At 36.1% G+C, this 70,505-nt stretch overlaps 5 protein-coding genes, 1 long non-coding RNA gene and 1 other non-coding gene across 9 annotated transcripts; 4 read left to right on the top strand and 3 right to left on the bottom strand.

Moving 5' to 3' along the window:
- Positions 1–20,154: 20,154 nt before the first annotated feature.
- Positions 20,155–21,865, top strand: LOC135802828 (protein GUCD1). Its single transcript, XM_065316452.1, has 3 exons — positions 20,155–20,637; positions 20,699–21,126; positions 21,194–21,865. The coding sequence occupies exons 1-3, from the start codon at positions 20,387–20,389 to the stop codon at positions 21,292–21,294; spliced, it is 780 nt and encodes a 259-aa protein (XP_065172524.1). The 5' UTR covers positions 20,155–20,386; the 3' UTR covers positions 21,295–21,865.
- Positions 21,504–25,505, bottom strand: swm (Zinc finger protein swm). The gene is made up of 6 exons (XM_065316451.1): positions 25,177–25,505; positions 24,974–25,092; positions 24,009–24,907; positions 23,047–23,950; positions 22,589–22,990; positions 21,504–22,519 (listed from the first exon to the last, which is right to left on the bottom strand). The coding sequence occupies exons 1-6, from the start codon at positions 25,233–25,235 to the stop codon at positions 22,074–22,076; spliced, it is 2,829 nt and encodes a 942-aa protein (XP_065172523.1). The 5' UTR covers positions 25,236–25,505; the 3' UTR covers positions 21,504–22,073.
- An 8,240-nt stretch (positions 25,506–33,745) lies between these two features.
- LOC135802834 (uncharacterized) lies at positions 33,746–34,900 on the bottom strand. The gene is made up of 4 exons (XM_065316460.1): positions 34,773–34,900; positions 34,442–34,696; positions 34,122–34,235; positions 33,746–34,060 (listed from the first exon to the last, which is right to left on the bottom strand). Exons 1-4 carry the CDS (start codon positions 34,777–34,779, stop codon positions 33,816–33,818), a joined length of 621 nt encoding a protein of 206 aa, XP_065172532.1. The 5' UTR covers positions 34,780–34,900; the 3' UTR covers positions 33,746–33,815.
- A 12,217-nt stretch (positions 34,901–47,117) lies between these two features.
- LOC135802831 (uncharacterized) lies at positions 47,118–47,817 on the top strand. The gene is made up of 2 exons (XR_010550635.1): positions 47,118–47,436; positions 47,498–47,817. It is a non-coding gene; the product is annotated as an uncharacterized lncRNA (long non-coding RNA).
- Positions 47,818–48,536: 719 nt separating this feature from the next.
- Positions 48,537–48,655, top strand: LOC135802835 (5S ribosomal RNA). The gene has a single exon (XR_010550636.1). It is a non-coding gene; the product is annotated as a 5S ribosomal RNA (ribosomal RNA).
- A 1,095-nt stretch (positions 48,656–49,750) lies between these two features.
- Positions 49,751–55,958, top strand: LOC135802833 (uncharacterized). Of its 2 annotated transcripts, XM_065316459.1 has the most exons (3): positions 49,751–49,843; positions 51,641–51,793; positions 55,684–55,958. In XM_065316459.1, the coding sequence occupies exons 2-3, from the start codon at positions 51,719–51,721 to the stop codon at positions 55,951–55,953; spliced, it is 345 nt and encodes a 114-aa protein (XP_065172531.1). In that variant the 5' UTR covers positions 49,751–49,843; positions 51,641–51,718; the 3' UTR covers positions 55,954–55,958. The 2 variants fall into 2 exon arrangements, with proteins under 2 accessions (XP_065172531.1, XP_065172530.1); XM_065316458.1 differs by having other exon boundaries at positions 49,758–51,793.
- Positions 50,747–55,732, bottom strand: Grip128 (gamma-tubulin complex component 5). Of its 2 annotated transcripts, XM_065316457.1 has the most exons (9): positions 55,516–55,732; positions 55,080–55,278; positions 54,802–55,022; positions 54,584–54,752; positions 54,274–54,527; positions 54,035–54,221; positions 53,785–53,980; positions 52,083–53,728; positions 50,747–52,024 (listed from the first exon to the last, which is right to left on the bottom strand). In XM_065316457.1, exons 2-9 carry the CDS (start codon positions 55,149–55,151, stop codon positions 51,881–51,883), a joined length of 2,889 nt encoding a protein of 962 aa, XP_065172529.1. In that variant the 5' UTR covers positions 55,152–55,278; positions 55,516–55,732; the 3' UTR covers positions 50,747–51,880. The 2 variants fall into 2 exon arrangements, with proteins under 2 accessions (XP_065172529.1, XP_065172527.1); XM_065316455.1 differs by having other exon boundaries at positions 55,080–55,732.
- Positions 55,959–70,505: the final 14,547 nt, after the last annotated feature.

Genomic DNA, 70,505 nt, shown 5'->3' with positions numbered 1-70,505 from the left:
GAAAGTCGTGAAATTGATTATAACTTCAGTTTTGTCCTTGAATAATGTTTCAATTAATAGAGTTAGCAAACGATCATAAAAAACTTTTCGTAGAGCGTTAAATTTCCTGCAGAAATATGTCAAACTCATACTAAAAAAATTGGTCTTTTGAAGAGTTACAAAATTCAATAGATACCGAAGAATTTTACCAATGTTATTTCCATTTAGAAATGTGGCTGCTGTGAATATTACCAGAATTTTTTTATAGTTGAAACCAATTTAAGACTATTGTCAAAAAATATTTAAAAAAAAACAACAAATAAGGACCACTGATGACTTTCGTCATTTTAGGATAAATGGACAGGTAGACAAATTTAACGAATATATGCAAAATGCCGCAGACCTGTTAGAGCCAAGTCGCTTCAGCGATGGAATGAATTGCTTGCATTTGGCGGTCCTAAGTTTCAATCCCGAGATGATTAAGCAAGTATATCTACGCTTCCCCCAGTTATTAATGACCACAAATGTCAAAAATAAGACACCTTTAAATATTGTTTTAAAAAGAAAAATATTTCCGTACTTAAGACGATAATTGTTGAAGCGACAGCCAGCATAGCGTCCGTTCCTACGGTTGTTGTTGTGAGGATCCGAGCGTGCGCGAAACAACTGAGCGACGACAGTCGTGATCAAGTGTGCGTCTCTAGAAAGTGTTGACGGTTGTGGCATGATTATATTTTTCAGTATCGATCTCACTTGCGATCAACACATAACCACAATAATAAATTTGGTACCAGGTGGAACTGGCAAGACCTTCCTCATGTCAATAGTTTTAGCCACTGTTCGTGCGAGATCCAACATTGCGGTTGCAGTTGCATCTTATGGAATAGCAGCCACATTGATGGAAGGATGCCGTACAGCTCACTCAGCATTAAAATTGCCGTTAAAAAATTTTCAAACTATTGAAGAACCAACATGTAATATTGCAAAACACTCCGTAATGGCCAAAGTTTTATCAACATCAAAAATTATCATCTGAGATGAATGCACAATGGCGCATAAACATGCATTGGAAGCACTTAACCGAACAAAAGGTCTACGCAATGACTCAAGATGTTTTGGAGGTGCAATGATTTAACTGTTTCCGCCAAATACTGCCAGTAATTCCAAGATCAACTGTTGCCGACGAAATAAACACGCTTGTCTCAAATCATCAAATCTATTGCGATATATGAAGAAGCTTGAGCTGAGAATAAACATGAGAGTTGCATTGCTGAACGATACATCTGGAGAAGATTTCTCTGAGCAATTGCTGACTATGGGTAATGGGTCGAGTACCTGTCGACGAATCGAGCTGATTGCGAGCGGATTGATTTCATTTCCTCCGAATTTCTGTAACTTTGTCTCATCGAAACACGAACTCATCAGGTATCATTTTACTAACCACAAAAACAATGAATGGTTGAGTGAGCGATCAATTTTGGCAGCAAAGAATCTAGATGTAGATGACTTAAACTACATAATTCAGAATGAGATCACTGGTACACTGCATTCATCCAAATCTATTCACCGTGTAACAAATGAATGAAGTTACCAACTATCCAATTGAAAGTTGGTTCCGCAGTAATCATGCTTAGAAATAAACCAACCAAAACTGTGCAACGAAACGCGTTTGGCGGTAAGCAAATTAATGTGATCTACGCAACGAACGAACCTCTATAATTATCGTAAAATGAAATGATAAACCCTTAAGCAAATGGCAGCTTAAGGCGATAGTTAAAGTTGGACGAAGTATATTTTTCACTTTATAAATAAACTATTAGTTAACCCGGCAAACGTTGTTTGCCATATAAAAATATTTCAAGTTTTAGATAGCCTTAGTGTAGACAAAATCAGTAACATACATATTGCGGCAAGTGGGCATGTAAAACTTGATTAACTGAACTAATCGTGCCGTAATAATTTAAAATTAATACTGAAAATCAAAACATAAAATGAATCGCAAAATGTTGGTAAATCATCACCAACACCCAGACCAGCGCTAATTTTTCTTAATATGTTTGTTAAAGTCTAAGGGTGGTTTCTTTACGGCGACAAATTGAATAATTACCGGAAAAACGGTAAAGCTGAATTTTTCTTTTTTCAATCGATTAAACCCCGACAATTCCGGGGTGTTTTAAAGTGCGTCCCACTACAATTTTATTCTTGAAAGGCAAGTGAAAGTTCGTGGAAGCGCCGCCCCGTCAACGGGGGTGACCGTTCTCGTTCAGGAGAATTTTGTAACTGACTATAGAGAGGAACAAAAATCTGCCGCCACATCCAAATTCTTAAATAGAACGAAGTCTGTTGGGTCCGCTAGTTATGAATAAAATAGTAATAATTAATAGTTAATATGTTAAGTATTGAGATAGCGCTAAATATGATAATTGTAAATCGTGACTACCTCCTGATACACATACACCATGCCTGCAATGATGGCCGTGATAACCGTGCAGGGAGGAGAGAGTAGTTCCTATTGTGTGGTTGAAATATTACACCACCTCTGCCCTATTCCTTCGAGCGGGATGAAAACGAAATTACCAAAATAGCCCAGTCATTTTGGTAGTTTTATGGAAAATATGCGGGATTGCTGAAAATTGGTATTCATAGATTTCGAGGTGCCTTTACGTACTCGCAACTGCCGCACCTCGTATCTTTGTCTGCTTGAGCCACCATCTTTGAAAATGGTGCCAAAAAAAGTGTTTTTTGACCATACTCCTTTCCGGACTCATTTTACGATATATATATATCTATATAATAAATTAAACTAGAGAAAAGTACCATTTTCTTGTAACACTAGTCGGCCGGCGCCGCAAAATTACTTCAACATTAATTTTGCCAAAACTCATTTCCACACCACACCACAGAGTACGCAGGCGTTTATTTTTACCGGCGGTATCCCGCAAGGGCCTAATCCACACGCACTATTCCGGGCAAAATTCACGGATTGTTCTCCGATACGCCTTCGCGATTGACCACAAGTGTTCTGATAATTGTCTTCAGGACCGATCGAAATATCATGCGCGCAAATTTCTTTCCAAATTATCCGTGGATAATACTGTCGCCAACGTACCCCGGTTCTTGAGTTCATCATGCCGCGTGCTCAAACGGTAATCGCTTCTTCCCTCCTTATCGCTACTATCTTGGGGTGATGGAACTCTGCGAATTATCAAGAAAAATCGCAATTTGTTCAGATAATACGGAGTGAACTTCATTCCAGTTCCTTCTGCAGCCGGCTTTCTGACACTTTGCATTTGGTAAGATATTAGTTTTTAATACCACGTTTCGGGAGCTGGGCCTCGGGCGGTACAACAGGAATTACCTATCGGTTTTTCTTCCATCCCCATTTCTGTTCTTGCATTTAGTTCATTCCTAATACTCACTATTTAACTTGGTGCTAAAAGTTCTCCTGAAACAAATGTTGTCGGACTGCAACTTCAGTTGGTGGTGTAAAGGATGCAATATTAAATTTATTTTGTATGCTGATTTTGTGAAGTTGGTATACCCATAGATGCTTGAAGACATATTTTGCTGCTTTCTATACATCAACAACTGTATAATTTAAGATGAAGAATTCGCCAGCTAAAGCAATGCGATCTCTGTACCAGCCTCATTGAATATCTTGATAACTTCCTTTTTAAATCTGCGTTGATTTTGCGAGTACATTAATTTTAATTTTCCTGATGAAAGAGTGCAGATGTTACCACAGCCACAAAAAAGCATGTAAGAATTAAGGTGATCTGCCGCTGTTTTTGACGATCATTGGTTGAATATAAAATTTGCTGCAAAATTTTTCCTTTTCTGGTTTTGTAAATATGTTATATGTTTGCGCTACTGATAGTGCCGTTCAAGGAATAAGAAGACTGGCACTTTCGCCGCCGATAACATGCACGAATTGTGATGATTCGTGTACTGGTTGCGACCAACTATGAATACCAGTTTCGCCGAGGCATTCAACAATCGCCTACCCCCAATCATCATTACATGCGCTCAGGACGTTCTCTGAAATAGTGTTTCACGATAATTATGTACGCTATACACAATATTTCGATCACCAAATGCGTTCATTTTGTTTCGCTGCAAATTTGGCTGTTATTTCAGAAAGCGCAAAAATAATGATTTTAAAATGAGTAATGTTGAGCATCGATCGCAGTTAGGTTGAAAAGTCGTGCACAAATACTCTTTTAAACGCAATGATTTTGTTTCCTCATTATTATATCGTTTCTGGACATATCCCAAACTACCAAATGATCCTTCAATCCCTCTTGCAAGTAATTCATATCCTTTCTAATGCCTTGACTTACGAAAGGTCTCCGCTTTTCTTCACTCCAATCACTTCAATTATCTTGCAATGAAGTTCACAAATAAACAATTTACGCTATCAACCATGGCAGCATCAAAACTGCAAAACAACGACTATTCAGAAAATAAATATCAAATAATGACTCAATGAAGAAATAATAAATAAAAGTAAACTCACATGAAACTTTCAAACAAGCGAGGGGAGCAGGGATTAAGTTATCATAAAGCAAGCAAAAATAGTATCAAGGACGACCTTGAAAATGAGTTTTCTCTTTGACAAAAACGAATGCTTATAGACTCTTCAGGCGCCCGTACAAACCATATTAATTTTACAAGAAAAGTACGACATAAATTATAGGAAAATTTCTTTTCTTAGTTTAATTTATTATATAGGATATGCTTATCGTAAAATGAGTTTGAAAGGAGATATGGTCAAACTGTTTCTTGACACCCATTTCAAGATGGTGGCTCTCGAGGAACAAGATACGAGGTGTGTTGAAATTAACCTCGAAATCTATATGAATACCACCCTTTCAACAACAATCCTTGCACTATTTTCTCCAAGCAACCTACTTTTTTAGCGCACCAAATGATTGTACTAAAATGGCTGCAAAAACAGGTGTTGGTGATAAAAGTAAATATTTAGAGTAGGCTTTTACCGCCATTATAAAATTTGCTGCAAAAATTTTTACTAAAATTTTAAAATCTTGTATAAGAAATAACCTACTTAGGGTATGAATAATAGATAGTAACTTCAGATCTACCTAATGCAGATAAAATTCTCTTCGAGCGATGAAAATGATTTTCAAATTACTAAACGGCTATAAAATAGAAATAGGTTGGTGATAAAAAATAAAATTTAGGATGTATGTATTTTTAATGCCACATTATAAAAATAAACAAAAAGAATTTGTCCATGTTCTTTAAAAAATGTTATGGGTGAAATTTCATCACTTAGGGCGAAATGATGTTAGCCGATTCTCAGACCTACTGAATGAATTTGCATATAAAATTTGGTAAAAATTGGTAAAGCTGTTTGAGTGAGAGAGTTTAAACAAACACCGTGACACGCAAATCTTATATATATACTAGTTAATCAAGGCAAACGTTGTTTTGCCATATAACATTTAGTTTCTAGATAAATTTTAAAGGTAGACAAAAAGTAACTTACTTATTATAAAAATAGGGCTGGTGGATAAGAAAACCAAAAAATTTAGGTTGTATGTATATTTTAATGCCACATGCGCAGAAAACGAAAAAATTTCGACCAAAATTTAAAAAATTAAGGGTAACAACCCCTACTGTATATAGTTTGATTCTCAGACCTACTGCATACGCATACGCAACATTTTAAGGTGATGAAAAATGATTAAATTACTAAATGTATATAAAGAAATAGGGTTGGTGATAAAAACTAAAATTTAGTTGTATGTATTTTTACCCTATAAAAAATATAAAAACAAAAGAATTTATCCAAAATTTTAAAAAAAAGTTAAGGGTACCAACCTATCAATTTAGTAAAGTACGATGCCAATGATTCTTCAGACCTTACTGAATATATATAAAATTTGGTAAAATCAGGTGCCATGTTTCTTATATATGGAAACAAACACCTGACACGCAATTTTATATATATATATAGATAGATAGATAGATAGATGAAAGATAGATAGATAAATAAATAACTAAATATATACTACTTTAATAATAAATGTAAATTTTTATTAAAAACAATTTTATTTTTTCAATTAATTTTACCTATCAGGATCAATTTCTTAATGATATTCACCCATTTCTTTTTTCCCATCGTCTTCAGCTGTCATCCTTGTTTTCCGGAACGTGCGAATTACAACTTCTCGAAAGTACCAGACATACCGTCCCTCATAAAACGATTCGTATAATTAACCAAATTATACTAATGAAATGGGCATCAAGTAGCCTTGAGCGAGTCCATACAGCTTCGGAAAGTCCTTCGTTGGTCAACGGCCGAAATTCCCTTCGCACTGGATATCGACTTGCATTCTCTACTCGTCGAACGCATAACCAATTGGCGTAACAAACTACAAGTATTTCAGTTCAGGACGGATGCAAATACCAACAGCCAGCTTAATTCGGCCCGTAGCCGGCACAAAACCCCTTCGACTATAAAAGCGATTATATAAATTCCAATCGGCAACCCGACTTCAATACCATACCAGTATCGGCAACGTCAACTTTCAACCAAAATGCACATATGACATGTTGATGTCAAAGTAAGAGCGTCAATGGTCTTGTACACATTGACCCTTTCATTTGTGGTAGGAGCGATGGGCGCGTTTAAGCCCCACCACCTGAGCGCACGCCCCACGCAACATATAATAACCGGTGTGCGCCTTTCGAATAGTACTCTTAATATTGCCGGTATTGTCGGGTCACTTAATCAATATTAGCGCAACTTTAAATTCGCGTCTATGTGGTATGATTCTCTACACCCCACTCTACTTAAACTTACATAAAATACCAGATATATCGGCTGCGGGTTCATCCCTACCTGTTCGACTAGCCACATCATGCCTTCCAGTGTCCATATTTTATCATTTACGTTTTCTTTGCAATGACAAAATGAAACGTTTGGTCGAAAATCCCGGTTTTTCTCACATCAGTAGTTTAGCTTTGTGTTTTGTAGCGCTTGTGTATTGTGTCACGCAATGGAGGAGATACTTTTGTGTGCTTGGTATGCGTTTTATAAAAACCTAGAACAAAGTGGTGTCGTTATTGGCTGCTAAAAAAAGTTTGCTTATGTGCAATTATTAAGAATTTTAATAAAAGTTCGCCATCTTGCCAACCAATTTCAAAACCTTTTTGAAGATGGGTGATGTGAAAAACCAGGATTAATAAGAATATTCATATCTTCATATAAAAATCTCGTATATTGCACCAAAAGGTTTGGAATTTACAACACCAATTACGGTCCGAACAAACTTTCGGTTTAGGATATATAATACTCATACTCATACGAGTATGTTAACATCCATGTTATATCCAGAGTGCTATGAATGGTGACAACGGGATCCTATATTGTTCGATTCGTATGACTCTAGTGATCGATGGTTATCACCAAGCGAGGTTTCGGTAGGAAACACCAGTCAGTCAGAGTCTCGGCAGAGTCATTGGACAGCAGTCAGTCGAGTCGAAGCCGGTGTGATTCAGAGAAGACAGTCAATAGTAGCAGCATTCTAGAATATATAACTTGTAAACTATCATCAGACAGGCTATGTGCCTGTATGGTCAAGCTGTAGGCATCCCAAGGATAATATTATGTGGTTGCCGACGCGGGTGGGAGTTGATGACGTCACAACAACGATTGACAAAGTTTGACGTTTTCAAATCGGAATAACGTCATTAACAATAATGTTGAATTATTTAAGTAATTTTGTTATACCTTTAGACAAAAGATTTTGTCAGATTTTTTTTTCATTAAGTATGCATTTCCGGTATTTTATAGATGATCGGTTATCACTTTTTATTAATGCTATCAGAGGTATTCAGTAACACTTACAAATTGGTGATGTGGCAAATGTTGGAATGATGTCGATACCGCATCGTAAACAGTAAACAGTAAGCTTCACTTTAAAATGCCAGTCCTCAATTTATACTAAAGCTGTTAGTAACATACCATTTGTTGTTAAAGCCAAGACTGAATAGCAGTTGTGCAGCCATTTTTTACATTCGTTTTCTTTACAATTTGACCAGATCTAGGTGTGCCCATCCACCCTCTTGTAATCATACTCGGTACAACATCACTTTAACTTCGGCGTTTAGTAAACATCTGGATGTGCTTTGTGAGGTAATCCTGAGGCAGAGATTGATGCCACAGATTCTGTGATTATTCTAAGTCTAAAATGTATATTTTTTGTTCCCCTGGTTGCATTTGGTGACTACACAGCTGAAAGAAAAAAGAATTAAAAGGGTTTTACAGTGTTGAACGTTGTGATTTACCCAACACTTTCATGGTGATAAGTAAATTCTTAAAGCATTTCATCACCCAACCTATACTATATACACTATACACACAACAAATGCATTTATCTCAGGCAAGAGAGCAAGAATTATTTCTACCTCGTATCGTGGTGGAGAAAGACTTTATGAAGTAAGACTTCTGACTTTAGACTTTATTCAACCGCATTCGAAATGAAAGAAGGCAAAACTTTTTGAAGTGTTTAGAACCCATTGTAAGTTATGAAATTCAAAAGCGGGTGAGTTTTAATACTCTGGCTGGATATACTGACATAACTCCGATAGCTGAAGAATTTTAAGCAAATCCAAACTCTTAACAATATTATTATTAGCAGTCTTGAATTTCAAGTATAAAACTGAAAAGCATTAAATTGTTGAAGGGATGAACCGGACACAACCACGCCCCAAGTATAAGAATTTTCGATGTTAACCAGCAAATACAGCCAAAAATGGAACAGAACAAAATGACAATGTCGTCAATAACAGAATGCGCGCGATTAAGACAAGGTAAAAAGACAAATTCACTCGCTACTGCTAAGAGATTCATAAATGACTGACGTACTGCCAGCAGCACGCATAGTAACATTATGAAACTATGTAAAACAACCTCTGCTATTAAAATAGGATAAAAAAATATAAAGAGTTAGTGATCAAACAGAGCAGCAGCCAAACAAATGTTTTTTAAATCCAATTAGACTGCAATGGGAATACAATACTCCGGGAAATGATCACCTACCTACAGAACTATGTATAATATATAAATTACAGTCCTGGAAACCAATAGCATTAAGCTATTTGTGTATACACATAATTAAATTCCATGACAAAATATCACGATGTTATATTCCCCGCAAATCATAACTCAAGACCTTGTACACTTTTAAACCTTCAAGGACAAGGGTCACACTTGGTAATATCTACAGCTTTGCCGTTTTGATGGTGAACAACCTTCCTTGGGTGTCGAAAAAGAGCTTATTCAGTTATGCAAATATATACATTTATACAAAGCATCTACCATAAACCATTGGTAACAAAAGAGAAATATTAAATTTCCATCAAGCAATTACTTCCTTCCTTAAAGAAAACTATGAAGGGACGTCCCATGAGAAAACATTCGGGGTACACCTCCTCTGTGTTGAAGTTATATTTAGTTAAGTTGAATTCGATGTTTTGTCCTATAGTAGGCGCTGGCATATATTTGTATTGTGTGTTTGTTTTTCCACGGCAAACGCGCTAACCTTACACATATAAACAGCGATATCAGTGTCATTTCACTTACAGTCATTGTGGCAATAGATCGTCGTTATTAAAACTTGAGCTTGTGTTTTTCTTTAACTAGAAAAACTCAATAGGTTTAGAAAAACCTCAACACTCTGCAGAGCAGTCCTCTAGTTATGAAGATCATGTAATTATAAGGCCAATATATACTATTATAATTGGTCTAACACCATTTACATCGTATAGAAAAATGCCGGAAAGACGTTGTCCCAAACTGGTTAACGATTTTTGAAAAAATAATAGGACCAGCATTGGTACTACCAATTTTAATCATAATCAATTCCTTGGTATCTGACGCACCAACGGCTAGGTACTTGTAGATCCTGGAGTTAATTCAATTAATTTACATATTGTGTTATATATTGTGTATATGTGCAAGATTGGGGACTATTTGAAATACGACAGATGAACGGTAAAGAGAATATATGATATATGTCGTAAGTCGACGAAGAAGGCCAAATGTGTCCGCCTTCATGAAGAACTCGACAAAAAATAATCCAGCGCAAACTTTACGCAGAATGATTATTACATACTGAACAATAAATATGCGTGTCGACTGTGCCTACTGGCCATACTCGTAACAAAAGAATTATTATAAATACACAGGCATATACTCGCTATGGGTGCGAAATTTTATAATTAATTTATACTGGTACCACTTTTCGCGGCAGCCAGCGTAGAAAAGAAGCATTGGCGCGGATGCCATGGAAGTTAGAATCGATAGGAATTCTAATCACTAGTGACGTATCAGGAAACAAATTGAAGAGAGGAGACCTCCTCCTGTCGTGTGTCACGTTACCTTACTACGAGAAGCTCTGGATTAAGCAAGGAAAACAGAAAATACGAGTACACCACAATGTATCAGTTCAAGTACTCTTACAATTATTATATATAGGAAAGTCTGCGACCAGTAACATACGCTCGATGTACATTTTATTTTTAAACATAATTGTAGAAAATAGTTAAGAAGCTTTTGCTTACGAAATTTTCGTACACACAATATATATATGCAAAATACAACCGAAATGCCAGGTGGGTTTTATGGAGGGACCCAAAAATAGCAAATAAACCAATTGTGAAGTTAATTTTTACATGCAATTGCACTGAAGAGTTTAGTTTGATTGAATCTGTTCCACATAAATACAAGTGTTTCGAGAATGCGATATGCAAATAGTCAGCTCAACTGAAAAGTTGACCTAGAAGTTTTGAATTATCGGGAGATATTTCTTTGGACTTGCTAAAAATGGACTAAAGGTAATATAAAAGCAAGATTTAATCTCATGTTGAAACAACCCGTAAATAATAAATATGGAATATATAAAATATAAGTATTGTTGTATCAGGCATCATGAGATGAAGACCTTTTTCTAAACGATAATTCATATTTGTTGGCACGTCTAAAATAAAGCACGTATCATCCAGCTTGTTGTATGCTGCGTACTGCAAAAGTCAATGTGGTTCTGAAGAAGAATTGCGTTCATGTTCAGAAGGTTCCATTGTCAACCTGAGGTAATCACCTAGGTGATAATATAAAAAGAATCCTTCTATATATAAAAACAAAACTAGAAAATTATCTCCATTTTGAGGGCACAACCAGCAGGAAAACGTATAAACGTATACCGAAAATATATATTTACAACATTGATTGTCAAAAATAATTTACGCAATCAATTATTGGCTATCATCGAATACCACCACAATTGAATTTAAATATAAAAGACCAATATTGTACTTTCTGTTAAACCTCCACAAAAATTCTGTAGTGCTGCAAGAGGTCCGGAAGATCGACCACAAATTAGGAACATATTTAAGACTGAACGGTAGCACCGAACATGGAACACGAGTAAAAGAGATGAGACAGAGAGAGAGAAAAACCGTTGAACGCTTTTACAAAAACTTGGCAAAAAGTGGCATTGTTCGCACATAAACAGATATAAAAAACAAACCAAAGATAATAAACACATCTCAAGATAACAGCACAAGATATGCGAATGGCGGCTCCTTCCGTAGTTACCCAGCCGTTATTAATATGCTTAAACGCAAAACAGACCAAATGGGTTTCGACAGATAAGATGTTAAATACACGTAGCCAAAATTATATAATAGCAACAAAACCATAATATAGGCATTGTTGTGTTCTGCGGTGGACAACTACCCTTTCATAAATTCGCTTGCGTAAATTCGGGGGTAGCTATAAGCCCACAATTTCGAAGACAACGACGATGCGTCGAATTGTTTCAGAACCAACCAAGCTGCCGAAATTTGGTTCGATGCCATTCAAAATACGTGGGAAATTATAATTATTTAAATTTCAGACGTTAAAGAAGAATATTTTAAGAAATCTCTTAACATAAAATTAATAAAAGAGTTATAAAAGAGACGGCGTTCAGTTGAAGTTGAAGGAATACTTTTTAATCACATTGCCGAAGAAGTAGCAGAGAAAGACAGGCCCAAAACGCCAAAAATCAGAGCTGGCTGTTATTCATTACAGTTGGGCGAATCAATCTTCACGGTTAAAAGTATATGTGAAATAGATAAAATCTTATAGACAACTCTAAGTCGGTGCATGTCGGAAAAATGATGAGAATTCATTTTTTTCTGATTCAGACCGTTTCTGGCAGAGCAAGCGAGAACTCCAGTTTTTGAACTGATGGAACGTTGAGCCTGTTTTACTTTGTCACGCATGCGGCAGATAAACTGACAAAAATTGGCAAAGAGCTTCTAAGGTGCAGTTGGCCCCATTTAAACTGAAGCATGAAATGCCATAATCCAGAATAGCCCTGATATAAGCAGGGCTAAAACAATTCTTGAGGATGATGGCATACCGTACTAATCATCAAGGTAAATCATGGTACCTACATACCACGCAGTTCGGAGTAGAACAAAAGAATGGCACTTCGCGTTAGCCAGATCTGCATAGCGCACTACAGAGTCCGCACAATATGTATGCATTAACTTATATTAGCCACAGTAATTGGTCGGACGAGATTGAGAATTGCAAAAATTGTTAAAGCAACTATCTTGACAGTAAATTAAAATCGACATCCTAAAAGTATAAATTAACACACATATTGTATATTAGTTGTAACAGAACTACTGCAATAAAGATATATCTGTATCTATATCCGATCACCCTGAAACAGCATCAAATTGAGATCTAATTCATATCTCCAAAAGTGTGTACCTATGACAAATAGCTTCTGCAGCATAGATTACCTTGGGTGATTAGTGTCAGGACAAACGTCATAAGAACATGCGCGCCAGCTGCTGGCAGCTAGAGTGAAAGTAAAGGATGTGGAGTGGTTAGGGAAGTTAAATCAAAACATAGATTTATCGTATAAATTATATAATGCAGTTGACAAGGCAGGTTAAGTTAGGCAAATTAGTGAAAACAAGTTGCAGCAAAAATATTACTGTATGTTTTGATCATGACTTTCCTCCCTGTAACAAAAAGTTACAGTCCAGTCTGGAAATATTCCAGACAATACGATCTGCTAGGGTTAGCGAACCTAATGCATTAATATTTTCACGCACTGATAAACAATAGATGGCGCTTCAGACGCTATATTGTCGTCGCATATAAAAATAAAGCAAGTTAGGACTTTATGCATCAGAGATTCAATATCGTATTGATATTCACAACTACAGCCGCTAACGTGAACTACCGTAGGTATTCTATAAATCATAACCATTTATTTTGAAAAAAAAATTACATAGTCATCAGTACTTTATTTTAACTCTGGTACCAAGAGGTTCAGCTACATATGCATTGCATTGCGACTATTACAACAGTGCAGTGGAGACAGATAGTTTAATTTCTTAAGTGAATATCGTTTCTTGTATAACATATTTAGTTGCTCAGGCATACATTTTACATGTCGCAAAAATGAACAAGGGGTAACGTGTGGCAATATTTTATCACTTTTACATCCTATTATATCGAAGAATCAAAAATAACTTTGTAAATAAAGAGATATGAGAAACTGTTATAACGGAAAATACTTATAGGTGCTACAACCCTTGCCTTCCATTTAGCAGCAATAGGATGCGCGTGAGTCTCCACCAACAACCACGACACCAAAAATCCAATTAATGCAAAATTCTGTCAATTGTTCGATACTTCACGATGCAGTAGCAGAAAGACGAGGAAGAGAATATAGATATTAGTAGATGCTGTCTAAACCAGTTTTCCATGGAATCGTAGTGATCAGCAAGACCACAGTTACAAGGAATCAAAGGACAGACGATACCTGAAATACTTAAAACCACGAGAATGATCGATGATATTCAGAATAATAAGAATAATAAGAAACCCCTTCTGAAATAAAACGCCCCAAAACAAGTTTCCAAAAAAGCTGCACAGTTTCTCCAGAAACGAAAAAAAAATGTTCTCCAGAGGTTTTAATGCAATTAGAGAAAGAATATGATCTACTGGCGGAGGCAATATAGTTGAGTTGTCTTGTACCACGTTGGAAAAGCAATGTTTGACGAGGTATGAAATGGTAAGAAAATAGAATTAAAAGGGTTTTACAGTGTTGAACGTTGTGATTTACCCAACACTTTCATGGTGATAATCCTGAGGCAGAGATTGATTTGTTGGAGATTCCAAAAGCTGACCTGCAATTACTCTTAAATGGTATTCAAAAATTGTTACCAGAGACTGAAAGTATCACTCCTAAGGCCAGAACTAAAAAACTGGACTGGGAAAAGGTAAAATACCACAGATTCTGTGATTATTCTAAGTCTAAAATGTATATTTTTTGTTCCCCAGGTTGCATTTGGTGACTGCACAGCTGAAAGAAAAAAGAATTAAAAGGGTTTTACAGTGTTGAACGTTGTGATTTACCCAACACTTTCATGGTGATAAGTAAATTCTTAAAGCATTTCATAACCTAACCTATACTATATACACTATACACACAACAAATGCATTTATCTCAGGCAAGAGAGCAAGAATTATTTCTACCCTGTATCGTGGTAGGAGAAAGACTTATGAAGCAAGACTTCGACTTTAGACTTTTATATTCAACCGCATTCGAAATGAAAGAAGGCAAAACTTTTTGAAGTGTTTAGAACCCATTGTAAGCTATGAAATTCAAAAGCGGGTGAGTTTTACTACCTGGCTGATATATAATTAGACATAACTCCGATAGCTGAAGAATTTTACAAATCCAAATCCCAACAATATTATTAGCAGTCTTGAATTTCAAGTATAAAACTGAAAAGCATTAAATTGTTGAAGCTGGGATGAAACTGGACAACCACGCTAAGTATAAGAATTTCTGATGTTAACCAGCAAATACAGCCAAAATGAACAGAACAAATGAATGTCACACACAGAAATGTTGATTAAGACAAGGTAAAAAAGACAAATTCACTGCTACTGCTATAGACCATAATCGACTGACGCACGCTAGCAGCACGCATATGCAAATATTATTATGAAACTATGTAAAACAACAACCTCTGCTATTAAAATAATAGGATATGAAAATATAAAGAGTTAGTGATCAAAACAGAGCAGCAGCCAACAAATGTTTTTAAAATCCACTCAGGGACTGCAATAAATACAATATCATCTTCGAAATGATCACCTACCTACAGTAACTTACAGTATAATATATAAATTGAACCTGAAAACCAATAGTATTGCTTATTTGTGTATACATACTCAAATTCCATGACAAAATATCACGATGTTATATTCCCGCAAATCATAACCTTCAAGACCTTGTACACTTTTAAAACCTTCAAGGACAATATCGCCGACTTGGTAATATCTACAGCTTTGCCGTTTTGATGGTGAACAACCTTCCTTAAGTCGAAAAGAGCTTATTCAGTTATGCAAATATATATACATTTATGCGCCAAAAGCATCGCAATTAATATAAAACCATTGGTAACAAAAGAGAAAATATTAAATTTATATATCAAGCAATACTCTTCCTTAAAACTATGATGAGAAAAACATTCGGGGTACACCCCTGTGTTGAAGGTTATATTTAGTTGCTGACCGATGTTTTGTCCCATAGTAGGCGCTGGCATATTTGTATTGTGTATAGCTTTTCCACCGGCAAACGCGCTAACCTTTACAATATTACTGGCAAAATGCGATATATCAGTAAGTCATTTCAATTTACAGTCATTGTGGCAATAGATCGTCGTTAGTTAAACTTTTGAGCTTTGTGTTTTTCTTTAACCAGAAACCTGGCTTCAGGGTTTAGAAAACTCAACACTTCTGCAGAGCAGTCCTTCTAGTGAAGATCATGTAATTATAAGGCCAATATATACCTATTATATTCAACAACACCATTTTACATCGTATAGAAAAATGCCGGAAAAGAGGTTGTCCCAAACTGGTTAACGATTTTTGAAAAAATAATAGGACCAGTACTGGTACTCACCAATTTAATCATAATCAATTGGTATCTGACGCAACCAACGGGCTGTGGTACCTCTGTGGTGGCAGATCCCGGAAGCATCCACCCACTTACATATTGCGTTATATATTGCGTATATGTGCAAGATTGGGGACTATTTGGAAATACGACAGATGAATCCGTAAGAATATATGATATCGTAAGTCGACGAAGAAGCCACATGTGTCCGCTACGCTCTCGCGAAGAACTTCCGACAAAAAATAATCCGCGCAAACTCTTTACGCAGAATGATTATTGGCATACCGAATAATGGGGATAAAGGTGTGTCGACCAGCTCTTACTGGCCATACTCGTAAATAAAAAGAATTATTATACCACACAGGCATATACCGCTATGGGTGCGAAATTTTATAATTAATTTTATACCTGGTACCACTTTCGCGGCAGCCAGCGTAGAAAGCAGGGCTATCCTAATCACTAGTGACGTATCAGGAAACAAATTGAAGAGGAGACCTCTCCTGTCGTGTGGTGTCACGTTACCTTACTACTAGAAGCTCTTGATTAAGCAAGGAAAACCGAAAATACGAGTACACCACACAAATACTCAAGTTCAAGTACCTTTTTACAATTATTATATATATAGGAAAGTCTGCGACCAGTAAATATACGCGCGATGTACATATTTTATTTTTAAACATAAAATGAATAAGAAAGCCAAGTCAGCTAGAAATTTCTGCACAATATAAGTATATGCAAACCGAATGCTAGGTGGGTTTTCATGAGGACCCAAAAATAATAGAAGGGCCAAACCAATTGTGAAGTTAATTTTACATGCAGAATTGCACCCCGAAGAGTTTTAAGGTTTGATTGAATCTGTTCCACATAAATACAAGTGTTTCGAGTAGAATGATATGCGTAAATAGTCAGCCTTCAACTGAAAGTTGACCTAGAATTAAATTACCGAGATATTTCTTTTGACTTATAAAATGGACTAAAGGTAATATAAAAGCAAGATTTAACTCATGTTGAAACAAACTGTAATACTAAATATGGAATATATAAAATATAAGTATTGTTGTATCAGGTAATCGCGAGATGAAGACCTTTCTAAACGATAATTCATATTTTATACCGTCTAAATAAAGCACGTATCATCATCCAGCTTGTTGTTGTATGCTGCGTAAATTTCGCAAAAAGCTTCAATGTGGTTCTAAGCAGTTAAATTGCGTTCATGTTCAGAAGCGTTCCACAATAATCGAGGTAATCACCCAGTATAATATAAAAAGAATCCTTCATATATATATAAAACAAAACCAGGAAAATTATTCCATTTTGAGGGCAATAACCAGCAGGAAAACGTATAAACGTATACCGAAATATATATTTACAATATTGATTTTAACTATTGGCTATCATCGAATGTAATCACCACAAATTTGAATTAAATATAAAAGACCAATATTGTACCTTCTTAAACCTCCACAAAACCCTCCTCCTTGTAGTGCTGCAAGAGGTCCGGAAGATCGAATAAATTAGAAACATATTTAAGACTGAACGGAAACCGAACATGGAACACGAGTAAAAAGAGATGAGACAGAGAGAGAAACCGTTGAACGCAAAACTTGGCAAAAAGTGGTACTGTTCGCACATAAACAGATATAAAAACAAAACCAAAGATAATAAACAATATCCCAAGATAACAGCACAAGATATGCGAATGGCGGCCCTTCCGTAGTTACCCAGCGCCGTTATTACTATGCGCTTTTCAAACGCAAAAAAACAGACCAAAATTTTGACAGATAAGATGTTAAATACACGTAGCCAGATATAACAGCAACAAAACCATAATATAGGCATTATTGTGTTCTTCAGTGGTGGACAACTACCCTTTCTATAAATTACTTTGCGTGTAAATTGGGTATTATACCCACAATTTCGAAGGCCACATCAACGACGATGCGTCGAATTATTGTTTCCCCGAACCAACCAAGCTGAATTTGGTTCGATGCCATTCAAAAATACGTGGAAATTATAAATACCATTTAAATTTCAGACGTGCTTAAAGAAGAATATTTTTAAGAAATCTCTTAACATACAAATTAATAAAAGAGTTAAGTAAAAGAGATTTCCGCGTTCAGTCGAAGCTGAAGGAATACTTTTGAATCACATTGCCGAAGCTAGCAGTTATAGAGAAAGACAGGCCCAAAACGCCAAAAGATCAGAGCTGGCTGTTATTCATTACAGTTGGGCGAATCAATCTTCACGGTTAAAAGTATATGTGAAATAGATAAAATCTTATAGACAACTCTAAGTCGGTGCATGTCGGAAAAATGATGTACGGATTACACCTCATTGATTATAAATAAATGTAGTATAATCGTTCCCGATTTTGATCCCGATAAGCGAATACGGGTTATTTCCGCCTCTTATCGAGGTTAATAGATGAAACAGCTGCAACGCATATCACCCAATAGGGGTCGCGTCACATTGAAGAAATAATTTGTGAATGTTGCAGATAAATTTATAAAATTACATGTGCTTTCTTGCTTACTTGGTACCAAGTATCAAAATATTCGTCACGGAATAATGGAGGGAGGAAAATTTGACCCAGACATGATTTGATATAGAGAATATGGAGGAATGTTATTTTTGATAAGATTTCTCTCGAAATACTTCGGAGAGCAGTGGCAATTCGTAGACAATGCTGTCAAAGTCGGAGACTTGTGCGAAAAATGCTTCGTTCCATCTAGAACAAACCTACAATTTTTTTCTACAAGTGAGAAAAAGCACAACCACAAATTGAAAATCCTTGCGACAGAACAGAACAACTTTCAGTGCTTTGTTTAAGACTCAAGCATTATTATAAAATATTTAGTTTTTTTTTAAATGCTTATCTTTTGAACTTCCGATTATTCTTCCAATATAGAGAGAATTCTGGAAGCTATTAAGTTTACATTTTATTTTTAACGACTTCTTCCTTAAACATTCTTTTACGAAAACAACTAGAGCCTCTAAAGCGGTTAACACCTGGAGAAGAAAGAGATTTCTAAAAATTCGACCATATTTCCTCATATTTATAAACATTTCAGAATATAAGAGTTGATGAACACGTTTATGATCGTGCACGGTTTATTATCAAGCAAGCCGCGATGACATAAATAAATATGTCAATCGCAAGTCCTGGGACAAAATAAATGCCTCATGGAAAACCTTGTTCATATGTGAAATATTGTCATATTTCTATACAACAAACGCACTGATGATGGCGTTGAGAACAGAAGGTACAACTGCTTGGAAATGAATTCCAGACTATATGCTGACACACCTGTGCAACAACCTCAGATTACAATAAAGTATTATGTAACAAAATATAACAGCAATAAATGCACGATAACGAAGTTAACAAATCGAGTAGAGGAGTAAAATTGTTCGGAAATTATAGCCCTGATTTGCAAATATTGATTACAATCAATAGGCCTTTTAATATTATTAAAAATATCACTTTTAATTAATGAGAGACAATGAACACCACCGGAGAAAAGTGGATGCGGACAACGACAAGCAGCGAGAACAGCTACGAATTTGCTACTGACTCTGATTTTGTTTCGTCGCCCCCTTTTATATTGTTTTAAAAGGCAACAACAGCCACCTGCGATATTTGAATGAATCAATTGTTTTTATAACAAACAATTGAACTCGCCCGAGGATCACGATAGCTGTGACTAGGTTTTGGTGACGTCAGAAAACAACATTGTTGCCATGCGGGGCATCGGTTACTTGATTATTGTACAACTTCAAAATTGACGAATCTCGCGAATCAAGCGTGGTTTGCTGTAAACACAGAAGTATTTTTAGTGAAGCCAGAGTTAACCTACAAAACGAAAAAGAATTCAGCTCGTGCATATAGTTTCACTCCAATCTAGTAATTTACGTTACAAGTCAAACGAAGACAGCACAACCCAGACTCGATCAAAACTGCCATTTTAGCGATGTTCGCGCCCCCTACGATATCGGTCTGCATGATGCGCATGAGCAGTTTGAATAAATTTTGTATATGCAACCAAACATGTAGTAACGACTCATTTTATTTGCACCATTCAAATATTTGAAACTTTGAGACACAACCGGAAGTATCGTGCAACTTCAAATTATTTCGTGATTGCTTGCGTTCAAAATACGAATGGAAGGTAATCGAGGTAATTGCCGTTAAGACCATCGCAACGCTCGCGTCAAGGTCGGCCAAAACTCTCGATTTCCTAATCTCGCGAATACGAAAACAAACGTGCGGCCGCCGCGCGCTCGTTACGAAAGTCAAGGATGCGCCGACGGTAGTCCACCTTGAGTATACATGGACGGCGTCGATTCCGCACAATGCGAAACTGTATCAGTCGCGTAGTGTAAGTGATTCAGCAGCGATGCGTCGCGAATTCGCTTATCGCGGCGTTATCGCCAACAAGGAGAATAGACGCGATACGAGAGCATCGCCGCCGCCGCCGTCATTACCAATGTTACGTCGTACCGTGTGGCATGAGGTGCGCCACCACCGCCAACGCTACGCCTGGGACTGCGGACTCGCTTGCGTGCAGATGGTATTACCGGAACAACATGCGCGGCAACTTGAAACAAACTTTCATAGTATATGTCAAGATGAAGGCATAGCAAAAAGGTAAGATATTCCGCATTATCAAATCGGTACAACATTAAATTAAAATAGGTATTTTTTCCAGTACATGGACGATAGATCTGTGCTATATTCTGCGCCGCTTCGCCCTCCCGCACGCATTCTACACATTAACTCTTGGTGCGCATACCGGATACAAGCAAGCAGCGTTTTACTCGTCAATCTTCGCCAGCGATGAAGACCGAGTCAACCGGCGATTTGCGGAAGCGGAAGCACTCGGTTTGCGCGTGCGCCGCTCGTCATTGACACTCGCGGGAGTGCTAGCGCGCTTGCGTCGTGGACCTGCGATTGCGCTGATTGATTCGTCAAGAGTTGCGTGTCCAGTGTGTAAGCGCAATCGGCTTTCAGTGGAACTTCGAAAATGTTTGCCGATTCCACTACCGGCGCCCGCCTACCTTGGGCATTTCATCGTACTGTGCGGATACGATTTGCGATCTCGGGCTATATACTACCGGAATCCTGCACGGCATGATCGTAAGTTAAAAATCGCTTCAGAACATCAACAACAATTATACTTATGAATCCTTTTTTTCAATTGTAGATTATTGTGTGATGTCACTAGAAACTTTCGAAGAGTCACGGCGAGCATTCGGCACCGACGAGGACATCATTTTCATCGAGAACTCAAAGGTGACGTCATGACGGTATGCATATCTGCAACATAAAGTCCAATTATCATTAGAAATAAATTATTTAATATAAGTAAGTCTCCCATCTTGAATTGTCGCTGCCATCTCGAATCTCCATTTTTGCCGCCGCCATCTTGAAGTCGATGAATTGCATTTTAACAATTTGAAATTGTATCAATTTTTTTTTTTTTTTTTTCTTTGTTATTGTTATGTTACCCCATCTACTCGCATATTTTGTTTTTGTTTTTTCCATATCAGTTATCGTTACAATCATTAACAATCAATATTATCATTATAAAATATACAATATACATATATATGGATTTGTTATTCTCAATTAATTGCTTGTGCAAATCATTTTTTTGCATCTTCACTTATTTTTTTCAATCTTGCTGTTTTTTTTTTTCATTCGTCTAGATGGGGCTAACCGATCTTTTCAAGCTTTTTTCACATTTTTTTTAACAAACTCAAGTCAATTCTTTGAAAACACAATGAATCGTCAGTATTAAGCGTGTGGTGTTTTTGTCTGTATCATGTGTACAAAAAACACATTAAAAGTAAACCTACGCATTCAATAAAAAAAAGGTCGAACTAAATATGATAACAAAAGAAATAACTACGAAACAAAAGCATTCTACTGCCACCGAACGCGCCTCGCTGCAATCATGACTCCTCGCCAATTAGTTTGTACATGTGTTGAACTTTCGTGTCTTTGTGTGTGTGTGCAAATGTTTGTGAAAGAGTGTCGCATGATATTTACATGTTCACTTAAGACCTAGGCATGCACGCGTATTATCGCCTCCAGGAACGATCTTCGTTTTCCTCCTCTTCCTCCTCGTCGTCCTGCAGTAGGACATCCTCGGGGAAGTCGGCCTCAGTTATACCAGACTCCATCGGTTCGTCTTCAGCTTCTCCATCTAGCAGCTGCTCGTCTTCATCGGATTCGCCTAGGAGGGCACCGCGCGCATTAGTTGGCAGAGCGGCACGAATTGGGCCTGCCCATGTGACGCTAAGCGTCCTATCAGCAAAGTGTCGACCTTTGGCGAGGGCATGCTCCGCCTCCTTGCGGGTGCGGTACGCCACAACGACGCTGGGCAATGCATCATCGGCTTCGCACTCGACAATTTCGCCAAAGTGACGGAAATGCGCCAGCACTGCAGCGTACTCATCCGCTTCGTAACCGCTGACAAGTAGACGCGTGGGGCGGTGATCCAGCGCATGCGCTTTCACCGCTTGACCTTTCAAAATCAACACAAAAAATGTTTTCAGATACTATACACATAACAGTATTACAAAATAGGTTTTACCATCAGCATTGAGATTGTTTTTCACGAGTCTGTGCCTACCCAGCGGATTGAATCGCCTTGCACCTCGACCACGTCCTCTACCCACGCCTGTGATGGGCCCGGGTCCACCAGCTGCCGGAGGTGCACCACCAACTTGAGCCTTCAACTCCCACAGCTTCTTCTGTAGATCAGTGGTGTCAACGCCTTCGGCCTGTTTGCTGATGAGATCCAGCTCGGCGTCAAGCAACTCCTTCTGCATGGCTTCTTTACTACGTTTGGGTTGAGCTACACCGCCCGATGGTGTGACTGTTGACGCTTTCAACGCGAGCACTGCCTGTGCTAGATCCTTCCGTATCATCTCAATGGATTCTTGCGATTTCTTGATGGTTTGCATCAAGATATCACGCGGAGGGCCGGGCGGACCTTTGAAAATAAAGCGAAGTTATTAAATATTTCAGGATGAAATAAAATCAGCTTACATTTTGCCATTTTCTCGATAAGCAGCTTCTGCTGAGCAAGTTGTTTCTCGAGAAGATCCTGTTTGCGTTTGCGTAGGTCTTGCGTGAGCTTGCGTTTCTCCTCCTGGTTCTTTTTCATGCGCTCTTTGGCCGCCAGTATCTCTTGTTTTTTCTTAGTGGCCGCCTTTAGTTCTTCCACACGAGCGGCAGTGGCACGGGCGCGCTCTTCCTTCTGAGCGGCGATTACTTCTTTGTCTTCTTCCAATCCACTGTCGGGATTGTTCACATTGTTCTCCTTCTCTTGCGCATGGGCCACATTCAGAAATTTATTCGAATTGGGCGGCACATTACCCCCTTGCCCCAGGCGTTCTTTTATAGAGCGCACTGGCGGTAAACCCATCTGTTGCATCCCGCCGCCATCTTTCCCATCACCACCAGCGCCACCCGTGTGCCAGAACACCTTAATGAAACGATTGTTGAGCACCGCTTCGGTGCTGCGGTAGGCGGCGTTAGCCTCAGCGTGACTAGAGAACGTTACAATTGCCGCCTCCGGATCGCCTTCGAAGGATACCTGAATGTTGACGATCTTACCAAATTTAGCAAAATGATTGTTGAGATGCGTAATGTTATTCAAACCAGGCGGCACTTTTTTCAACTCCAGCGAACAATTCGCGGGATTCTTCGCTCTCGCTCCAAGACGATTAAAATCGAACTGTTTCTTTTTAAATACGTTACCGCCAGGACCACCACCACTATCCGGTTGATAACCACCGACTTGCATGGACGGGGCACCGAAACCATACTTCTCCATTGGTGGGGGAGCTTCACTACCAAGCACTGGCACCGATATCAGTTCGCGTTGCATATTTGGCAAAGGCATTGCCCCTGGGGGCGGACCACCACCCTGAAAAGGCCCCATTGGCATCTGTAAAATATAAACAATATATTAACCAATAAATAAAGTATAAATTTATATTTCGTACTCTAACACGCGGGGGTCCCTGATTAAGTCCACCACGATGGCCCCTGAAACCACCTCCGCCAGGCCCACGCTGATGCCACATCTGCGGCGCCTGTGGATTGTACTCGACCGGAGGCGGACCGGGTCTAGGCAACATGTGTCCGGCAGTTGGCGGTGGACCAAGTATACCATCACCTGCTCCATTACGGTATAACACCGTACTCAACGCTGAGTCCTCCAAAACCACGGCATCGACGCCATGATCATACGGACACATACCTCCACGCATGCAGTACCCTTCCTCATCATAATCACGACAGCGTCGCTTTCGTTCCAACCCGCCAGCTGGCACCACCGCTGATGGAATCTGAGGCGGTTTGTTGGCTTCATCTTCAACAACCACTACATCCGGTGATCTCGAACGACTGAGCGTCCTGGATCGCGGCGGTGATCGATTACGATACCGGCCACCGCGATAATAAGGACTCTTCGCGCGCCATCCTCGCGAGCGTTCTCGCTTGTCTTTATCACGTGAACGTGAACGTCTGCCTCGGTCCCACGACCGAGATCTTGATCGTCCCCTACTCGTCGATCTTCTTCGCGGTCTCCGCCGTGCAGTCTTATCGTCTTTTTCCTTGCTGATATCCTTTTCTTTACTGTCTACTCTAAGCTCTTTCTTTTCTTCTTCTCGTTTCGGTGCAACTGGAGCAGATTGTAAACCTTTCCCATTCAGAGTTTCGGATAATGCGACTATCTCTGCAACGGGTATAACTGGTTTAATAAGAGCTGCTTTGGTTGGTAGTTCCGATTTCGATAGCGAGGTTGCCGATGGATTCGGTGGATTTGCATTGGGTACGCCACCCGAGAGGTACGTCTGATTATCAAGAGTACGGAATAATTGATCCACAAATGGTTTCGTTTCTGAAGGAATTAAAGATTATTATATATGACTGTGATAAACATTTTGTCGCAGCATTAGTTACATACCTTCTTGTAAGAACACTTGCAATTGATTGACCATGCTCACATGAAGTACATCAGGTGACTTGTCCTTCTTAACCAGGGCAATCACATATTTGGCGAGAGCCTCAGGGTCTGCAACGCATCTGCAAGAAGCATCAACATTAGTATGAGTATGTCATAACATTTTGGTTAGAATCGAAACGCGCAATTGAAGGGCTGTTGCTTACATCGGCTTGAGCACGGCTGTTAGCCACGTCTTGAACGCGTCCGGATCCTCGATGATCATCTCGTCAACGTGGGGGCGGTCGTGGTCGTCGTCTTCACCGGCTGGATGTTCGTCAACATGGGCCGCTATACAGCGACAGACAATTGTTTAGTCCACGTACTCACAAATTACACACAAATTGTTGAATAGCACCAAGCCACTGCGAGCGCCAAGTTATCCAAAAAGGTCGGCAATGTTTACGACGTTTACGCACCCGAGTAATGCATATGGCCACACGCACTGCTACCGCCACCAGCGCGTTCTTCTAGAGAGGTGAAATTTTTGACGTCAACTGTCATACATCCCTAACGACATCTACTTGTCATTTGACCCATAAAAATACTACAAATTATACAAGTTTGTGTTGCCATCTACTTTCAAATTGTCCTATTAGCCAAGAATAGCAAGTGTCGTAGCGACTAGTGGACTATAGTTGTACTACTAATTTAAATATGTGTTATGTTGGTTGCATATAATGAATGACCGCGTTATTTTACGCGTAAAATTTCGTAAAGGGGTGTAAGGAGAATGCGGCAAATGCACGAACGAGGACTCTTTGCGAGTTTCGGCGCTTCCGCGTCTCGCGCGCTGCGGCAGTTCTTCGTGACGCGCCGTGTGTGCCACGCCGTCTCGCTGGACACGCAGAAGCATCGAGTACGTGTGCGTTTTTCGACGCTTTACCGCCGCCCCCGGGTGCGTGCGCCCATCGTGCGCCCACTTCGACGGGAATTACATAAGCGCGAAAAGTCCCATATGCGTTCCAGACTCGCATTACGCAGGTAGGCAACCGCGAATCCTCGCGCGCGCGCGCCAATCAAACTTTGTTTACTCGTGCGACGCACGTACAACTCACGCCACAAGATTTTCTTTAATTGTTGTTGCAGTGCGCGCAGTGTGAAAAGTGCCGGCCAATGGAATAACTAGAGTGCACACTCCCACGCGTTGGATTAACGAATAACAGGTTAGCAAATTTATTTTATTCCCTAAAATACTGATTTATTAATGTAAAATTTTTAAATTTATGACGCTGCTAAACTAATTTAGGTAAACTAATGAACGTCTCGTGAGGTTATACTATAATTATTCAACTTCGAACACATGTCAGTTACAACTAACTTGAAACGAGGGCCGTTTTCACGAAAACTTCTAAGTCTAAAGTTTATGTGCGGCACGCCAGACGTCAAACTTTGCATCACGTTAGAAATTCGCATAAACTTTATGAAACCGTCCGGTGTGCTTTGTGTTATTTCATATGTTGTCCTTTATCGATTCCAGGTTATAGCAATACAATACTTGATTTAGTGACAACGCAATTTGGGAAAATATGAAAGAAAATGAAGCAAAATATTTTTCACTGAAACTTTTTATAAAAAACTTTACAACGCCATGATTCCAACACATACAAAAATTGTTTTTGAACTACAATGCACTTAATTTATTACGCAATTTATTAAAAAAAACTTTCAACAAAATATCGCAAGTAATTTGTACGCAATATGACTTTAAAGTTGGCCCGACGCGGATAAAGTGATTCAATTCAACTTCAAACTTTACATGAGTTTAGTAAATCGTACAAACAACTTGGTAGGACCCAAGTGCGCTTTCAGCATGTCATGTTTTCTCCTTTATCGATTGCAGGGTAGTGTAGTATAATTCAATGTTTATTTTGCGAGTAATTTGCATTTTCAAGTGAAAAACACTCGACTTTTAATATTTAGTTGTGTTTTGGGATTAAAATGCTGATTACAATTAAATTACACTACTTAGTGCAATATGTATTATTTTGTTTTGTACAACATTTAAGTTGTTTTTAATTAAAATTTATTGCAAGCTTGTAACTTTTGTCATCTCGGCGGAAATTACTTTCAAAGTTTGAGTCGACATTTGTCGCTTGTGTATTACCGCCGGAACTTTATAGGACTCTACCATATCCAGCCAGGATATTGGTGCAATTGAACTTTAATCATACGATTCACGGTTTAATACTCTATCGATTTCAATTCAAATTAGTATGAAATTAATTTGAAATTTTAAGTGATACTTTGTAAATGTTGCAAATACAATTTTATTGGAAGCAATATTAAACGCAGTTATTATGCATACCGAAAATAATATAAAAGAACCAATTTTGCAAGTTTTGTACCTTTGATCAATTTATGTTCCACGTGTGCAAGTTGCAAACGCGCAAGTTCTTCCATTTACGTGGAAATGAGCTCTGAACTTTGCGTTGCAAATATATTTCTTCCCTACATTCAACTTTACACGCATTTAGAAACTCGTGCGAATGTGCTCGCGTAATTCTACCTGCGTCTTGGGATTCCTTGTTTTCCACTCTATCGATTGCAGCATGTTGGAGGACGATGCGGCGCATACTTTCGGAGTTATCCGGTACAGTAGTAAAAAAGATCCTGGCACGCCGGTGACAACTAATGAATGTATAAATTATGCAAACTAATGCTAGACTTTAAATACCTATCACGCCGGCGCAAAGCCAGCAGAAGGGATTATTCCTACAAAATATAATACTTTAATTATCATACTTTTAATGTATGCAAATTGCTTTCGAATAAATTTCGCAGTTTTCATGGAAATTGTTTTCGTAGTTTGTGATGCAAATATGAAGATATTACGTCACACGTTTAACTAGGCACAAGGATAATAAAATGGGGCAATTTATGTCAGTGGAGGTGATTCCTCAGTTTATACTCAATCGATTGCGGTTTATCGTTGCTTTATGTCATGTTTACCTTTCGTGTAATTCGCATAATCATCAATGGGATTACTAGGCGCAAAATGGTCATATCACTCATTTTATATTTATAAAATAATAGTCCACCTCAAACACTTGTCACGGGTACACTACAGATTATAAAGCATTGATTCCTTTGATGCAGTACACTATTATTATCGTAGGTAGTCATATTTGCTTTTGATTTAATCGTTTAAATTGGACGCACCCTGTTTGACAGGTAAGATCAGTTTGTATGAAAAAATATAATTTTATTTACGATTTTCCTTGCTATTTAACTTTGATATCGAATTATTTTTGAACCAGTAGTAGGTAAGCAACAAATCAAAACATTTAATTTATTTAATTTATAAATTTAGCTGCCGTGGAGGTCTGGTTAATATTAATATTAAGATTTGAAATTTTGGTGAAATTTATTTTTATATCTTAGAAACCACAAATATTGTGATTGTACATTTAATACTCTATCGATTGCAGTCCGTTGCAATGCGATGTCGTGTTTACTTTCGGCGCAATTCGCATAAACAACTCTAGGTGCACGCTGCACGTGAAAGGAACTTGTACTCGTATTAGACGATAAACAATTGAAACGAAACAAGAAAAAAGCACTACAAACATAAAAGTTTGTTCAATCGATACGCGCGTCGCCACGTGCCACCAGTCGCCATCATCATCACCATCCGGCGAATCAATTCCATGCGTTATTAATACGGAGACTGATGAGGAATTAAGAACGCACGACGCGATACGCGGCGGAAATTACGCGTAATAATTCATAGCTTCTAGTATGGTATCGATCGGTCACTATTTGGGCGTGTGATTTTCCACGTAAATCTAAAACTATCACGAGTGAAACCTTATAAACTTTTATTCGCACTTCTCGATATCAAAAATGGCGGAAAGTGTGTATAATGTAATCATATGTAAATCTAACCTCAATTCAACGCTCCGCGGAACATGTAAAAGAGCGGATGGACGAATGATTGATCGCGCGTCGAGCGGGGATATCGCTGCAAATGTGGCGGGGCTAAATTTAGCCAACAAGGTCGAGACTTGCCGCCCGCCGCCCCCTAATCGCGCGGAATGCGGGGGATCGTTTCGCCGAAAATTCATTTCCGACGTGATTCTCCGATCCGATTCGCGCCATCGCGCAAAAATGACTTCTTGCTGCGTCCATAACCTCAAATTTCGGCTGCGTGCGCGTACGCACGTTGCGTGGTGGATGAATGTTTGATGATGAGATTTTTGTGAATAATTAAGCCCGGAGAGGACTAACCGCGCGCATGACGATGTGGTGATGCGGAATTTTGTCCTCGCTGATGTGAAACAAGCGTTCAGGATGACAACGTGGGCATAACTAAAATCAAATCCGATTTGCGCCCACAGCGGCCAGCTCGAGTGCGATGGGAAAGTTATAATTACTTGCCGAAAATTAGTTTCTTGGTGGCACGAAAACCGCAAGGTTTGTGATTCAGGATAATTAATGATTAGTTTGGGTTCATATACTACGCATCTATTTTAAAAAGCAAAAAAAGTTGCATTTTATGAATTTTCTTACTATTAAATTAGATTATGTTGTTGAAATACTAATATAAGTTTAGAAAGTAAAACATTAAGTTATGAACAATCACAATTTTACGTTTTACGTAAACCAACTCTCTGTAACAATGGAATAGTTACATACGAGGCGGCTGGAGCAAAACATTTGAAAAAGAAACATGCATTTAAATCTGGCCCTGTACATTGCACACAATTTCTCTGAAGCACTTAATTAATTTTAATCTAATCAATAAATGTTTAAATTGCGTTTTACGTTTTCTCAGAACTTACACTTATTATTTAAAATAAATCACCATCCGGTTTTCAAATTCAATTGATTTACTTTAATCAGTTTGGTTGATTTTGATCAGTAAAAGATTCACCATTTTGTTATTAGCCTTTTACCAGTTTAAAACCAGTTATAAAATTACAACATTACTACTAAAAGGTTGGATTTATTAACTGCAAAATATAAATATAGGTACATATGATTTCTGCATTGATTTGTTCACACTGTATTACAAACTTTAGACTCAATTGGATGTTTATTAAGTAAAATTAAATGGGAACCGAAGTCAAACAGTCAAAATTAAAAAAAAACAGCCCATATCAACTTTTAAATAAATCCTCTTTATTGTATTCGAGTATTTAAACATAAATTAAAATCTCTTAAATTTCTTAAATGTATACAGTAGGTAATTGCCTGCGAGTATATATGAACACATTTTAAAATGATTAAAGTAGAAGAAAATATCCATCTACTTTTATACGTAATTTTTGGAATTATATAGTGTGCAAACAGTAATGAAAATAATACAAATAAATGATTATCAGTAAATTATATTTGTTTCAAATGCAGGTTTGTATCAGTAAAGTTATAGGTCTTAACGTTGTATATACAATAAATACATTTTTAATGAAGACTGTCAATGCAATTAGCGTTATAAGGCCAGTCACAAACGGCTAACGCAGCATTAAATTCCAGTCCTGCAGGGCAATCTTTTAAACTGTTTCCATCATTTTGACAATGACAAAATTTGGTACAATCAGGTGGATAGGCTACGTTATCCTCATTTATGGGAAACACATTGGGGCAAAATTCATCGCACACAGAACCACAAAAACCACTAGGCCAGTCACATACTTCCAAATCAGGATTAAATTCTAGTCCAGGAGGACAATTTTTCTCCCAGCTTCCATCATATCCGCAATAACAAAATTTGGTACAATCGCCAGGAAATGGTAAGTGTAAATTTGCTGTGTGCACAATGGGAGGGCACACTTCATCGCACACAGACTTATGTGGGCCTTCTACAGCTAAGGCCAATTGGACTAGTAGTAGTATAAGTTTAATGAATACATACCCTTCATTTTGACCTTCAGTATCAATCAGACAAGCAAACAAAGTGTAAACGAATATAATTTTTCAACTTCATGTCTCTACTTATATACCCACAGATATTTAATATTAATCAATCCTCATTATTAAAAATTAAATTTCATATTTTTAATTACTTCAAATTTCAATTAATAAAAACTGAAAATCTGAAAATTACTGGATATTACGCATGCTTTTACATTACTTTTACATCTGATACTACTACATATGGAATTGGACAGTTTGCCAATAGCGCCCTGGGGTACATATTATACATACACAGCGATTAAATCAACATTAAAGAATGATCGGAAAACTGCTACAGTTTTGTAATACTTTAAATGAAAAATCAATAACTGATTAAGTTTTTTCCGTCAATATAATTTTCTATGAATTTATAACGTGTGTATAGCACTTGTATTTGAAACATATGTTTTTATTAATTGAAATCCGAAATAATTATTAATCTTAAATTTAATTTTTAATAATGAGGATTGATTAATGCTAAATATTTGTGGGTATATAAGTAGAAAGATGAAGTTGAAGTTGTCTGATTGATACTGAAGGTCAAAATTAATTCATTACTATTTCTTAACATTTTGTTATAGTTGTTTTACAAATTGTAGCTGCTTGCCTACTAGTTCAATTGGCCTTAGCTAATCAAGGCCCAAATAAGTCTGAGTGCGATGAATTGTGCCCCAATAACCATCCAGTACTAGAGAATCTGATGATAGCTTATCCACCTGATTGTACCAAATATTGTTATTGTAGAAATGATGGAAACTGGCTATATGATTGCCCTGCTGGACTGGAATTTAATGCTGCGTTAGCAGTTTGTGACTGGCCTTTTAGCGCTAATTGCATTGCCATCTTTCATTAAAAATGTGTTAATTGTATGCATAAAATAAATACTTAAAATTTTATTGGTGTAATACCTGTTTTTAGTTCAAACTCAAATGTCTGTGATGTGCTATTGTGCAATAAAAATGATGAGCGGAGGCACACTTCACCAAACTCAATGCACTTAAATCTCAAAATAGATTCATACTCCTTATATTTACACCTTTGTACTATTTCTTAGAATGCAGTGCTAAAATACATTTTAGAACAATGAAGATTTCAAGTACTTCCACAGAAAATTGCCGATTGAAAAGAATAAAAAATGTATATAATAACGCAATTTTTTATAATTTCTAATATAAAATATATTGCTCAACAGTTTGAGAATATTCCCTCGTTGTTCAAAATGAAGGGTATGTATTTAAATTTTGATAATTCATTTTGAATGAATCACTATAATTTCGGTCGTAGTGGTTTTCCAAGTCGTGGCTGCTTGCCTGCTGATTCAACTCGTCTTAGCTGTAAAAGCCACAAATGAGTGCGATGAATTGTGCCACAATGAAGTACCAGTAGAAGCGAATTACTTTATAGCTTATCCACCTGATTGTACCAAATATTGTCATTGTGCAAATGATGGGAACTGGCTAAAAGATTGCCATCCTGGACTAGAATTTAATCCTGATATGGAAGTATGCGACTGGCCTACGGGTCGTTGTTAGCATAAAGAGCCTTCATTATAATTGTGTATAATGTGTACATTAAATAAATAATTTAGAGTTTATTAAAGTAATAGGTACATATTTTTAGTTGTCTTTAGTTGCAAACTTTTGTCAAGTAATACTGCTATCTAACACGCAACTAGGTACACCACAGTGATAATGTGAAAAAATATTGATATCAGGAATACTCTAACATGTTAAATAGCACTAAACAGAATTTAACACGTACAAGTTTACGCATAACTGGCCGGTCTGAAATATAGCTTTTTTGTGTGATGTCATTCTAACTTTAATATAAAGTACGCAGCGGTCATCGTGTGACATTTGTGATGCATATTGTGTCATATAATTGTTAACAATTTGCAACTTACAACTATAAAGAAAATAATTTTTAATTTAAATATTTTTATATTAAGAGTCTGAGTCTCTTACATATTGAAAGCTGTTAATGTTAACAAAAACCACTAGGCCAGTCCCATACATCCAAATCAGGAGGGGCACACTTCATCGCACAAGACTTATTTGGGCCTTCTACAGCTAAAACCAGCTGGACCAATGTGGCATGCAGCCACAATTTGCAAAGCAACTAAAGCAAACAAGCAGACAAACCACAGTATAATAGAATATAATTTTGCAAATCGCAACACATATTTATACAGAGAAACATTTTTATTATTTATCAATTCTTATTATTAAAAATTGAATTTTATGTTGATAACAAACTAAGTACATCCGGTCTCAATTAATAAAAACATATAATTGAAATATATATCAGTTATTGATTTTCAAAATGTCACAAAAAAAACCTTTAATGGTTGAATCAATCTTGTGAATTTACATGCACTCAGTTGGCGAACTTTCCTCTTTCCTCTAATTATAACCAAGGTATCAGAAGAAAGAACAATGTTTTTGTAGTTAAATTTATGATAATTTTCAGTTCAAGGTTTACTGGTATGAATAGGTTGTGAATATTTGATATAGTATAGTATAGTATAGTTTTAAGTATTTTGGTTTTATTAAGGAAATTAATGCATATTCTGGTTGGTTATTAATTTTTATTAAAAAGCACCATTCCAATTAGTTACTTTTTTTGTGTTAGTAAAGGAAATATTTAGTGCAATCATCAGGATAGATTAGTTTTTAATTGCAAGGTGTGTGTAAATTTTTAGAAGCTACTACTAGTTTAATCGATTAGCAAGTATTCGAAAGTTGAGAAATAATGAAATCAACGATTTCAAAGAATTCAAGGATTTCTTTATTCTTATTTACAAAAAAATTAGGTATGAATATAACTAAAAATTGGAACTATTTTTATAAAATTTCATTTATTTATGTCTTGTATACATTAAAGACAATTATAATGAATGCTGTCAATGCTAACAAAGACCAGTAGGCCAGTCGCAAAATCCTGTATCAGGATTAAATTCCAGTCCAACAGGGCAATCCTTTAGCCAGTTTCCATCATTCCCACACTGACAAAATTTAGTACAATCAGGAGGATAGGCTACGTTTCCCGATATTATGGGGAATTCATCGGGGCACAATTCATCGCATTCATTTAAGCCTTTTACAGCCAAGACGAGTTGGACCAATAAGCAAGCAGCCACGAATTGAAAAACCACTACGACAAAAAATATAGTGATGCATTCCAAATGGATACTTATCAAAATTTAAATACATACCCTTCATTTTGAACAACGAGAGATATACTCGCACTGTTGAACAATATATTTGTATTTTATATATGAAATAATACTCAGCTCCTCGTAATTTATATATATGTGTATATATCTTTTATCTTATCTATGTGTAATTTTTTATGGAAGTATGTACTTGAATTCTTCATTGTTTTAAAATGTATTTTTGAACTGCATTTTCAGAAATAATGCAAAGGTTTAATTAGTAAACACTTCATAGACATTAGAGTTCAAACTAAAATCAGGTATTACACCAATAACATTTTAAGTATTTATTATATGCATACAATTAACACATTTTTAATGTAGGCTGTCAATGCAACCAGCATTTTCGGGCCAGTCACACTCTTCCAACTCAGGATTAAAGTGTAATCCAGCTGGGCAATTTTTTCCCAAGTTGCCATTTTCTCCACAATGACAAAATTTAGTACAGTCGCCCGGATAAGGCAATTTTTCCTTTGATTCTTGAGCGCACACTTTGTCGCATACAGATTCAGTGGGGCTTTTCACAGCTAAGACCACTTGGACCAATAGACAAACTGCCACAATTTGTAAAGCAACTGAAACATAATGAAAGAAAGAAATAATCGTTATTGTAAAAGTTATTATAATATATGTATTGAATTTATATCTTACCTTTCATTTTGTATTTCAGTATGAACCAATGTGACAAATATTATATAATGGAAAGTGTTTTTCACAACTCTGCTGAATATATACTCGGAGATATATCATAGTTATCATTGCTCACTAAAAAATTGAATTTTATTTAGATAACAAACTTACTTCATGAAAACATTTACAATGTACTGACGGATCCAAAAATTTCAAATCTTTTTGATTTAGTTGTAACAATCTGGACCATTTTGTTCAAAATTATTATTAAATAGTCATTACAATATCGAATATCACTAAGTGTATATTTTTCACAATGTTGAAGCTGTGTTAAATAAATAGCTTCAAAACTCTTCGTGCTGATATTTTAATAAGCGCACGATCTAAAATAACACAATAATAACACAAAATTACTAATTATTTTTCTCTATTTGATTGTTAGGTCAAATATTTTGGGACAGTCGTCAACTTGTGCAAGTTTATGACAAACAATCAAACAGAGTTCAGTTGCGCTTTGTTTCAGTCAGTTGCCATTTGACGTTGATGGAAATGTAATATTGAGACTGTAAACAAGCCTGTAGGATTTGGAAAATAAACCGTGTGCACGAAAATGATGTACATTTAGTTATTGCTTTTGCGAATACATAGCATATTGTATTTTAGCATTTACCAAATTGCTAAACAAATATGTTGTTGAATGTGCTGATTCAGTCCTCTGCGTCATACTTTCAGAGGTACTCACAGATAAATCAATATTGAGATATACCCTTAAAAAAGAATTAAAAAAGAAAACTTTGTTGATAACAAACTACTTGGGTATTATATTTTTATAAACGTCTTTTTCAAAATTTGCTTGTTATAAAATCAGGACGATTTATTTTCAAAATAATGCAATGCGCAATGCGCAAATACTAGGCTTCAAGGTAAGTAGGTACAAATTGCGAAGAGATTGAATCAATTATTTGATAAAACACACGAGATACAAAATTTTATGAACATAAATCAGAAGAGATAAAATTATTTTATATTTATTTATTGAATACGCTGAAACTTTAACACAAAGTTCATTAATAGAATTAATAGTTTATAGTGCTACGCAAATGCCATGCCAAGCAAATTAATATCAAAAATACTACATTGTAAATTTATAATTATAAAAAAATAATGGAAATATATTATTAAGTTAATAAATAAATAAAGATGTGCAAAATTAGTTTTTTGTATCTCAAAACTATCAAAATATATTAATAATTTATTCAATTTATATAAATTATTTAATTTCACCTATCCAAACATATCTGAAAATATAAATAAAAAGCAGATATGTACCTATAACGTATTAATTTTTAATTCTTGCATACAATTGTAGCGAGTATATAGCATAGCCACTAATGGAGCATAGGCACTCCAAATTGCTAACACAAATTTTTGAAATTGATTCTTAGAAATAATACGTACAAGTGTACGGAGTTTAGATTAATCTTGAGATTTAGGTCTGGTCCGTTTACCACTTGAATTTTTAATGGACAATGCCACTTCACTGAAATTTGCGCACCTTTCTAGCAATTTCTTCAGTAGTTTAATTCAATTTACGCTTGTCCGGAACTATCCAAACTCGGGTTATGTCTGTTTTATGGCAACGATAGTAAATATTTAAGATTTTAAGACACTACTTTCTCGTAGATGGCACCACTTGATTCATAGAATTCATTTGGTTTCTTTTATGTGCCACCAGCTTTTACTCGTGATTTTGTGCGTATAAATTTTAATAAAAAGTTGCTTAACTAATTACTTACTTAAGTAATTACTTTCTTGTTTTTTGAACATATATATTATGTGCTCACTTTCTCAATAAGAGTCTCAATTTTAGTTTATAGAAATAAGAAATACTATATAACTATGATCCTCTCATTTTTTACATCTTTCGAATTATATTTTTGCAAAAAAAAAAACGTAAGTAAAGAATAAAAACATTTATTTCGGACTTTCTCTTTATAAGTTTAGTCGCAAAATTAATATCTGAACGAACCAGTTTTGACAGAATCGATCAGTTTGTGAAGGAAAATAAAATTGATGTTTTTTATATTTCTTGCAAATTTTATCATTATTCTCACTTTTTGAAGTTTCATTGGATTTCTACAAATATTTTATTATCGAAGGTAGCCAATTGACACAGCAGTTTCCTAGTCTTAAATTAAATTAACTTAAGTTAAATTCACACTCTTTCCATTTATTTATTATACCTACTAGCTTTTGCCCGCGACTTCGTCCCGGTAGTGTTTTAATAAAAATATACTTCATTTTTACTTTCTTGTTCTAGACAGAGTATGTGTCAATTCTATCAATAAAGAAAGAAATCTATAATATAAAGAATTGCTAATAATGCACTTCAGCGCACCAACTTTTGTCCTATGGAAAAGGGCTGTCTTTCGGGGTTTCTCGGCAATTATTCAAAATTTTCTTGCTATAAAAACCAAACCGTTAAAAAAGAATTGGCCTAATTGGTCTAGGCGTTGTTGAGTTATGCGCTTACCAACAGATTTTGCGATTCATTTTTATAGTATAGATTTAAAATGTTGATGACGTAACCCAAAGAATATTCTTAATATTCCAAAAATAATATATTTTTAGTGAAAGAATAATAGAAACGACCTTATTCCTACGTTAAGAAAATTTTACAGCTATTCCTCAACATTCCATAACAAAAAAATTTCATCCATTCGCATTTTAATGATGTTTGCGTTGTTTAAACATGGCGACACATTGATGATGGCATGCCTGAGATGTGCCGATATCGATTATTCCAAGAGTGCAAACAGACATGGCGTGTAACACTAGTGGCTAGCGTGTTCATTTGTTTAACATGTCCACTCGATATAGAGTTCCAACTGATGATGAATAGCCTGGCAGGGGGGATTGCCATAGACCATCTTGGCACTATTCCCGAATTCAACAGATCGCACACGCAACATAATCCTCTCTCAAGCGTGTGGGACGCAAGCCAAAAATGAAACTTTGTCATAACACAAACTACATCAACTCTTATCGCACTATACGAGCTGAGTGCTTTATTCATCACTTATCGTATCAATGAATAAATCGACCAAGCGTAGATAATATCAGTTTTATGGATTATTAATCACATTTGCGTTAATGTAGGTGCGTTTTTGGTGTTTTTCACACAACTTTTTGAACGTCTCCATTATTTACTAATTTATGGTCTTTGTTGGAGCATAAATGGCGAAGATGAAACGTTTCGAGTGTAGGCAATTGAGCATGGGCTCATAAAGTGGTGTCATTTCCATGGCAGCGCTGAGCATCCTCGAGCATGAGCCTTACTCGCGCTGGCTTCTTTCGCGCGCGCCGCACTTTGTGTCTTTCTAATCGAATTACCCGGCCGCCTCCGTCTAGGGACAGCCGCGAGCATCAATCAAACGAGAATGAAGCGCAGTTGCCTCTGAATTATGTGCCACTGTCGGCTGGGGACGAATTCCATTCGTCACAAATGTTACGATGCTAGCAGCAATTATTGATGTGTCAATCATGGAGAGTTACAACTCAGGTTACCTGAGATCAAACCGTTGATATTATATTTCCTGGTAACAAATTAGAAGCAATTTTAGCGTTTACCCGCGACTTCGTCCCGGTAGTGTTTATTAAAAATGTAATTCGTTTTTACTCTCTTTTTCTTGACATAGTATATGTCAATTTTATCAATAAGATTCGCAATTTTATTTAAAAAAAATTTATTATATAAAGAATAGCTAATAATGCACTTCAGCGCGCCATCTCGGATTCAACTATTTAACTATAATTATGATTGAATCTCAATGCCAACTTTTATTTTATAGAAAAGAGCTGTCTTTAGGGTTTTTCCGGCAATTATTCGAATTTATCTCGCCGTAAAAACCATCCTTGGACTTTGACGAACATTTCGAAAAAATAATTGATCAAATTATTCTAGGCGTTGTTGAGTTATGCGCTTTCCAACAGATTTTGCGATTCATTTTTAGATTATAGCTAAGGGATGAAGGTTGCGGTTAAGTGCATTGTTTGTATTTTTAGTAAAATTAAAATTCTTATTCGCAAATTTCGCACATAATTGGTTCAAAAAACAAGAAACTAATTAATTTGACAACTATACGTATATTTAAATCCGCGCAGACGATTTGCGATTCAACGTGAGCATGTGATATAATATGTGTTATCATATTGAAATTAATGTGTGCCACAAAAATGTTATGAATAAATGAGCGAGTTCGACTTTCGAGCATTGAGTATATAGATACAATTTATGGCTGGCAGGATATTTATCTCTCAGCACGCCATGTAGGCGCGTATGAAATAATCGATATCATTCTATTAGCGTTCGTCCATGTACAGGAATATATTCATTCAACGCCGTATTTAACAAGCTAACATCGTAATGGAAAATAAATGAAAATTCTCATAATTAGGTGGTATAAACCTAAATGTTTACAGTGGAGTTCTCTATTATTCTATTGTTGATTCAGTCAGGTGAATAATTAATGATATTGATATAAGTAGGACATCTTTATTCGGCGTTAGAATTGTAATTCAATATTTGTAGGAAGTAAATAATTATGTTCAAATTTGTATGTGTATAATGTGTATTTAGTTTTAAATTTATTTTGACGAAACTTTTGTTTATAACAATATTGTTTTACACTGAGATAGGAATGGTGTTAGTAATGTTTTTAAAGATTTCCAAAAATTAACACATAAAAAGTGAAATTTGTGAAATTATTTTTTATACTGGTCTCCGGTAAAGTTAATAAAAAAAATGAATTGACATTAAAATATTTAATTATTAATTACAACCATTGAGGTACTATTTTTGCGCTATATTTGTGTTATAATTATTTTATTTTACTAGATGTGGTACATGCATTTTAGATTAGTTTCTGCATTCATTTATCAAGCAGAATTGTGAATCTAAATATTAGGACAATGGTATATTATTATCAAGTGGCTAAACCGGAGTTTTAATCACGAGATTGGTTATGAGCGACCGTTGCGAGCGTTTAACCAATAGAGTATTTAACAACGTTTAGCCATGTGATGTATTTTAACGTTGAGGTTTTTGTATGTGAACTTTTCTATTTTAAATCAAGAAAATCACGGACTGGCGGCGCATGGCATTTCTTATGGTCTTGTGCTGCACCGTAGCCAAAAGCGCTGGCGCAAACTCCACCCCGAGAGTAACGCGCGTGACTAAAGTACTTTGTACTTTTTTGTGTCTCAAATCCATAAAAAACTGGCGCTTTAAAAATAGAAGTAGAAAAAAAGTATTATTTATCGGAAATGGAATGTATGAATATTAAAATGAGTACTGCACCTTACTCCTGATACAATGTTATCTTTAAATTCCAGAAATTAGTTAATTAGGTCTGTTCAAAGAAGAAATATTCGTACCAGCTAGTCTACCATTAATGTGCTTTTCTTTACGGAATAAAATGAAGTTATTATTGATATAACATGATTAATACTTTACTAATTATTTATTAAATAAGTAATTACAGTTCATACATTCCTATGTCACTTAAGATCGGCGGAATTGTATTGATTAATTATAAGTGTGAATTATTAATCAAACAATAAGTGATATATTCATGAATATTTTAATAATGAGTTTTGTATTGAATTTGGCAACTACCCGCATACATAATTCAACCGAGAAAATGAGGTATATCCACAAAGTTAGGAAACATTCTCTAAGAAAACGTCAAATATTAAATTTATATACTGCGTACTATGTCTAAAAGAAAACTTTTATTATTATACGTATAACGATACTCGTATATTAAGAATTGCCAACAGGCGAAACTTCTTTGACTCGTTGGAAAATAGTTTCATTGCACGTTAAAAAAAAACAAATAAAAATCGTTTATTCATTACATTAGAATACATGTATATTTATACAAGCTTTTTCCCGCAACTTCGTCCCGGTAGTGTTTAATAAAAATGTAATTCAATTTTACTCTCTTGTTCTTGACATAGCATGTGTCAATTCAATCAATTAGATTCGCAATTTTATTTTTAAGAAATTAATTATATAAAGAATTTCTAATAATGCATTTCAGCGCGCCATCTCGGATTCAACTATTTAACCATGACTATGATTGAATCTCAATGCCAACTTTTATCCTATAGAAAAGGGCTGTCTTTAGGGCTTTCCCGGCAATTATTCGACTTTTTTGGCCGTAAAAACCATCCTTGGACTTTAACAAACATTAAAAAAATAGAATGAGCCAAATTGGTCTAGGCGTTGTTAAGTTATGCGCTCACCAACAGATTTTGCGATTCATTTTTATATTATAGATAAATAACCAATTTTATGCTGGCTGAATTTTTTTCATAAAAGTATTTTATGTTTAATTTGAAACATTGTTGAAGCTTGTTGTGTACTCCACAAATTAGCATAAAAATCAACCTTAGGTTATATAAATCTCCATAAAAATTTTGTAAGAATATTGGCCACATTATTAAAAAAAGATAACAAAGTTACAATCTATGACACATTGTCAAAAATGTGATATTCAAAGATATGCAAAAAATAAGGATGTTTGTCTTTGCCCATAAGAGCGGCAACGTTATAAAAATAAATTAATAGATAAGTTTTATGGCAAACCAATCAAGTTGTACAAAATTTCGGCAATTTTGTGACTTTGTAGTATGAACGAGTCACATTACAAATAACTGCACTGTACGTGTAGGGAGTTATATTTAGAATGGATTTTAACGAAATTACTTATTTTACCATTAATCGTATTTCGGTAAAACAATTTAATTCCATCACGCAAACACGCCCTGAATAAAAAATTACAAAATCCGAAACATTTAGATTGCATATTTTGCCCATGTTAAACTTTGATAGTTGAATACGTGTTACGCCACCTAGATGACACTAGCTTTAAAAATCCCAATCCATCGCATGAATAGTTTACCAGCTATAAAACTGAGATTGCTAAAGTTGGACATCTCTTGCACTCCACCCGGGAGTAAATTGAATGAAAGCACCGCGCGTTGGTAGAGATTGCTGGCAACGAGCGCAAATCTGTGCGCATTAAAAATTCACAACGCTGGCGAGCTGAAACGAGCGGACCACACGACCACCAAACCAGTGCACTCTAGGTAATATCTACCCACCAGGCAGCAAGATAGACTTTATCTTTCACTCTAATTTTGAATTTTCAACCACTATACCAACAGATATACGTCTCGAAAAAAGTGCTTCATAAAAGTATCTGAGTAATTAATGAAAGGTTATGTAAGAGGTCAACATCAAACCTATCATCATTTGCGGAGACTAGAAACTAATTTCCGACTGGTAATTATAACTTCCCCATTGACGCTGATCTATTCAACATTCCGATGAGGAGACCTCGTTGCTCCTTAAGGATGCAAATTTTCCAAGAGGGTTGGTGGGGGTTGACCCCACCTCCAGCTTATTTCAACAAGTCTGACGCACGATGACTTACTGCCGAGTGTTGCAGACTTTCATGCTTTCATCCCCCGGTTCCAGCACTTGAAACACTCGAAACGAACGAACGAGAATTAACAAATGAAACAAACGAACGCGTCGAGTTTTAAATTGCTCGCCCGGGTTGTTTAATGTGCTCCCGCATTGGGGGCAATTCCGACAATGACTGCGAAAATACTGCGCACGCGATTGTTTCCAAATGGGCAAACATCCCTCGGGCTTCAACTATTCAACCCCTAGCGTTTATTATTTAAACAATAACAATAATGAAAATTCTAAAAATACGCAAATGTATTATTCAGTGGAGGTTATTATTTATTTTTTTAAGGGTTAAAGGCATTTTGTCAACTCGCTCCATCCAGCATGCAAATGATTTATGGGGCGGCAAAACGGAGACGCTCCGTTTAGGCATACGTATATATTGGTGATTTATGACATGGAAAAAAAGTATTCTTGGATTTACAACACAGTGACGTTGCTTTTATGAGCGCCATCTTGCATGACTTGACATAAATCGGATTTAATTTGCGTCGTTCTTTTTATGCGTTTATTGTACGCAATCGGCATGATTTACGTTCTTTTCTGCTTGGTTAAAAGAGCGGGGATCAAGTGTGCCAAGTATGCCAAGAGGCTAGTCCACTTCTTGAACTCTAGGAAAAATGGCAAGTTGCCTGGACGTGGTCTATCGCCATCGCCACTTGACCCGCGCATTCATCTCGTATTCTATTCGGATGCGTGCGCTCGAAAAGAAAACAATTTCCAACGCTCAAACCCTTAAAATACTCCTTAAAAGACTTTGGATGGATTGTGGTGTTGACGGTGGTGTGGTATTGATGGTGGTGGGGATGAGTACACTAACCGACAGGTCCCGAATGCGAATGCGACGCTCTCGTTGTGAGAATTTACTTTCGTGGATAGAAATGAGACGAAGGGGGTCTGCCAAGTGAAAGGAGGGGTGCGTGTGTGTGCCGCCTCTGCAGACGACCTTGACCTTCGGGCTCGCGGGCGGTTTTCGCGCGCGCGATGCGCCGCTATGCGGATGCCGGCCCCGGCGTATCGATTGCGCCGTCCCCGGAATCCGCCACCAATGCACCCTCAGCCCAAAAACCCACCCACTCCAGTTTCGATTGTTTCGAAATTTTGAGGATCTCTATTATACTCATGACTAGGCCCCGAAAGTTGTCACCAACTTGTGTTGTATAGTAAACAAAACGAAGACGGCGACATCTACGCCACGTGGATGATGCGCAGTTGTCTCTAAAGTGCTTCTGTGAAGTTTTCACTACCAAACCGTAGATGTCGCTGGTGAAACTGGAGAGATAGTGAGACTGCGACACTAACCGCCCTCAACCGCCCGCCCCGATGACTGGTGGGGAGGGACTGGGCCCACCTGTATCGATTCGCCGCATCGCGATGACGCTGGCGGTGGCGGGCCGTCGCATCCGCAGTCGCGACGAAAGTTCACAGGTCGTGCGCCGAGCGGACGCTCCCATCAGGAGAGCAGGAAGCCGCCACCATCGGGCCTGCTCGACAACCCTACGCGTGCTTGTCACGCGTTATTCATGCTCTCGGCCCCAATTAAACAAAAACAACGGCCGGTCATCGAAAGGAATTAAAAAAATCTGAAATGTCATAATTAACTTTGGATGACAGGGTAAAAAAATGCGTGACGGGTATAACAACCCTTCTGTCACATGCATCAAGCTTTTTAAAACGATCTCGGTGATAAGCGAGTAATCCGATTACGATCTTTTTATGCAATCTATATGGGAATATATTTTTTTCTTCACTTAAAGCGTTAATGTGCTTAATACGTGATTTAACTAAAAATTAAAATTACAAATTAATTGTTCTATATTCCTTGAAAGCACATTTAACATTTTAGGCAGTTTCACATTTAACCTTTAAATTTAACTGACATATAAAAACATAGTAATGTGATTTTAACACATCTCGTTGTTCGAAAGCACCACAAACTTTAAATTGCTTTTAGGGATGAACCATGCAAAATCACTTAATTATTTCTCTGTAACGCGCAGAAGGGTAAAGTGAAAGTCATTTCACACTTTATGCATAATAATATTATCTTTATAGATGAAATAATAATGCTTTAAAGATTAACTACCAAAATATTGGTTTTACGGTTTGATTTAGTCATTTTAGCTGGCAAATTAATTTAGTAATAACATTTATGGAGATTTTGGAATAGTTGGTATAAACAATACTAATAAACAAAACGAATTATTTTTGGAACTTTTGTTTACGCTACTTCTATTGAAATAAAACGAGATATACATAAGACAACTTCGTCTTATAATTACTTAATCTAACACTTTTAGCCAATTTAAAATTTGATAATCTACTTTTTCTACTCCCACCTATAAAGCATCAGTTTTTCCACGGTTTTTAGACACAAAAAGTGGTAATCTATTTACGGACGGTCAAGGCAGTGAGTAAAGAACTTTACTCACGAGTTTTTTTTCACGGGATGGAGCTTGCGCTTGCGTATTTGCTCACGGTGGAGCACAAGACCATACAAAATGCCATGCGCCGCCAGTCAAACAAATCAAAACAGGCGCTGCTTCTGCTGTTTGTGTCGACGCGGCGCGGCATTTATACACTTACATTTCCCAGTATTGTGCAAGCAAATTTCGAAGAATTAAAATACAAAAGTTCAATTCAAAAGCGTGGAAATAGAGTGGAAGTAGAAATAATATAATATTTGATACGTGTCACCTGTTTTATTTAATTGCTTCGCTGTGAAGTCTAACTCCGACAAAAATTCGTTGGATTAGAAGTATTAATTATTCTTCATATTTTTCCTACTAAAAATCTCTCGATAAATGCTATGTGAAATCACACCCAATACATCACTATCAACAGAATTATTCTATTTCAAGACTCATTGATGCAACCTTCTAGGTCCCACACATAACTCACGTTCAAGGCCGTGCTTGGTATGAACCTAAACGAAGAAACAATCAAGGCAAGCACAATGGACGCGTCGCGATTGAATTAGGCGCACTCGAGGGGCGCAATCCTCACGGGGTCTCCTTTTTTCTCTCGTTTTGCTTTCAAGGACTGCGGATAAAGGAGTGCGTACTGTCGACGAGTAGTTGGCGGGCCCGTTTCGCACGTCCGAGCCGTTTGCGACATTATTGGATTATGAGCGTGTCGTGATTTCATGGAGGGCGCAAAAATTACAGACGTGATTGGCAATTTTTACGTGCGTAATCCGATTCGTCGATATTTGGACATCAATGATATATTTTCATTTGATTTGTTTTATTACTATTACATTTTGATTTTAACCTTCAAGAATAATATTAATAACTAGATTTTGCCCGCGACTTTGTCCCGACAGTGTATAATAAAAATTTAATTCGTTTTTATTCTCTTGTTTTAGAAATAGTATGTGTTAATTCAATCAATAAGATTTGCAATTTTATTTTAAAGAAATTAATTATATAAAGAACTAGCTTTATCCCGCGGCTTCGCTCGCGTTGAATCCAAATAAATATTAGAAATCAATCAGTTGCTTCCGTACGCGTCTGTAGTCACAGAAGAAGTAACAATGAAGTAGAATGGCGGGAAGTTTAAAATGGCTGAAAGTATAGTCTATGGAAGTATAGTGTACAGTCTCCATAGTGTAGTCAAATGGATTTGATGTTGACGTATGTCGGTAATACAGTGTGATAATACAGTGTGATGGTACTAATGTACTTAGGTTTGAGCTTCATTGCTGGATTGCTAGATGGCGTTAAAGTAGTCAAATACCCAGATGCAGAGATGCAATTTTTTTGATTTATTTAAAAAATATTTTTTTTATTAAATAAAAAGTAGCCTATTATATAACCTTTCGGGGACCACTAAGAATATGTGTACAAATTTTCATGATGATCTGTTAAGTAGTTTTTGTGTGAAAGCATTATAAACATCAGGACATCCGCATTTATAATATTAGTAGGGATTGCTAATAATGTACTTCAGCGCGTCATCTCGGATTCAACTATTTAACTATAATTATGATTGAATTTCAATGCCAACTTTTATCTTATAGAAAAGGGCTATATTTAGGGTTTTACACTGCAATTATTCAACTTTTTTTCGCCGTAAAAACCATCCTTGGACATTAACGAAGGTTTTTAAAAAGGAATTGGCCATATTGGTCAAGGCGTTGTTGAGTTATGCTCATACCAACAGATTTTGCGATTCATTTTTATATTATAGATATTAATAAATAACAAGTTTTGCCATCTGCTGAAAAATAATAACATGATTTATAACATAAATAGGTACTTTAAGTCAATTGTAATAAATTTTAGTATAGTTATTTTTGACATCTTAATATATATAAATCTCGTGTCACAATGTTTGTCCTCAATGGACTCCTAAACCACATAACCGATTGTAATAAAATTCGCACACCATGTGCAGTTCGATCCAACTTGAGAGATAGGATAGTTTAAATCTCCAATTATAGTCGCAATTTTAATTTATTGCTAATTATTTGTCTGTTATTATTTGTCAGTCACAATTATCTGTTAACTCCAAATGATTTTAACAGGTGTCGATACCTTTCGACTGTTATTATTATTAGTTGACAGATAGAAACTCATTTTGACAATAATTATAAAAGTGAATGAATTTGTAAATTTAGAAATGGAAACTGTGAGTTTTAATAATGGATGTGGCACATATAGCTAAAAAAGTCTTTCAGATATTTCAAAAATATTCGTGAAAGATAAGTCGGGATAACGTTCAACAGGGCCGCTAGTATCTTATAAAAATATTTATAATATGTAAGATGCAAAATAAGAAACGAAAATTGATATCAAGATTGATTTACAGGTATAGGGCATTATTAGTATTTTGCTTGAAATAAAGTGAAGAATTTAATTGGCAAGAAAGTAATCAAAGTAATTAGTTATGCAAACTCAATCTACTCATATCTCAAAATTGACCCATACCCCCTACACTTGAACGCTTAATATACTTCATTATTTCTAAGAATCAGTTCTAAATACATTTCAGAACAATATAGCATTCAAGTATTATTAAATAAAAATTCGCAAAGATAAGATAGTATATACCTATATAAAGAGCAGGCAGAATCTTTTATAGTATGTAAAATATATTGTTTAACAGTTCGAGTATTCTTCAAGTTGATCAAAATGAAAGGTATGTAATAGAATTTTGATAAATAATCTTTCCAAATAAATCATTAAATTTTCTTGCGTAGTTGTTTTTCAAATTGTTGCTGCTGTCCTGCTGGTCCAACTGGTCATAGCTGCAGAAAAGTCAGATGACTCTCAATGCGACACGATATGCCATACTGACAAGCCTGTTGACGACATTCGTTACTTTCCCTATTGTCCCCAATTTTGTCTATGTTCGACACATGACAACGAACTATTAAATTGCCCACCTGGAATGATATTTAATCCAGAGTTGGAAGTTTGCGACTATCCGAAACCTCTTGGTCGCATTGACACTCTTCATTAATGTGGAATATTTACGAGTATACTCATTGTATGCCAGAAATAAATACTTAATACAATATATGGCCTACTTCTTTTTATTCCAATTTGCATATATTTATGTATTTGTGATATTTAAAATAGACACCATTTACTGCTTAAAGTATAAATGTTATACCAAAAATTAAGTTAGGAGCGGGCTGTCGCGTCTATTTGAATTTAAAAAATACAGTTTAGCCGTTTTGCAAAAAAGTTGCAGAAGCATATTCTATGTGCAACAGAGAGAATTGACTGTTTAATATATACATTACTTAGCGAACAGAGTTAATAATTCTCGTTTTTCTTTAATTAACTGATTGTGATAACTTTAGAAATTTCAAACGAGGAATGCAAGCATTTCGTGTAAAATTGTTAAATTAGTACCATTTAAATATGCAATTACATCTGTGACCGAAAACAGATTATTCGTAAAAAGACAGATAAAACTCTAACACACTTAGAAACCCCTTCTTAATTTGAATACCTTATAAATTATGTATGCGCAAATTAAAAATTTGCATTTATTTGCGGCAACGCCCCCTAGCAGAAATCAAAAAAGAATAACTTTGTATATTTTATATGCTGCATTTGAAGGTGACCAATATTTAAGTATAATGAAATTAAATAACGTTTCCTTTAGGTATCTACGCATTGCAAGTATATATTGTAACTAGAAAATATTAGGCGAAGAAAAACTGTAATTTGCAGGACATTTCAAGGACGATTTTGTTGTTAAATATTTATATTAACACTATACAAGTAGGCAACGGCCATACCACGTTGAATATACCGGTTCTCGTCCGATCACCGAAGTCAAGCAACGTCGGGCGCGGGTAGTACTTGGATGGGAGACCGCTTGGGAACTCCGCGTGCAGTTGCCTTTTTATTTATAACAATAATTATTGATATTTTGTAGCATTGGTAACCACAATTCCTTTAGTTATCAATGCATGGCTAGTTTATACTTTAACTGGGATAGAACATGCGAAGTAAAACTGCATTTTGCTAAACATTTTAAGGACGAATTTGTTATTAAATATCCATATTAATACTATACAATTGGGCAACGGCCACACCACCTTGAATAGCGAAATAGCGGGCAAAACCTAGTAAATTAGAATTAAATATATTTAATTTATTTGAAATCTGTAATAAAGCTAAACTTTAGTACGTCGCCCTCATATAAATCTCACATAAATCATTCTGTTCAACAATTCAGGAAAAATTTATAAGTATGAATCGAACAAAACTCTGACCAACCCTTTTTGTCTTATTAGTGTAGTGTACCCAATTATTAATGAAAGCGGTTTCAGTAGCCAAACAGGTGTCAATGATACAACATGTTGATTTTTTTTTGGTTTTGAATCGCCCTTTTCTCGTGAAAATAGACATATTCCTACAAGAATTACAATTCACCAAATACAAGGAAGTATAGTTTTACTCGCTACAAGTAGGTTTTGGATTAAACAAACGATTTTATGGCAATCCTTTAATATTAATATAAAGGGATATGTGCAAGATATAATTAAATCTGAATCAGTTATACTTAATGACGAGATTTAATACGGCAACAGTAATAAAATTAAATATATTACATAATACACAATATACATCAAGTTACGACCATTTAAATAACAAAATAACTTTCACTGCATACATACTCGTATACCTACCCTATATATGTTAATCAGTCTCACCATAATTACAATTCAAATGTAATCGTGCATTTTTGGAGACATAGCCTTCAATACACGATTGAGCTACAAATGTAAATAATTGTTGAGTGTGTGGATAATTGCGCAAATATTAAAAATTGAACCTAGTTCCCGGCGCCTCCACCAAAACTACTATTCAGATTAATGATGCTCGTCGATAAACACCCCGTATGCGAAATGTCTGTCGGCGGTTCCTCGCTGTCCGCTTGCGCGCGGCCCCCGCAGCCTTGGGCGGGCACCCGCCGCCGCCGTTCGCAGTCGACGGCGGCGCTCGCGCGAGTTGAACGTTCGCGGTCTCTCGACGTTCGCAATCCGTAACCGTAACCTGTGGCGCGTCCACAACGACCACAACAAGTGCGAAACACATTCACACATAATCACACTCAATCTCATTCATCCCATCTCCACCATCTCAAATAATCTAATCACTTAAACTCGAAGAAGATATTCGAGTCGTAACAAGTTCGAAAACATCATTTTTGTGTACTGCAATACACTGTATATTAATGTAATTGTCGCGTTTACTGTAGAAGAAAGTTTCACCTCCGTTACTCTTATGGGTTTCGTGTGATGCGTGTTTAAAGTTGTTGTGTTTTGTGTGTGACGCAAGCTGCGCTTCAATGGCGCATAAGTCAGTACGCATGCGTGGTAGTACATTCAACCAACGTGTTGATACTAATGATACAGTCAACATAACCTGCTCTTAATTGTCGTAAAACGTTTTGTTGTCATTTAATTAGTTTATTTACAATTAAAATTTTATATTCTGGGCATGAAATTAGTGCAATTGTCGAAGCAAAACGTTTTTCATTCAGCAGCTTGATTAATTTATCGACGTCTAATACCACGCTCAACTTTGACATTCGCCCCATCCCCTTGTGGTGCATCAACGTCGCCGGGTTCGGTTGTAATGCCTGAATGTTTAAGACGCGCGCGCGGATTGCGGACGGCTGGAATTGAATTTTCCGACGTTTTCGTCGTGCCGCGAAATAACAGAAATAACTGAAACGCGTTGCTCATGTTCTTTCTTGCTTTTTTTACATCCCACGAGAGCTTGCCGTAAAAGCATAAAAAATACTTCGGGCATAAAGTGTATTTATGTTCGTCGGGTGGCGGACGTGGTTTGCAGTATTCCGAGATAAGAGATGAAAATATTACAAACGAAAATACGATGGGCGGTAGGCTTGCGGGAATTCGCGTTTGTATTTTTACAAAAATGTAATTTCAGGATTATTCCGGATTACTTTATGCCGTGAATTTCATGCTGTAAAAAGAAACAAGTTTATTTTATAAACAAATTTAAATATCTCACCAAGAACACCTCCTGCAGAGGTGGAACATGGAAAAAATGTTTTGAAAAACAATTTTATCGGCTTACATGCTGTGTGTTTTCAACAAAATTGAGTAAGTAATTGGGCAATGACAAATTGAAAACAATTATAAGCAAATTTGATTGCTTTCAGAAATAATGGCATCACATAGCTTATTCCTAAATTGAGGTTATGAAAATCAATAGTTCATAAACCACATGAAACTACTAAACCGAATGTAATTACAGTGTTCAATTACATGTATTAAATTAAACTTTGGTATTTTAGTACCTATAAAGCATTTTTAAATATTAATAATAATTAATTATCGCAAATAATATATCGTTCATTTGAAAAATATAGTATTACTGTATCTGAGTAAAAGTTAATTAAAAATGCTTTTAATAATTGTTCAGGTGCGTCAGGTTACAAGTGTTTAAAGTGCAACAAACAAAGTGTGACGCAAACCGCGGCATTTACATTTTTACAGCGCAATAACTCCGAACGCACCTGGATGAAAGCACTAAAACCACAAAAATAGTTTCATTCGACCGATATATGGCGTAACGCTATAAATACAATGTATTGCAGTTTACCATTATTCAAAACGTAGATCTCGTAAAATAACTTGCGTCTGCAAAGCAACACCTTTTTTCGAATCCACTGACGAGCAGAGTTTGCAGGGAAAATCGTTTTCCCAAAGCGTGTTTGCCGTTTCAGCACGTGAATTCCCATTGGAATTGAATTCCGTCGTAAAGCGAACGACATTACGACTACGACTCGAATATCCTTTTCGAATAACCAAAGTCTATTACTTTCTATGATCTTGCAATCTCTGTAGACGCAGAAAACAGCATACTAAACAAATTCAAACAAACGAACCGAGAGGGAGAAAGAAAAGCGACGTGCGTTTAAAAAGATGCACATCGGAGTCGGTGGGCAAGTCTATCGCGAGAACGCAAATTTGGACGAGTTCATTCAGGCGCAGAATATGGTAAGTCACTAAGCAAACAAACAAACAAACCAACCGATGAACAGTAAGTTTATGTGTTAGACAACAAACAACAAAATGGCAGCGTGTTTAGTCGTACACTTGCACGCTGATAACCTCAAAGATATTGCGATGACATTCGCGCAGTGAATCTCCAGTTTTCTCCAACATCTTGTTGAAAATGTCGCCGGGTGAGATCCACATTTTACGCAATTGTCTTACCGAATATAGTGCCTTAAATAAATAATAGAAAAAGTTATAGGTTAGAATGAATAAATTTAGACATTCTTACCCGATCAAATCCGAACGATTGTGATTGATAGTCGCGCACTCTAGAGACTAGCCGATGAAACCCATACACAAAGTCTTCGTGACTCCTAACCAAAGTTTCCAAATCCGTGGCGGCGTCAAATTCTCGGTCGAAACGCCTGCGGCATACTCGATACACATACCCAAGAATGTAGTGCTGCAGCGCGGCGAAGACATTAATAAACCCGAAACGCATCACTTCCAACCGCTGCAGTAACTCCCGAACATACCTTGGGGCTTTCTGCCTTCTTCGTTGTTCGCTACGTGAATACCTTAGATGGTTGAGTGTATGCAGCGCCCACTTGATCTTCAGCACGAAATAGAACATTTCGCGATACATTTTCGCACAACGTTCCGTGACTATGATATCAATCGGCCACTCGACTGAATATTGCACGTCGATGAGTGTACACGTGCGCAATGGGTCTTCCAACATGGAAGCCCAACCGGGTTTAACACCTACCCGAACTCGTTCATGCAACCGCGGGTGCGCATCAGCAAGAACATCCTGAAGATCATAGGTGAGCCAAATGTCATTACCCCAGGTAGCGTTTGATTCGATTTTAGCGAAAACAGCGCGATAAAATGGGTAGATGGTATCATCAGCGAAAAGGAAGACCTTGGCCATGATAGCAAGGTGTTCAGCTAGGTGATAATCACGTAGAAATAGATCTTTAAGGACTTGGCCACAATTGCGATATTTACGTCGGATTATGTCACCAAGAATATCCGCTATAAATATTTGCACACCTGGAAGCGAGTGTTTACCCATTTCCTGCAACTGCGCATACGTCGACTTAATCTTAACCTTATTATTTGAAAGGGCTGTTTCATCAGGATAGAACACATCGTGAAATGCCGCCATTAGCAACCCATCTGAAGTATCTGTACAGTTCTCCAATAAATCAAATTCGGTCGAGTATTTTTCTTCAATATGCATCGCGCCATCCGCCATTTTGTTTTCGTCCAGATCTATTCCTTCGTCTATACCGGACACTTCTTCTGCAATCTCTTCTGGGTTACAAATACCGCTATAATTTCGAATGATATCAAAGATTTCACTGCGCCATTCATTGTAAATGCTGAAATTGGTCGCGTGTAGTAAATGCAGTTTTCCCAACAGACTAAACAGTCGCAATTGCCGTCCGATTTGTAGCACTTCGCTTTTGATAACTGATATTAATGGATCATCAACTAGTTTAGAGTGATGGTGGTTCGACTGGCGGAGTATATATTTGGCGCGGTCAAATGCTGCTTTTTTGCTAATTACTGACAAATCGTGATATTCGCGATCATCGTCTATGTCATCGTCATCCACCATGGTGTGGGGCGCGAGCGGAAACTCCCGACGTGAATCAACTAACTTATCAGTTCTAAACCACTCTTCTATGATTCGCACATACTTATACGCTGACTCTAGGTACAGCGAAAGAATAATATCCATTTGCCACTTCTCACAAGTCAAGTTCAAGTGGCTGTAAAGTGTGGTTAGTAAATTCATGCAGCAAGTGTGCCGCGGTTCGATAGAATAGTTTAAAATGGCGGCGCTGTGCACACGATGCAAATATTTAACCTCTTTCATAATGTCTTTCAAATCATTACCAAAACTTATTAATGTTAATATGGTTTCTTAAGACAGAAAAAATAAATTAATAATGGCGAATTTTTTGTTGCAGGTATGTTACCTTGTTTGATCATTTCCGCTTCAATCTCGGCGAGGCGTCGAATTGCCGGTCGGACGATGGCCATTGCCGCTTCCGCATAGCCCCGATAAGTGTGCGGTGCTTGCTCGTCGTTCAACACTCGACGGTGGAAAGTTCGCAACTCGTGAAGCATTAAGATGTCCGGCAGGAAAGCCGACACAAGGTTTTTGAACACAAACTAAAGAGAACATTAGTTGCAGTAGTCGGTATATTAGGTTATGTTTAAACTTACTGGTCTCACACTTGATATTGACACGTCTTCATTGACAATCAAATTGTTTCCACTCCAGGAGAAAACAACAGAGTTATGAGGTGATATTAATTGCCAACAGACTTCACGAAGCACTTTGTATTCGCTCAAAATTTTGGTCCGACGCCCGCCGAGTAGGCCATAACTTACTTGTGATAAATAACGCTCCCTAAATCACATGAATATTATGAAATATTTACCGCTTTGAATCTGTCTCTCACCATCTTATAGCAATATCTGATTCTGATTCGCGCACCTCCGGTAGATCTCGTATGACATTTGACGCGTACCATTTATGTTGAATGTTTTCCTTTAAAATTCTTTGACAACTCTCAAATGTCTCTAAATTAGATTTTTTGGGATTTTCTGCTGAGATTTTAGTTAATTTATGGTCGTCAGTCAATGTCCGTGAAAGGGAGGTTTCTGTCATAACTTCGTTTGATTTATCAGAGAGTTCATCATCACTCAGTTCATCCTAAAATACAAATGAAATATTTTTAGGTTACATTAATTTGAAATTTGCATACTTACTGAATCATCAAAATTAGGTGACCATGTATCAATACCCTCCATGAGATATGACCCCCAATCAATATCCTCTTCTTTTGTTTCCTCATGTAAAACAAAACCTTCTGGAAGGGAAGCTAGATAGGTTGTTGGACTTTTAGACATTGCAAATAGCAATTGCATCACAGCCATTCTAAAATTTCTGATTAAAACTAATAGATTCAGTGGCAATCATAACTTACCTGCTTTTTGTGTCATCTTCACCTGCACTTGCACTCATGTACTTCTCATAGAGAGTATTAAGACTATGTGATTCTTTTAAATAACCATGGAAAACCAGCTTCTCTGCAAGTCCATCAACTTTGCTATCAATCTCATGTTTTGTAGTGCAGAATGCTGAATCAGTTCTGCGCAGGGATTTCCAGAAATAATCGTGCACGTATTTGAATATTTCGGTGTTTTCCTACACAAAAACGAATTAGAGTGGAATAACATTCATAAAAACTTTAAAAAAACTTACATTAAAATTGGTTAGCTTCACAATTAAGGCTTTGATGTTTGGCTCGATGGTCGGGTCGTATTTGTAGGCCATTGTATTTACAATTCTCTTCTTCTTATAATTGTTATAATTAGTTGTTTAGGTTTTGATGAGTTTGATTCAAATTTGGGTTTTGTTGTGATGCGTGACGGTTGACGGTGCAGCTGTTTGTGAGCGACTGCTGGAAGTTACAGGTTAGGTTTGTGACCCAGATAAATAAATCAATACAGATATGAGTTGAGCTTATACTTCACAGTAGGCAGCACTGAACTTAATTTATATTTGTCCTTTTATGTTTTATTTTATTTATTGTTAATTAATAGAATATTGTATTCTTAATTTACTACTGTTTCCTGTTTAATTAATTGAATACTTATCTGACTTGTAACTTAGTCTGAGTTTAAAGGTTGACTATTACTTTGTACATTGTCACAGAGGTGGCGCTGCGCTGTTTAAAAGTCCTGCAAGTAAACAAACCGCATGCCGTGTGCGTATTGTTTCGACGGCGGTTTGTTTACGCCACACGGCGGCGGCGACCGGCCGTCGATGTTGATATAATCGTCGGAATTGCTTGTGTTCGTTGCAGTTGAGCATGCAGAAGCGCGACGTGGTGCTGACGGCGGTGTTCTCATCGCTCGCGGCGCTTATACTGATCACGGGCGTCGGCGCCGCCTGCTACTTCTTCCACAAGCGTCGCAGGAAGCGCGACGACGACGACGAAGAGGACGGCTGTGAGGGCGGCAGTGGTGGAGGCGGCGCCGGTATGAATCGGGCCGAGCCCTCCGACAAGAAGTCGCGCCTCAACGGCTTCCTCAGCCTCAAGACGCCGCTCATCTCGACGAAGACTCTTGGGTGAGTTGCTGTTTTTCAGCCGCCCCACTTTTCTTGTCCTTTATCTTATCATATTCTGCACTAAACCCCCGACCATTCCCAATAAAGTTGTTGAGATGGTGATCGAGGTTGTGCACAGTCTACTCGAGCGGCGGTCGGTTGATTAGACGGCGGCGGCAAAGTGCCGCGCGCCTGCTGCGCGTCTCTCGCGTGATGGAGGCGTGCGGGAGGCGGTGCTCCCGGACGCCCGATCAATACGGGACCGCTCGCGGATAATGAAGAAGCGAAACAAAAACGCGAATTGTAAAATTCGCAAAAAAACAAAATAAACAAAATACAACGGAAATCATTCGAAACAAAAGAAACTATGACGCCAAATAGCCGCCATTATGCATTCCTGTTTAATTTTTGATAAACTTAACAGTTATCATACATCTATCAAAATAATAACAATCGCAATGAAATAAAAGATTTTAACAGAAATTATTTTTTGTTGTTGTTTTTTTTTATTAAAAAAATAGAGAGCAACACCGGAAGTCAGCCATGATTAATTCAAGTTTTCCCCAAATAGACACTACAATAAATATTCATGATAATCGACACTTTGTTCTTAATTGAAACAAAATGATATTATGAGCAGAACAACATCGGAAAACAGAATAAAATCAAATTACTACATCAAAGAAGCGCAAACATAACCTTAATTATTACATCCGCCCATCAGCTTTCATCATGTTCATCATATCTCATGCGGACAAGCACGTGGCGCGTCGATCGCGTTGTGTCTTCGTTTGAACTTTATTTTAAGCTGGCGTCTCGCATCAGTTCTATTCCGATGGAGCAAATAAAAACTCGCAAGTTCGGAAACTTTGCTAACCATGAGCTTTTATTGCTAATTAATAGCATTAATAGCCAATTCGAAGTTGGCGCAACTCTCGACAACTCTGGGAAAAGTTAAAATCTAATCAGGCTCGCCGAAGGAAACGCAAACGGCAGCCATCATTATTATTTTTTTGGTTTTACATTTTGAGGTTAGAGCTAATCTTCATTAATATACTGAGTGTTTTAAATTAATATTTAGAAAAACTGGTTAATTTAATTTGAACACAAGGAATATTGAATTGTTCGTTGTTAAAGGATAAAAATCTTTAGTAATAAAAAGGCGGCATAGGCCGGGGGCGGCGGGACATCCATTGCTCTCGCATTTTACAACCTCACGCGCTCGTTTTCGATTTTATTTCCTGCTCACCATGCTTTATGTTCTGCTTGCGGGTGCACTTTGCTCTTGTGAACTAACATGGCTAACTTATATACAGTATGTTCCGCAATTATAATATTAAACAAAAAACGTTATTATTTTGATTTATATAAATAATTGCTTTTTGCGTTATTGTAAATTTGTTCACGAACACACTGTATAATTCTAAGACAAGGTCGTAAACACGACAACATTATAAGCGCGAGTCGCTTTTGCGCGTGAGGCAAAAGCTCGCGTAATAAAATTATGTCGACGCGCGCGACGACCACCCCCGTGGGCGCTCTCCAACGCAGGCTCAAATGAATTGTAACAGATTGTCACTCCAGACTGCGTCGTGCAGCTTTCTAGGAAATTAATGCTCGGAGAACAACAAAGCTCTTTTGTGCCGTTTTAGTTTTACTTTTTATGGAATGTTTTAATTTCATCTAATAGTTTAATTACCTACTTATTATAATTAAACATTTTAAGCATATTTTTATTTTTATATAGTAGATATATTTTATTTAAATATTTGATCAAATTGTATATTGACTGCTTAATATCAATTGTATAGGTTATGTTTTTCTTGTTATTTTGAAATCGTTATTTTTATATTTTATTTTATTTAAAAAAATCAAAAATGTAGTAAAAAAGTTTGTGTCCCCTTCACTCCCACACTATATTGTGTGTATTCTTTATAAATAAATAATTTTATATGTTGCTAATGGTGTATTTTACTGGTTTTTAAATCACGTGAATTTTACAGTTTTCTGCTGACTATTTTAAAACTTATTGTAAATATTCAGCTGAATTGCAAGTCAAATATAACACATTTCAGCAAAGCAATTAAATCCATTTTAGACTGTTTCCATTTTGCAAATATCAGTTATCGGTAATTATTATTTAGTACCCTGGTTTAATATTTCTATGCCGTTTGTTAGTTTACATAATTTCTCCTTTTGTATAGAATGCACGCTCATAGTACACAAATATGTGCATTTGACAATTGCGCGGATGATCGAATACGTTCTGTTTCTGAGCGTTCGGCAAATCGCTACCAATTGCACGGAAAATTCGTACGTAATGGTGGCGGCTGTGGAGGCAGCGGCGGCAAACACAAAAGACGGTTCGTGCGTGCACATTACGGCCCTCGGGCGTCATCAGTAGCCTCTATCGGCATTGGTCGTCAATTGCACGCTTTCAATTGCAAACGAATGCGAAATAAACAAAGAGCGCAATAAATAAAAATAAATAAAAGTGCGGTATTCGATTACCATTCCTGCGGTCTACAGAGCCCGCCAACCTCGGGCCGACCGCAAAGCGCAATTTTCTACAAATAATCAAGCAAATGGAATTTTTCCACATCCGGTTCGCGGATAGTTTTACATCCGTTTTTCAATTTTTATGCGCAACAAATGTGCTGGAAAAAAATCCATTTAAAACATACAAAACATGTATCGAGTGAGCATGTATCCTGCAGCGCCATCTGGTTTTTAATAGCCATCTGTATTGTTATGAAAACTACGTTGTTAAGTTTTTGATTTTGAAGAATGTGTACATTTGTGGCAGCCATATTGTTTGCATTAATATGCCCGAACAAAACTTCCGGCTGCCGTCACGACTTGGCAATTATTCGTGTCCGCGTCGAGTTTATAACTCGCTATTACGGTGGTTTTGATACTGCGCGCGGCCAGGCGTTGCGGTTTCGTGGTCATTACTCACCGGCTAGTTGATAATACAGTTTATAATCTCACCACACATATACTCAGATATGCAGTTTAGTGATTAAGTACATTACTATCAGAAATTGTGTTATTACGACGGAAATCATGGATTATGTTGTGACAATGACAATTGTAGCAAGATTTACCCTGCGATTTCATAAACGAAAAAATATTGTTTTCGGAATTTCAATAAGTTAAGACGCACAATTAATTTCTGAAAGTACAGTTTGTATGAAGAAATAAAATTAGGTTTTCTACTATTTTCCTTGAATTTTTGATTTTGATTTTTGATTATGAACTTTCCTTGCACTTCTACAAATATGTCAAAACCCCAGTTGGTCTGTCGAGTTTTAGTCAAATAGCAATTAATTTAAATGTATCTTGACAGATAAAAACACAAATAATGAAATTTGACGCTGCATGAATAACAACAGTATTGTCATTCTTCATTTCGTATTTTGCTTTTGCCATTTCGCATTCTGAAATGGATCTAATGGAATAGTGAGCGCACTGGGCGCACCGCAAACAAAACGAAATTACATCCGTTCGCACACAAAGTTGCCTACGTTGAGTTTTTCGCGCGTGTTGCGCGCGGCTATTCATTTTCGCCGTTGCCACGTCTACTACACACCGCAGCACGCTGCACTTCATCACAACCTCGGGCTATTCATACACCCATTTCTCCGGATAACCGAAAAAAAAGTATTGTTGTAGATTTTGCTTTGTGCAGTGTTCTAGCCTTTTAATTGCATCAAGCTAAACTTTAAAAATTCCCAACATCGCAAACTTTTAATTGGGTATCACACAATTAATCAACAGTATTACAAACAGTGAAGGATATACACGTTTCAATTAGTCGTAATAGCATACGATTAATCACGCAAATGTATTAATTACGCATTTACGGACGCACTATTGTGAGTGCTGTCGAATATTACACTCGAAATATATTTGCACATTTTGCGCACTTACATCAACCCAATTATGCGTTCGGTGAATGATTAAACGAGTTGTTCGTCAAGCTCATTAGCGAGTAATTAGCGATGCGAGCACATTGCGCCACTTTCACACAGACACATACACAGTAAGCAAAAACAAGGACGAAATATAGCCGTTACTTCAACGGCGGGAAACTTGGAGAAGTACAAATAGAAATACAAAACACAAACAGAGACATAACCGGGCCAGCTGTAAGTCATAAGTCGTTAAACGAAAGTTGAAAGCCGTAAATCAGAATTCCAGCAAGCCATAAAGTTTAAAATGTGTCACGTCACCAAGAGGTTAATATATTCCTACAAAAATCTTAAAATCGTTTAATTAGTGAATTTTACACTATTTTTCCAATTGTTAAATTTAATAAATGATTTAATCCAATATTTATGTTTGAAAATTGTAAAAACTTGTTAAAAATTATTCAACCATGTTTTTTTTTTACTTTTTACGAATTTCCCTTTTATGTGAGGGTTCTTTAGCTTTCTATTTACGTCGAACTGTTTGCATTTCTTTACATTTTATCCACGCTTATAAACGAGCAAGCCTAGAAATAAACCGTGGCGTAAAGGATGCGTCCGCATTGCGCGAGACGATAACAATGCGCGTCCCGGCAAAGACCCGCGACTGTCGCAGGTCCTTAAAGGACGAGCGACGAGCATCAAGCCTACGAACGCGCACAAAGCACCGCAGACTGAAACGAACTGGGACGACGCGCTTCACAAAAAATACTTGAAAAAATAAACTTCATTCAGGTCTTCAGTGCTGGTATATTTACATACGTGAGCTTTTTTCAGAAATAGAACATCCAAGTTTATAAATAGGCTTGAATATATTTTTAAAATTAACGTATATAAGGTAAGATTTTGTCATTATAAATATCAATGTCGAAGTGAATTGATGCTTCTTTGTTTCACTAAAACTTGGAAGTGATTGGACCAATTTGGTTAATTATGGTATTGAAATATTTGATGAAGTTTAAGGAAAATTCAGAGGGTGAGGAAATATCAAGAAATTGTAAGAGAAACAACTATTTTAATATTTTATCTCAACTTTTCATACTTGTGAAACGGGGTGTGTTCAGAAATTGATTTTGTGATTTAACTTATAGCGAGAAATTTTGAAATCAATTTCTTAACTCCTAAGCCACCATATCTTGCAAATATATAAAATAAAGAGTAAAAAATCTATTATGTAAAAATGAATCGCAAAATTTGTTGGTAAGCGCATAACACAACAACGCCTAGATCAATTGGTCCAATACTTTTTTTTAAGTGTTTGTTAAAGTCCAAGGATGGTTTTTACGCCCAGAAAATTTGAATAATTGCCCGGGAAACCCTAAAAACAACCCTTTTCTATAGGATAAAAGTTGGCAATGAGATTGAATCATAGTTATAGTTAAATAATTGAATCCGAGATGGCGCGCTGAAATGCATTATTTGCAATTCTTTATATAATTAATTTCTTTAAAATAAAATTGCGAATCTTATTGATAGAATTGACTCTACCGGGGCGAAGTCGCGGGCAAAAGCTTGTAAGGAATAAAAGTTGAAGTGGAAACTCAATAAATCGTTGTATTTATATAATTCTCACTGAATTTGCACTAAACCACTTTTCATTGAAATTAACATTGAGAAACTTGTTAGCGGATTCGACTCATTACAGGTCAAAGATATAAGAAAGCAATTAGTTACGCAATTTTTTATTATATTCTACGCGGACGTTTTTGTGAGCAAAAGCTAGTATTCCATATTTTTGTTGACTTTGTGTATATGTGCAGATGGATCAATAAATGAGAAAGAGGATTAATTTATTGCCGAGATGAAACAAACGAGAGCAATTAGAACTAATTAAAAAATTAATTCCGAAGACCGCACGCCTGTTTCGGCCAAACGATGAAAAATGGCGGCACCCGGCGCGAGAAAAGCCAGCTAGATATTTCACGATGCCGAGATTAATGCGCCGCCATTATTTATGCTTATGTGCGAAGCAACACAAGAGATAAATTCAACCACACACTATAAAGGCAAACTAATAATAAACTTGCTGTCATTTTGTTTGCAATTAGGGTTGTTTTAAATTTTGTGTCACAGTGTTGCTATACATTTGTAATTATTTAGAAACGCCACAATGCACAGTTTATTTTGTGAGTTTAATGAGTTTTTTTAGGCCTGTAGTGTGATTTTGGAAATATCTGATTTTTTTTATACGAAAACGAAAAATTTGTTAGACATATTTTTCGACTGCCTACGGAAGTATAATGTAATATTATTGCATATTTTTTATTACATATTCTATATTATCAAACTTGTTGTTACAAGAATGTATGACTAGTAATATAAATGCGAAATAAATTGTGTGAAAGTGAAAACATACAAACAGGATGCGCAAAATAAAAGAAAATGTGCTGGAAAATGTAGGAAAACAAAAAAAAATAACGATCATGATCAAACAAGCACCCAAAAAACTAGAACATAGGATCTGTGGTGTTGTTACGTACTTCCTGCAAAGAAAAACAAAGAGAAAACATTACGAGTTGCAGAAGTAGCGCCAGAAAAAACAGCGAGTTGATAAGACGACACGGAAACACGTTTAGCGGATGAATTCGTTCTCATTTGTCGCTTGTTTATTTGTTTTTGTTTGCTCACGTGTTTTGTTTGCTTCATTTTGAACGTCGTATAAGTTTTGGAAGACATTGTTCATTCCGACAATACAAATTGAATGTGTACACAATTACTAAATAATAAATTTAATTCAAAGACAAGTTAAATATTTTATTTATTATTTGAAATTTAAAAAAAATCAAATTTAGTTTAATTTTATCTATGCAATGAAATAGTTGCAATAACCATTTTATTTTTCTATGTAAATTTGTCTAGCCTATCAAACAAGGTCTATAATATAAAATTGAATCGCAAAATCTGTTGGTACGCGCATAATTCAACAACGCCTAGACCAATTTGGCCAATTCTTTTTTGTAATGTTTGTTAAAGTCTAAGGATGGTTTTTCCCGCAAGAAAAATTCGATTAATTGCCGGGAAAACCCTAAAGATTTTCTATAGGATAAAAATTGGCATTGAGATTCAATAATAGTTAAATAGTTGAATCCGAAATGGCGCATTATTAGCAATTCTTTATGTAATATTTTTTGTTTTAATAAAATAGCGAATCTAATTGATAGAATTGATATACGAGTATACTATGTTTAGAACAAGAGAGTAAAAACGAGTTACATTTTTATTAAACACTACCGGAACGAAGTAGCGGGCAAAAGTTAGTAACTGAATATTTTGACTAAACATTTACCCGAACAGTTTTAAAGCAATTGTTGCAAAAATATAAGTTGAAAGGCGTAAAATAATGGATAAGAGTTGATATAATAATTTAATAAATGAATATTTGTATTATATTTATGATTCAATTTTTACTTTACTTTTTAAACATTGTAACACAAGTTTTTACTGAAATAAAAAATTGGCACCAGTATAAAATCTAATCATGTTATTAGTTTAGTTACTTTCCTCTTTCTTTTTTTTTACAATTTTCCAAGTTGTATAGTAACACAATTCGTACCATGACATAGATGTATGGCGTATGGACAAAAGAGTGTTAATTAAATTTGCTCCACGAGCGCATCGTGCATAAATAACGAGCGTGCAGACGGGGCTGCTGTGAGGCTGGTGGCTGCGGCGGTGGCAGTGTGGCGGAGTGACGGCTCGGCGGCTAGGCCCCGAAAAAAAAACGTGTACCCGAGTCTGCCTACAGTTTTAATGATGTTTCGTTTGAGAAAATAGAGAACATTTATTAAAGTTTGCTTGCTTGTGCAAAAAAGTGTTTAGCAATGCAAAAAATATAAACACATTTTTATACATAAATCTTAAATTGAATTTTAATTTAAAAATGGATTTTCAAATGCAGTGACGTGACTCAAAAACTGTTTAAATTTTCATGCTAAAAATTTTAATTTATATTTGTATTTTGAATCAAATCAAATATAATTTGAAAAACATTAAAAATTCTGCACAAATTTTAATTAAAAAAAATTGTTATACACTTTGATATAATATTAAAGTCATATTTTCATCAAAGCAAGTTTGGTAATAATAACACACTCTCGGCGCATTCTGTGTGAAACTGTTTAATATGCCACCATTAGTTTTGCATAAACAGCAATTGCAAATTTTTGCTCTCTGAAACAAACAACTCGGTACTTTCATGAAATTCAGAGTAAAATTTAATGAGAGTAACAAGCACAATAATTTTGAAAGTATGTACTGCATCAAAAACAATTCAATTAACGTCATTACGCTGTATATTAAATTTAATTTACGTTTAATTAATTCTGATTAATATATTCCAGCCTTTTACACACATTCAGCGTAGGTTTAAACTAATATATTTCGTCAATAGAATAAAAATTTAATTTAGTTTACTGTCGCTTGTTTATAATAAAAATGAAAATTCTCTGAATTTTATCCGTTAAATAATTTTATCATCAGTTAAAAATTTATTGGTTGTAAACTGAAATGTTGTTAATTGAAATTTTTTGTATTTGATCAGGATATAAAATTTTATATTAAACTATTTTTATAACAAGTATTGATTGAAACCGTTTTTATAAGTTTTTTTTTTTTATATCAAAAACATTTCAATATTATTTTATTAGGAATGAATGCATTTCAAAATAAATACTTTTTCACGGTATCAATATTTTAGCCAATAAAAAATACCCTTCCGGAAAAATGTCACAAGATCAGCAGCTACCCAAATAGAATTTGCATTATACACACATTGAATACAGTGGAGGTGCCGGGCATTTACATTCTCCAAGCGTATACAGTGCCAAGGAGAACGAAACATTTCAACAGAGTGCATTTCAGTTTAGCATTGGCCAAACCTGAAATGTTCTACATTTTTTTCCAGCGCCGATATTTTTTTCTCTGCTTTCTCCTGGGCAACGTCTATTTACATTTCGCAGTCAAGGATTCCGATTTAAATTCACAACGACATGTTTTTGTTCGTGAAAGGCGGGGGATGTGGCCTGTTTGCGTTCTGGTCTTAAAGCAAAACTAGTGTAACACCAACGGGACGAGCGACCAAAGGACTGAAAGACTAAAGGATCACTGTGCATCCGCTCGAGTGCACCACGACTCCTGCTGTTGTTGTTCGACTGTTTTAGTTTTTACATGCGTTTTACTTCCGTATTGTTTTCGGTATTCTGCGAGTCCGCGCTCGCGCTTTGCACACTCTGCACGCTGTGTTCCGGTTGCTGCTGCTGCTGCTGCTGGCGTCGGCGGCGGGCGTTCAGTACGACATTGGTGCCCGCCACGGTGACGGCGCGCGCGTGAGACTGTCCTGCCGGGTGGTGCATCTTCATATTCTCCGCCGCAAACCGCGTGCGCTTTTCTTTCCTTCTTTAATCTTTAATGTTTAATCTTGACCAAAATAATATCAATGTAATAAATAATCCCTGCATATCTTTCTATTAAACAAAAATATTTTCAATATATTCCTTACTAGATCAGCATAGATAAATTATTAATAGAAAATCTATTTGTTTATTTATTTATTTACTTATTAAACAAGCAAACCATAAGACTTAACCGTGAAAACAAGACAAATAACGTGGCTGTGTTTGTTTCTAAATCGCTTCACACAAATATTTCGTTTTGATAATAAAAACTATTGTAATTCTAAATAGAATTTAAAAATGAGTGTTTTAGAAATTTATTAAAATAGAATATAATATAAATTATATCAAAGTGCTTTCCGAGACGGGTGATTTGTTTAAATTGTTGTTAATCTGCAAGTATATACAGCTGTGTCAAATATAGTGTGTGAAGCAAAATTATAAATTATAGTCTACTACAAATATATTACGACGACAGTTTTAATTAAAACAAATATAGCACGCAAGTTTGCATGATATATTAATTATATAAATAATATTACATATATTGCTGAGTTGCGCTTATTTGGCAATTAAAATGGTTTAATGATTTTTGTTATTAATTATGTTAATAATTTTAGAAAAATTTGTTGATTGCACAAAAAAACGGCAAACAGCAAAAACGGCTAAAATTTATAATATTTTGTCAAATTCAAATTTAAATTAATTTAGTAATTGATGTTGGAGTTGATATTAATTAATCTCATATTTTTGATTTTCATAGTTTTAATATTTTAGAATTTACATGTAAATTATAATATCACTTTCTTATTTCAACAAAATATTTTATATAAAATTAAAAATTAAAAAAAATTGGATCCGATATATATATTTGGTGACAAGTTGAATTATTCTGCCTTCATAAAATCTAACCTTGAAAGAAAAACGTAAATTTCTCAGCAAAAGTTTAAGTACCTTTACGAGTTCATATTTATCTTTATTCTAACCTCGTTTAATTTAATCTCTTTTAACGCTCGACCGTTTAACTTAATTTTATACCCGTAAATTACTTCTGACTGTTTTCCATTCTTTTCGTTTTTGTTTCTAACAATTTCAACGCGTTCATACTCGTGCTTTTTTATTTACGCTATTAAATTTACCCGTACATTTATATTTAATTTACTCCGAAAGCTATTTACATTTAATTATTTCCTCTGTTGTTTATTCTTTTCGGGAAATAATTTAACGGCGTCCGTGGATTTTCTTAATCAAACGTATTTAATAAGCGGCTAACGGCGGTGGAATAAGATGAGGGTGATGATGATTCAGGAGGGCAAAGGGGAATGCGTGGCGCAGTTTTAATTAAGTCCCGCAACGCTTTGGCAAACACGCCTGCCAGTTAATTTTAAGCTAATTACGCGTATTCTGAGGTTGCGCCGCGCACACGATTTTCATCGCTTTGCTGGGACACCAGGGCCACGTGCGGGGTACGCCGATGACGCTTTCAATCTTTCCGTAGATTGCTACACTGAGACTTGTGTATTACTGTGTTATGTAACGCAACTGGAACGTTTTTGGTATGGAGATGATATAGTCTCGGGGAGTTTTGTGTGGCAGCAATTTATATTCATCAAAACATCTCTATTATTAAATATAATGATATATAGGGGTGTTAGATTATATTTAGGTTAGGAGAGTTTGCTTTTAATCGCTCCCGTGGTGTTTTATGAGATATTTTGAAGCGTTTTGTTGAATATATTATATTTTATATAAAATATGTATTTATTAAACTTTCAATGAATAGTTTTTCGATTTCATAAATTTTAAAATCTCTATTATATTCGTATCATATCATTATATCATCTATTATGATCCTTATTTAGCTTGGAGTAGTTTCCATCATATGTATTTAGTCGTACTCGCAAACAATTTCTAGGTTGTATCATGACTATTAGTGTAATTTAAATATGAAATTTTTCTGGGTAATCTTTAAAAATTATAAGGAATGGAAACGTATAAAGTATATATCTCTATAAGAGAAATGTTGGAGAATATAAATAATTGGGAATATTACATTACAACAAGGACATTGAAGCAAATCTGAGATAATTGATACTAAGCATGATTTGCCTACGTGACATTTAGAATATAGAAAAATATATTCTATTATTACGAATATTTTAGTATAATGTACAATTTGGGATTTTGGGAATCACAGCAGACTTTCTTCGACAACTGAAAATTATGCTATTTTCTCTTTAGTTCCTTTATTTGCTCGGAGGCTAGATTTTTTTTCTGCGTATGTAAGCAAAATTGGGTCTGTTTGTTTATTTTTTTTACCAAATTTTAATTCAAGCAGGTTTCTTTTTGTTGTGATCAAAATTTTAACTTAGTGAAAATCTGTCTCATTTATATACAACTAGCACCCAATTTGTTATTCAATTTCTAGAAATGTGTAGAGTGTTATAATAATTTATAATATTGTTTCAAAATATTTGAATTGCAATAGCACTATAGTAATTTCTGTTATTTCTGAAATTTATAACAGTTATACTAAAGTTATAGCACTGTTTTGATACTGTTATTATGATACTCTGTGAACATTATCATCTCCAGCAATCGGGAATACACTCCCGTTACCGCTACGCGTACTACTTATTAACTGTAACCCACAATAATAACTGGAATTTATGACTCTCTAGGAGTCTCCGGGACGTTGCAGCCGAACTAGCACTATACGGATTGTGGGATTGTGCGATTTAACTTTGTCGAGCCGTTGTTCTGGGCTTGGACTGAAGACTGTAGAATTTTAGGATTTCGGGATTGTTAAATTTACAGCCTACGGATCCAATTACAACTACTCTGGCATTTCTCATTATTTACTTGCATTTATTGTTATTTATTTGTATCTATAAGTATTTAGATAAGGACTGATGATGACGATGAAATATTAAAATATTTTCATTTATTAATGAACTAAATATTTAAAAAAATTAATGTCAAGACCGTTACTAAAGTACAAAAGTACAAAAACCCAAGTTTAGCCACTTGATATTATTTTGATTATTGTTGAGTTAAATTTTAATGAAATTTTTTTTATTACGTTTTTAACAATTATAAACCTTCTTTGCTTATGGTATTTATTTATTTTTTCTTTATGGAATACATTTACTTACACAAGTTTTTGCTTTCCTTGGCTATTTATTATCTATTTTACAAAAAATAGGCATCTCTATTCTCTATTCTATTTCAAAGTACCCGATTACTACTTTTATGTGTTTTTTAAATGAACATATCCTAAGGTTAAAGTTCTCCAAAAAATGATAAGTGAGCATTACACGACAAAAACTTATTTTTTAGACGTCGTCAGCAGATTTTCTGTTTTTGCTGAATTAAACTACTTTTTGCATCATTTAGTATGCTCAGCAAATTTTTTAAATATTATTGATAATACCAAATCGCTTATGTTTCAATATTCTGCCTAAACAATACCGATAATAATAATAATAATAATAAATAGAATGAGTAAATTTGTTTTTGTGTTTGCATGTTCGTTCCGCGATAATATTGAAAAAAGCAATGAAGTGCCAGCCATCGGCCGCATTCGCAGCCTGCCGAGGGCGATAAATATTTTCCATTATCTGCCATTTTACGCGCGACGCGGCGGGCCGGCTGTAACAACCTGCTCGTAAAACGCCTCCGCTTTAGCCACACCAACCCCTCGGCGCATAAATGCCGCCCCGCGCCAACACGCTCGCTTGTTTGCGCCGATTTGCAAATGCCAAATGTTGGCATTGAGTGTGTTCACATTCACGCACACAATCAATGATAACAATATCACCCACCGACCAGACAAACTAATCAAAAATTTATTCCATAACTATGGCAATGATTTGCTATAAAAGTCTGCAATCAAATGATTATATGACGTTGATGGCATTTATGAAAATATTCAATACCCAATTAAATTTCATTTGAACTACTGATAATAGATTAATTTGTGAATAACTAAAAAATGCTGTTTGGCATATTTTTATTTTTACTTGTTTCATCAGGAAGCTTTTTAATGCTTCAACGCGTTTTGCTTGAATAAAATTATGAAGGGTGAATCGCAGTTCAGCGCTTTTCAATTTATAATTTATTTTCCTCCTTTTGCATTTGCTTGGAAATGTTCAAATGAGTGTCGCACTTTGCTCACTTTGCTTCACCTTTTCAACATTTTTTTTTTACTCTCTTCTTCTGCTTCATATTTTCCGCAATGAAATTTTCATAATTTCATCTTGGTTTCTCCATTCATAAATTTCTCGTTAACAAATTTTCACTCTCCGTAATGTAATACAACTTGTCAAAGTTGTTTTAACCAAACAATAGAAACTTTTTTTTGTGCCACCGAAAATAAACTTGAAAGAAATTTTATTGCATAATTCGGTTTCAAACAGAATTTTCTGTTTTGAGTGTAAGCCCGTCGCCTCCACATAATATCCAGTCGTGTAACAATTTTGTGACATATCCTTTGTTGGAATATTTTTGTGTGTGAATTTTTTTGTTGTTTTAGGGTTTAATTTAAACCGTCTGCGGGTAGAACGGTTCTTTTATCCTTCTCCGCATATTACATTCACTATACTGTAGCTTTTGTGCAAACAAGACGCTCAAACGTTCAAAACGTTTTTATCATGCTTTTGATTTACTTTCATGTGTTCATTATTCTTGATTGTCAACTAGAGTTGTGTTGTTGGTTCTTTACACTGCACAAAACAGAACAAAACAGTCAGGAAGTTGTTAAAACCATTGAAATGCTTGATTCTGGTGCAGTCACAGTTACAGCGCGACACGGAATCGTGATTATGAATTTAATCGTTTGTTTTAGCACGGTTCAAAGTGAAAATATTAAGTCAGGCATAATTTGGTGCATGAAAACCTTTAAAAAGAAAATACAGTTTTTTTTGTGACATGATTTTAACTTAAACTGCATTTTCCCCAATTATAGTTTGCTGTGTGTATTTCTCAAGTGACATTTCAGAGAAATATATAACGACTAGATGTGGGTGAAGTGGTAGAAAGCTCGTTTAACTAAGCTTTACGTTTTAAGTGCGTTCATTCATCAGACGTTCGAACGTTCGAGCGCGACATTTATGAGCGAACGGGGCGCGATATGAAGCGACGATAAAGTGATCATTGGAAAAGTTTTCCACCTCTCAATTCTGCCATACGCAGACTCACTCGTAAAAGCAAGATGG

This window comes from Atheta coriaria, unplaced genomic scaffold (genome assembly GCF_025399875.1).
Source record: "Atheta coriaria isolate IRGN ID8LTWV9N9 unplaced genomic scaffold, Caltech_Dcor_3.1 hic_scaffold_57_pilon, whole genome shotgun sequence".
Classification (NCBI taxonomy): Eukaryota; Metazoa; Arthropoda; class Insecta; order Coleoptera; family Staphylinidae; genus Dalotia; species Dalotia coriaria.
The sequence above is the reverse complement of the archived record's forward strand: the minus strand, read 5'-3'. Positions and strand labels throughout refer to the sequence as shown.

Coding starts and splice junctions, on each gene's coding strand:
- LOC135802828 (XM_065316452.1), top strand. CDS start 20,387: ATGCGTCGCGAATTCGCTTATCGCGGCGTTATCGCCAACAAGGAGAAT. Junction 20,638..20,698: donor GATGAAGGCATAGCAAAAAG/GTAAGATATTCC, acceptor TATTTTTTCCAG/TACATGGACGATAGATCTGT. Junction 21,127..21,193: donor GAATCCTGCACGGCATGATC/GTAAGTTAAAAA, acceptor TTTCAATTGTAG/ATTATTGTGTGATGTCACTA.
- LOC135802833 (XM_065316459.1), top strand. CDS start 51,719: ATGCACATCGGAGTCGGTGGGCAAGTCTATCGCGAGAACGCAAATTTG. Junction 51,794..55,683: donor TCATTCAGGCGCAGAATATG/GTAAGTCACTAA, acceptor TGTTCGTTGCAG/TTGAGCATGCAGAAGCGCGA.
- Grip128 (XM_065316455.1), bottom strand. CDS start 55,151: ATGGCCTACAAATACGACCCGACCATCGAGCCAAACATCAAAGCCTTA. Junction 54,528..54,583: donor CACCTAATTTTGATGATTCA/GTAAGTATGCAA, acceptor TTTGTATTTTAG/GATGAACTGAGTGATGATGA. Junction 53,729..53,784: donor AGCGGAAATGATCAAACAAG/GTAACATACCTG, acceptor TTCTGTCTTAAG/AAACCATATTAACATTAATA.
- swm (XM_065316451.1), bottom strand. CDS start 25,235: ATGATCATCGAGGATCCGGACGCGTTCAAGACGTGGCTAACAGCCGTG. Junction 23,951..24,008: donor AGGGACCCCCGCGTGTTAGA/GTACGAAATATA, acceptor TATATTTTACAG/ATGCCAATGGGGCCTTTTCA. Junction 22,520..22,588: donor AAACAATCTCAATGCTGATG/GTAAAACCTATT, acceptor TGATTTTGAAAG/GTCAAGCGGTGAAAGCGCAT.
- LOC135802834 (XM_065316460.1), bottom strand. Junction 34,236..34,441: donor TGGTTGCATTGACAGCCTAC/ATTAAAAATGTG, acceptor CATAGATAAGAT/AAAAGATATATACACATATA. Junction 34,061..34,121: donor CTCGTTGTTCAAAATGAAGG/GTATGTATTTAA, acceptor TTTTTGTCGTAG/TGGTTTTTCAATTCGTGGCT.